This window comes from Lolium perenne, chromosome 2 (assembly GCF_019359855.2).
Source record: "Lolium perenne isolate Kyuss_39 chromosome 2, Kyuss_2.0, whole genome shotgun sequence".
NCBI lineage: Eukaryota > Viridiplantae > Streptophyta > Magnoliopsida > Poales > Poaceae > Lolium > Lolium perenne.
Window position 1 is genome coordinate 264014976 of NC_067245.2, and position 72089 is coordinate 264087064.

Here is a 72089-nt window from a genome sequence, read left to right on the forward strand (position 1 = left end):
CAAAAACCACTCTCCACGCATCTCCTCAACAAATATGAATATCAGTATGACCGACGTTGGCAGTACGACAGAAACGACGAGAGACACAATCGGTCCGATGAAGACAAAGGAAGGTACCGTCGGCGTGACAGAGACGACGAAGGACGTGAGCACCGCGCTAAGGAGAGGTCAAGGGAGCAGGAAGACATGGATAGGCACTGGGACTGTCCCTTCTTTAAACACTGCTGGGATTCAGGGATGAGCCGATTGCCTACAATCGACAACTGCCCGGAGTGTAGGCGCCGGAAGAAAGATGCAGCGGAAGTTTCAGTTTTCAAGCGTCTAGGGCCTCTCCCGCCACAGAACAAATGAGCTGAGTCATCTCAAGATGAAGACTTTGAGGAGTCAGAAGATGAAGAAGAGGATAGGTACCACCGGCCAAGGTGGTGCCCCGATGGACTCAGCCACTCCCAAAAGCGTAGGGTGCAGCGGCTACGTAGCTGGGAGCAAGCCGAAGCGCGATACTTGCACACGTTGAGGAAAGCGCGGCCCGATCTGGCCGTGAAAATTCAGCAGACTTTGGACGAAGAGAGTCGTCCACCAAAGAAGGTTTGGCGGCCCAAGCAAGAAAAAGCTGATGTGAGTACATCGGCTGGCACAAACATGGTGTTCTTCCTTCCATCAGAGTTTCGTGCCCCAGGAATTGAAGAAGTGCCGATAGCACAGTTTGACTGCGGTCCACAGCTAGTCATCTTTGAAAAGCCACGAGAGAAGGGCTACAAACACACGAAGGCCCTGTACCTCAAAGGTTATATCAATGGGCAACCCGTCGGCAGGATGTTGGTGGACACGGGAGCAGCGGTCAATATAATGTCATATTCCATGCTACGGCGTTTGGGACGCTCCAGTGACGATCTGATCAAGACCAACGTCACACTAAACGACTTCAACGGCCAAGCATCAGGGACGCACGGTGTCCTGAACGTGGATCTAACCATAGGCCGAAAGACGATCCCAACGACATTCTTCATCGTCGACAGCAAGAGCACCTATGCTGCCCTACTAGGAAGGGATTGGATTCACGCTAACTGCTGCATTCCATCTACAATGCACCAATGCCTGATACAATGGGATGGCGACGACGTAGAAGTCGTACATGCAGATGACTCGATCGACGTCTCAATAGCCGGCATGAACATTTGGGACTCGGAAGACCAAGAGCCGCTCTCTGGAATCAGTTTGGACGGCTATGATCGCATCGAGGTGTCAAAAAACGGGGTGAGGCTGGTCTTATCCACCGGCCTCATAGAGTAGCAAGAGCAACATCCATCGACATACGTGGCAAGGCCGATCCCTGCGATCGGCCCCAAAAAATAAAAAGCAAGGATCTTACTTCAAACATGTCACGTAGTCGTGGTAGGGAGGCTTCCTCCTGTAAGGGAGCATATACAAGTTGTAAACCTTCATTTGAGCAATTCAATCAACATGGAGGCCGATTCTAGCAATCGGCCAAAATTATCCTCGCCATACGTTTTGCCTGTGTTCAACGTCGATCTAACAGGCGACGGAAAGCTAGGATATGGGTTTGCGTCAGCTGATGAGCTAGAAGAGATTGACATTGGTCCTGGGGATAAGCCACGACCAACATTCATCAGCAAGAGCCGATATCTTCAATCACTTGAAAGATTCGGCTCGGGGGGCACCTAATATGGAGTAATGGGCAATAAAGTATGTAGGCCGATGCACGAAATCGGCCAGTAAAAAAAAAGTTTTGCCGATGCACAGACATCGACTTTAGAACTAAGGAACAAAAAAGCCGACGCACAACCATCGACTCTGGAGTACAGACTCAATAATGAAGTTTCTCAGATTACACAGGGAGACTCTACTGAAGGAACATCTCAAGGGCATGGAGGGCATCAGCACGAACACGATCCACCTCGGCGATCTCGGCCTCATCATCTTCGTCTTTGCTTGCCACCAGCTGCTTGTTCAAGGCGCGGATTTCGGCCAGATCAGACTTTAGTTCAGCTTTGAGGCCTTCTGCTTCCTCGAGGGAGTGAGCAATAAGAGCTCCCTTAGCTTCAATGAGCTGTTTTGTTGCCCAAACCTTCTCTTCAAGGGCCTCCAACTCTTTGCGCAAGGTCGCTAGTTCAGCAGGTACTGTCAGAGGTGTCAGTCTTGGCGTCCAAAGCTGCCTTTTTCTCATTAAGCCGTTGGCATTTGTCTGCGATATCGGCTTTCAACGGAAGCTGGGTGTGGCGCAGGTTGATTCTCTGACGAGTGATACGTCTCCGACGTATCGATAATTTCTTGTGTTCCATGCCACATTATTGATGATATCTACATGTTTTATGCACACTTTATGTCATATTCGTGCATTTTCTGGAACTAACCTATTAACAAGATGCCGAAGTGCCAGTTGCTGTTTTCTGCTATTTTTGGTTTCAGAAATCCTAGATAAGAAATATTCTCGGAATTGGACGAAATCAACGCCCAGGTTCCTATTTTGCCCGGAAGCATCCAAAACACCCGAGAGCCGCCAGAGAGGGGGCACAGGCCCACCAGACCATAGGCCGGCGCGGCCTGGGGGTGGCCCGCGCCCCCCTATAGTGTCGGCGCCCCAGAAGTCCACCGACCTTGCCCTTCCGCCTATTTAAAGCCTCCGTCGCGAAAACCCTGACAAGTTCGACGAAACCAGAGAAAACCTTCCAGAGCCGCCGCCATCGCGAAGCCAAGATCTGGGGGACAGGAGTCTCTGTTCCGGCACGCCGCCGGGACGGGGAAGTGCCCCCGGAAGGCTCCTCCATCGACACCACCGCCATCTTCATCAACGCTGCTGTCTCCCATGAGGAGGGAGTAGTTCTCCATCGAGGCTCGGGGCTGTACCGGTAGCTATGTGGTTCATCTCTCTCCTATGTACTTCAATACAATAATCTCATGAGCTGCCTTACATGATTGAGATTCATATGATGATGCTTGTAATCTAGATGTCGTTATGCTAGTCAAGTGAATTTTACTTATGTGATCTCCGGAGATTCCTTGTCCCACGTGTGTAAAGGTGACAGTGTGTGCACCGTGTGGGTCTCTTAGGCTATATTTCACAGAATACTTATTCACTGTTATGAATGGCATAGTGAAGTGCTTATTTATATCTCTTTATGATTGCAATGTGTTTTGTATCACAATTTATCTGTGTGCTACTCTAGTGAAGTTATTAAAGTAGTTTATTCCTCCTGCACTGTGTAACGGTGACAGTGTGTGCATCCGTGTTAGTACTTGGCGTAGGCTATGATTGTAATCTCTTGTAGATTATGAAGTTAACTATTGCTATGATAGTATTGATGTGATCTATGCCTCCTTTCGTAGCGTGAAGGTGACAGTGTGCATGCTACGTTAGTACTTGGTTTAGTTGTGTTGATCTATCTTACACTCTAAGGTTATTTAAATATGAACATTGAATTGTGGAGCTTGTTAACTCCGGCATTGAGGGTTCGTGTAATCCTACGCAATGGTGTTCATCATCCAACAAAAGGGTGTAGAGTATGCATTTATCTATTCTGTTATGTGATCAATGTTGAGAGTGTCCACTAGTGAAAGTGTAATCCCTAGGCCTTGTTCCTAGATACTGCTATCGCTGCTTGTTTTACTGCGTTACTACTGCTGCGTTACTACTGCTTGTTTACTGTCCTGGGCAAAGCACTTTTCTGGTGCCGTTGCCACTGCTCATATATATTCATACCACCTATATTTCACTATCTCTTCGCCGAACTAGTGCACCTATTAGGTGTGTTGGGGACACAAGAGACTTCTTGCTTTGTGGTTGCAGGGTTGCATGAGAGGGATATCTTTGACCTCTTCCTCCCTGAGTTCGATAAACCTTGGGTGATCCACTTAAGGGAAAACTTGCTGCTGTTCTACAAACCTCTGCTCTTGGAGGCCCAACACTGTCTACAGGAAAAGGAGGGGGGCGTAGACATCAAGCTATTTTCTGGCGCCGTTGCCGGGGAGGAAAGGTAAACGTCACTCACACACCGGATCCCGGCAACGAAGCTATTTTCTGGCGCCGTTGCCGGGGAGGAAAGGTAAAAGGCACTCATACTCCGGTCCCAGGTAAAGTACTTTTCTGTTGCCGTTGTGTTTGTGCTCGAAGCTATTTCCTTTAGATCCTGCAATTGCATCTTTTTGTTTCTTGTTTACACTAGTTTGGCATAATGGAAAACAACAAAAATATGAGAGATCTTTATGAACTTTATCTTGAATTAGGACATGATGTGTTTGAAGAGAGAATTAAAAAACCCATGGAACTTTATATGCATGCTAATGGGAATGTTATTAATATGAATGCTTTGAACACTATTGTTGCTAATGCTATGGAAAATTCTAAGCTTGGGGAAGCTGGTTTTGATGAGCTTGATCTTTTTAGTCCCCCAAGAATTGAGGAGAAAATTTACTTTGATGATACTTTGCCTCCCATTTATGATGATTATAATGATAGTAGTCTTTTGTTACCACCTGTTATGGAGGATAAATTTGATTATGATTACAATATGCCTCCTATATTTGATGATGAGAATAATAATGATAGCTACTTTGTTGAATTTGCTCCCACTACAACTAATAAAATTGATTATGCTTATGTGGAGAGTAATAATTTTATGCATGAGACTCATGATAAGAATGTTTCATTTGATAGTTATATTGTTGAGTTTGCTCATGTTGCTACTGAAAGTTATTATGAGAGAGGAAAATATGGTTGTAGAAATTTTCATGTTACTAAAATACCTCTCTATGTGCTGAAATTTTTGAAGCTACACTTGTTTTATCTTCCTATGCTTGTTACTTTGCTCTTCATGAACTTGTTTATTTACAAGATTCCTATGCATAGGAAGCATGTTAGACTTAAATGTGTTTTGAATTTGCCTCTTGATGCTCTCTTTTGCTTCAAATACTATTTCTTGCGAGTGCATCATTAAAACTGCTGAGCCCATCTTAATGGCTATAAAGAAAAGAACTTCTTGGGAGATAACCCATGTGTTATTTTGCTACAGTACTTTGTTTTATATTTGTGTCTTGGAAGTTGTTACTACTGTAGCAACCTCTCCTTATCTTAGTTTTGTGTTTTGTTGTGCCAAGTAAAGTCTTTGATAGCAAGGTTGATACTAGATTTGGATTACTGCGCAGAAACAGATTTCTTTGCTGTCACGAATCTGGGCAAAATTCTCTGTAGGTAACTCAGAAAATTATGCCAATTTACGTGAGTGATCCTCAGATATGTACGCAACTTTCATTAAATTTGAGCATTTTTATTTGAGCAAGTCTGGTGCCTCAATAAAATTCGTCTTTACGGACTGTTCTGTTTTGACAGATTCTGCCTTTTATTTCGCATTGCTTCTTTTGCTATGTGGGATGGATTTCTTTGTTCCATTGACTTCCAGTAGCTTTGAGCAATGTCCAGAAGTGTTAAGAATGATTGTGTCACCTCTGAACATGTGAGTTTTTGATTATGCACTAACCCTCTAATGAGTTTGTTTCAAGTTTGGTGTGGAGGAAGTTTTCAAGGGTCAAGAGAGGAGGATGATATACTACGATCAAGAAGAGTGAAAGCTCTAAGCTTGGGGATGCCCCGGTGGTTCACCCCTGCATATATCAAGAAGACTCAAGCGTCTAAGCTTGGGGATGCCCAAGGCATCCCCTTCTTCATCGACAAATTTATCAGGTTCCTCCCTTGAAACTATATTTTTATTCGGTCACATCTTATGTACTTTACTTGGAGCGTCTGTGTGCTTTTGTTTTTGTTTTTATTTGCATAAAATGGATCCTAGCATTCTTTGTGTGGGAGAGAGACACGCTCCGCTGTTGCATATGGACAAGTATGTCCTTAGTTCTACTCATAGTATTCATGGCGAAGTTTCTTCTTCGTTAAATTGTTATATGGTTGGAATTGGAAAATGATACATATAGTAATTGCTATAATGTCTTGGATAATGTGATACTTGGCAATTGTTGTGCTCATGTTTAAGCTCTTGCATCATATGCTTTGCACCTATTAATGAAGAAATACATAGAGCATGCTAAAATTTGGTTTGCATATTTGGTCTCTCTAAAGTCTAGATAATTTCTAGTATTGAGTTTGAACAACAAGGAAGACGGTGTAGAGTCTTGTAATGTTTTCAATATGTCTTTTATGTGAGTTTTGCTGCACCGGTTCATCCTTGTGTTTGTTTCAAATAACCTTGCTAGCCTAAACCTTGTATCGAGAGGGAATACTTCTCATGCATCCAAAATACTTGAGCCAACCACTATGCCATTTGTGTCCACCATACCTACCTACTACATGGTATTTCCCCGCCATTCCAAAGTAAATTGCTTGAGTGCTACCTTTAAATTTCCATTCTTCTACCTTTACAATATATAGCTCATGGGACAAATAGCTTAAAAACTATTGTGGTATTGAATATGTACTTATGCACTTTATCTCTTATTAAGTTGCTCGTTGTGCGATAACCATGTTCACTGGGGACGCCATCAACTACTCTTTGTTGAATTTCATGTGAGTTGCTATGCATGTTCGTCTTGTCTGAAGTAAGAGCGATCTACCACCTTATGGTTGGAGCATGCATATTGTTAGAGAAGAACATTGGGCCGCTAACTAAAGCCATGATTCATGGTGGAAGTTTCAGTTTTGGACATATATCCTCAATCTCATATGAGAATAATAATTGTTGCCACATGCTTATGCATTAAAGAGGAGTCCATTATCTGTTGTCCATGTTGTCCCGGTATGGATGTCTAAGTTGAGAATAATCAAAAGCGAGAAATCCAAAATGCGAGCTTTCTCCTTAGACCTTTGTACAGGCGGCATGGAGGTACCCCATTGTGACACTTGGTTAAAACATGTGTATTGCGATGATCCGGTAGTCCAAGCTAATTAGGACAAGGTGCGGGCACTATTAGTATACTATGCATGAGGCTTGCAACTTGTAAGATATAATTTACATAACTCATATGCTTTATTACTACCGTTGATAAAATTGTTTCATGTTTTCAAAATAAAAGCTCTAGCACAAATATAGCAATCGATGAATTCCTCTTTGAAGGACCATTCTTTTTACTTTTATGTTGAGTCAGTTCACCTATTTCTCTCCACCTCAAGAAGCAAACACTTGTGTGAACTGTGCATTGATTCCTACATACTTGCATATTGCACTTGTTATATTGCTTTGCATTGACAACTATCCATGAGATATACATGTTACGAGTTGAAAGCAACCGCTGAAACTTCATCTTCCTTTATGTTGCTTCAATACCTTTACTTTGAATTATTGCTTTATGAGTTAACTCTTATGCAAGACTTATTGATGCTTGTCCTGAAGTACTATTCATGAAAAGTCTTTGCTATATGATTCATTTGTTTACTCATGTCATTTACATTGTTTTGATCGCTGCATTCATTACATATGCTTACAATAGTATGATCAAGGTTATGATGGCATGTCACTCCAGAAATTATCTTTGTTATCGTTTTACCTGCTCGGGACGAGCAGAACTAAGCTTGGGGATGCTGATACGTCTCCGACGTATCGATAATTTCTTGTGTTCCATGCCACATTATTGATGATATCTACATGTTTTATGCACACTTTATGTCATATTCGTGCATTTTCTGGAACTAACCTATTAACAAGATGCCGAAGTGCCGATTCTTTGTTTTCTGCTGTTTTTGGTTTCAGAAATCCTAGTAAAGAAATATTCTCGGAATTGGACGAAATCAACGCCCAGGTTCCTATTTTGCCCGGAAGCATCCAGAACACCCGAGAGCCGCCAGAGAGGGGGCACAGGCCCACCAGACCATAGGCCGGCGCGGCCTGGGGGTGGCCCGCGCCCCCCTATAGTGTCGGCGCCCCAGAAGTCCACCGACCTTGCCCTTCCGCCTATTTAAAGCCTCCGTCGCGAAAACCCTGACAAGTTCGACGAAACCAGAGAAAACCTTCCAGAGCCGCCGCCATCGCGAAGCCAAGATCTGGGGGACAGGAGTCTCTGTTCCGGCACGCCGCCGGGACGGGGAAGTGCCCCCGGAAGGCTCCTCCATCGACACCACCGCCATCTTCATCAACGCTGCTGTCTCCCATGAGGAGGGAGTAGTTCTCCATCGAGGCTCGGGGCTGTACCGGTAGCTATGTGGTTCATCTCTCTCCTATGTACTTCAATACAATAATCTCATGAGCTGCCTTACATGATTGAGATTCATATGATGATGCTTGTAATCTAGATGTCGTTATGCTAGTCAAGTGAATTTTACTTATGTGATCTCCGGAGACTCCTTGTCCCACGTGTGTAAAGGTGACAGTGTGTGCACCGTGTGGGTCTCTTAGGCTATATTTCACAGAATACTTATTCACTATTATGAATGGCATAGTGAAGTGCTTATTTATATCTCTTTATGATTGCAATGTGTTTTGTATCACAATTTATCTATGTGCTACTCTAGTGATGTTATTAAAGTAGTTTTATTCCTCCTGCACGGTGTAATGGTGACAATGTGTGCATCCGTGTTAGTACTTGGTTTATGCTATGATTGTGATCTCTTGTAGATTACAAAGTTAACTATTGCTATGATGGTATTGATGTGATCTATTCCTCCTACATAGCGTGAAGGTGACAGTGTGCATGCTATGTTAGTACTTGGTTTAGTCGTGTTGATCTTTCATGCACTCTAAGGTTATTTAAATATGAACATTGAATTGTGGAGCTTGTTAACTCCGGCATTGAGGGTTCGTGTAATCCTACGCAATGGTGTTCATCATCCAACAAAAGAGTGTAGAGTATGCATTTATCTATTCTGTTATGTGATCAATGTTGAGAGTGTCCACTAGTGAAAGTATGATCCCTAGGCCTTGTTCCTAAATACTGCTATCGCTGCTTGTTTCTTGTTTCTTTGCGTTACTACTTTGCTTGTTTCTTGTCTGGGCAAAGCACTTTTCTGGTGCCGTTGCCACTGCTCATATATATTCATACCACCTGTATTTCACTATCTCTTCGCCGAACTAGTGCACCTATTAGGTGTGTTGGGGACACAAGAGACTTCTTGCTTTGTGGTTGCAGGGTTGCATGAGAGGGATATCTTTGACCTCTTCCTCCCTGAGTTCGATAAACCTTGGGTGATCCACTTAAGGGAAAACTTGCTGCTGTTCTACAAACCTCTGCTCTTGGAGGCCCAACACTGTCTACAGGAAAAGGAGGGGGGCGTAGACATCAACGAGCCGATGTCACTCTTGACCTGTAGGCAGACAGAGTTACGACTGGCCAAAGTTTCACCTGCAGTGTCACCGGGAGATGAGGCTGGATGTCTTCCAGAACGCTCTTCACCGCCTCGGAGTCTTCAACCAATGTCTCAATGGAAGAGGAGAGAAGGGCCTTGAGATGCTGGAGTTGACCATGTTTAGTGCTGGGTCCTGGCTCTTCGCTTGTTTTAGCAGTAGCCGGCTCGATGGATTCGGGGTCAAATGTCAGCAAGCTTGAAAGGTCATAACCCTGACAAACAACAAGAAAAACGTTAGGAGACAGCAAAGGAGTAAGGTAGAGCTAAGGGAAAGGATTGTACCTCTCCTAAGACCAGAGGAACAGCCGATGAGGAGGTGATCGGCTCTGGTGTTTCTGCTGTCGATTTGGCCAAGCTGGCCACCTTGTCAGCTACAATTTTAGAAGTTGCTAGGTCCAGGGTGGCGGATGGCTTTGGCACCTCCTCGACTTCCCCACTGGAGGTATCATCAGTCTGCAAAGGGAATGGTTAGCCGATGAGAACAGCGATAGGTCAGCATGAAATATAAGCCAAGGAGAGTATGGAGGAGTTACGTTCGAAATCTCTTGGTTTGATAAAGAGGCTTGCGGTTCCTTGCGAGCTCTCTTGATGCATCGGCTCTTTGTCCGTAGGCTACCCTGCCCTGCTTTGATGGGGGTTTGGGAAACAGTAGGTTCAGGGGCCAACCTTTTCTTGGAAGCCGACGGTGGCAAGTCTGGCTGGCTCTGCGTGGTGGTTTTCCCAGAGTTGCCCAAGCTCGAGTCCCTTCGACTGGACTGTGTGTCCTCACTGGAGTTTTCTTCAGTGGAGGTCTGTAAAAGAAATACAAGTATGCTGAAGAAGCCTAGGAGGATGAATGAAATCAGCCAAAGCATGGGTCAACTTACGTGCAAACTTTCTTGAGCCGGAGTAGGGCTTTGGCGCTTCAGAGTCTTCCTGGCAGCTACTTTCCTCACTGCTGTCCTCGCCTTGGCTGAGGCTCGGGGGGCAGCTGACCTGGAAGATGCTCTGCTTTTGGAAGCCGATGTTGGTGTCATCGGCTGGCTCTGCATCACAACTTTTTTCAAAGATGGCTAGTTTTTGCAGAAGAGGACCACCGGAGCTGGTGGGAGGAATCTGAAAGGAGAGCCGTCATCATCTACAGGATCTGGACCATCTTGTTGCTGTAAGGAGACAGAGCAAGGTTATAGAAGGAAATCATTATAAGCCACTTCAAGATAATTCGTGAGTAGTGGTACCTGTTCTGCAGGGATGTCATATTCAGCATCAAGTTGTTTCAGCAACGGTCCCAGAGCTCTCCTGAAGGCATGAGTCTTCCACATTGACCACCAGGTCTCAAAACCATCGATGGATGAGGTGAAAGAGAGGTTGTGAGGAATTGGGATGGCTAGAGCATCAAAGAAGGTATAACACCTCTGGCTGGTGAGGACATCAGGTAGATCAGCTCTGCTCTCTGTCAGGTGGTGCAGAAAGAAGTGGGGAGGTACCTGTCCGAGACCAAATTGCCGGGCTGCTACGACCGGCTGATAAGACTCATAACCAGGTTTGATGATCCTGTTTGAGGTGCTCATGCCAACTGGAAGGAAGCAGGGACGGATCATGATGGAATACAGTTGCCGAGTGTCAGCATCATCGGCAAAGCTATCTAACCTAAAGGAGACTGGATTTTCAAAAAATTTAGACTCCGTGTAAGGAAAGAAGAGAGGGTTGTCCAGGCCTTGGTAGAACGTCCTGAACCACTCTGATGCTCCATTTAAGGTTAGTTTGCTGCCTGGGAGGCTATATAGAGCTTGGCCATAGCTAGTACATCGGATCTGCCTCCCATTAGTATCTGGGAAGGTGCGAGTAGCTAAGGGTGGAAGGTTTGGGATCTGGTTTTGGAAGTACAGCTGAGCCCATAACTGAATAAACCACCAGGGACCTCCGGTTTTGACTGTCTTTTGGGAGAACAGCTTAACAGACATTAGCTGGAGATATCTATAGACCTCTCCAAGAAACATTTTGCCGATGCCAAGCTGAGTGCCTCTGGCAAGTTCATAGGCCAGGGAAAGATAATTCTTGGTTGGAGCAAGTGAAGGACCACAAAATATGAAGTGTTCCAACCAGAAATTCAGGAAGGCCGTGTGTTCTTTTTCTGTTACAGGGCCTTTGTTTTTCATGTGGCGCCGAAGGTAAGCACCCCAGTTTGTGTACTCTGTTTTGGAAGAAAGCGTGAAAGGGACCTTCGGCAGCCTAAAGGCAGATGGGCTTGGGGATGCAATGTCTAAGCCAGTGATCATGGCCACATCTAGTAAGGTTGGTGTCATGGGACCATGACCAAACATGAAGCAATTCAAAGCATCAGACCAAAAATAGCCGATGGTTTTCAGAAGGTTTTCGTGTTTCTCAAGGGGAGACAGTGATAAAGCTAAAGCATCGGCTATTCCTGCGGTTTCCCAGGTGGCTTGGTGAGTTTTGGAGATCCTATTGTACCAGGAAACCCAATCTTCAGGAGGATTAGGCCAGGCTCGTAAGCAGTCGGCCCAAGAAGTCAGATCTAGATTTTGGTTCACGAAGGGAATTCTATTGGCCTCGCATGAAATCAAATGGGCAGGACTCTCGGTAGAACGAGGGCCAAGACATAGAGAATTTGGAAGAGAAGGATGTGGTAGTAGGATGTCTGATACCTAGAAATTAATGATGGGATGAAGCATTAACTTAGATGTTTATTGTTAATTCTAGCACTATGTTCAGACAGCAAGGAGCGGTTGAGGATTACCTTCAGGCCGGAGACCATGGCGTTGGCATTGGATGACTCCGCCATTGGATTCGCTGCGGGGTTGAGCCTGCGAAATTGAGATCTGAGGTTCGCGTGGCCGTGAGTTAGATATGTTCGAGCGGCGATTTGGGGATCTGAGTGTTGCTCTTTCGGATAAGTTGCAGGTTACCGTTTGAATAGGCGACAGAGTTGGCTTTGTTTGCGTTTTATGATAAAGGCCGATGTGCTGCCATCGGCTCTTGGTGTGTTGACTTGCTTTGACAATCGGCAAAATTGATAGGAAGGCAAAATCGGCTCAAAAATATTTTCTTCATTAATAAAGGGGTTCTACAGAGAAGAGCCGATGGCTCAAGGAAGAAAGAACAAAAGCCGATTACTACTACTACTAGTCCTATACTAGTAGTCCCTAATCTAAGGGCCGTTGCTGCCCTCGTCGTCGTCGTCGCTGCCACCGGCGCTGCTGCTGGCGGGCTCCTCGTTGCTGCTCCCGTAGCCCTCTACGGGAGCCTCTTCGTCGTCGTCGTCATCGTCGTCGTCGTCCGACCCGGCGCGGAAGCGCTTTGCCGGCGGGTATTCATCGGAGGAATCGTCGTCCTCCTCTTCTTCCTCCTCGTCGGAGGAGGTGAAGTCGTCCCACGAGAAGCGGTCGTCCTCGCTCCCCGCCTCCATTTCCATGTCGACGAGGAACTGGAAGTCATCTTCTCCGTCGGTCAAGGACTTGTCGTCCTCGGACCAAACGGAGGAATTATGGGACTCGATGTCCCACTCCTCCGGGGCGCGGAGGTCGTACGCCGCCAGCGGGTCCCACTCCGGCGTGGGCTCACGGAAGGGAGAAGATACGTCGGAAAGACCTGATGAGGCAGAGGAGGAGGAGGAAGACATGGCTACAGAGAAAGGGTTTTTTGCCGATGGCTAGTACGAAGCAAGAGGGTGAAGAGGCGAACTGCTCGGCGCGGTTAAATAAAGGGATATGGGGGAGAGTTAATGTTACAGCAGTTTCCGAGAAAGTGGTGCCAAAGAACTGTCAAATCGTGCAGAGAAGTTGAGAAGGCAAGGCATCATGATGAAGGATACTGCGACAGTTCTGCTCTGCCACGACATGACCCTACGAAGGAAAACAGAGTGGTTTTTAAATTATCATTACCAAAACCAGGGGGGCATGTGTTATCACCAGAATTTAACCAAGTCTGGAGATGGGCCGTGATTAAATGGGCTTAGAGGATATGCACGGAAAATATTCCCGAACCGGCCTTGTACAAGAAGTTTGGGCAAGATTTCCCGTGTATCTGTAAATTATAGTAGGATACGTGTCGGTTAGAATTAAGAGATAGAGTTTAGCTCGTACACGGTTGGGTTTATTCCCAAGTTAGAAAGTCTACGGACTATAAATATATATCTAGGGTTATTGAGAGGGAGGACGATCACGTTCACAACAAATCAATCTAGGCGCATCGCCACCCCTTGTTTCGAGGGTTTCTCCCGGGTAAGCAACATGCTGCCTAGATCGCATCTTGCGATCTAGGCAGTATCAGTTTATTCGTTATTGGTGTTGTTCGTGCTGAAGCCTTTTTGATGGCGAGCAACGCCCTTATCTTAGGTGTTTTGGGGCTGACGTCGATGCTTTCACGATGTACTTATTTAGCTACGCTGCCCCTCGATATCTAGCCGCCCTTACACCTAGGTGTAAGGGCAGCATCTTGCTTGATCTTTATTTAGTAGATCTAATCCGTTATAGTTGCTCCTTGTTCTTCAAGGATTGGTTTGATATCCGTATGGTTAGGACTTATAAACGGGTTGAATGATCCGGTAGTGCGTAAGGTGTGGTTTATTAAGCTCTAGAGGGATTGTTCCGGGGATCAACTTCACGTTGGTTTTTAGGCCTCTTTAGGGCTGGTTTTCCATTATCTTACGTATCTGTTAGGTTCAACTACGCATAGGATGTTCCGATTATACGGTGAAAACCCTAGACTATCGTAGATTAGTTTAGCTTGATATTGATAAAGCATGTTCCCCATGTCCTTATAAATCTAACATGAACCATGGGGCAATCGGCTCTTTGAGCCGATCCACAGAACAACTTAAGAGCCGATCGGGGCTCGTATTTAATGTTTACATGTTTGCCATGCAGGAAACTAGTCGAAGCAATCCATCACCTTCCTGACCAGGTATAGGTCAGGTGGCACGCCCTCGTAAGCACCAGGACGTGTGCCAGAAGGCATTGCGGGCCGTCGCCCGAGGGACCAGGGTCCACCGCAATCCTGGGAGCCTCCCGGCTCTACGGTGTTGCCCGTCGATACTCGCCGGTGGGTTTTTGACCGCAACAAAAATACAACGTATTATGTGGAAGATCTCAGCATACATGTAGAATTTATATGCAACGTAAATGTTTTCAGTAATAATAAAACATGAAATTATCATTTTTATGTTTTAAATGCCGAGTTCACTGAAGCCCGCGAGCGCTTAAAACTCTGCACTTGTCCTTATATTTCTCACACTCAGGTACAAACGTGTGAGCCATAATCATAGGATATGCCAGTGATATAGTATAGCTCACATATATTACCGTTAATTATTGTACACAAAACTCACCCTCGCTCCTTTGAAAAAATATTTTAAAAATCAAATAGACCAACGATCTCATAATTTTATGACGCTTGGCCGGTCGGATAGTAGGGATTCTCTTTTCATCTCGGGGTAAAAGTAGCTATTTTTCTCGGAAGAGTAGTACTCCCTCTATGCTCAAATAAGTGTTTTAGTTTTGTCAACATCACGATGTTTCCAGATTTATTTAGTTGTAGATACATCAATATCTATAAATTAATTAAGATACTTATTAATAGCAGATGCAACAACTTGTTTCATGGTATGGAAAGCAATAGACATTATCTCATTATTTGCATGCACGTACCTTGGTTTAAGTGATCAGTCCGTAATGAGTCTCTTGTTTCTATATGTCCTAATGGTGTCCTAGTCATGCACGCTATAGCTAGCTTTTTTTTTCCTTTTCACCTGTGAAAACTTGGATATATTTTTGTTGGTTCGTGGCCATCTGAATCTCCAGAATCTTATTTCTTCTGGGCCTAATTTCTCTCTGTCTAAATCGTGTGCTTTACTAACCTATTGTACGTGACAGATCCCTTAAAAGAAAAGGACTTTCTGTACGTGACATCCTTGACCTATTCGTACCACTCATAGTTTTACGTAAGCTTTGTTATCTTTAAATGTCCACCGTAAATAATAGATCTAACAACCATAATAATTAGAATGATGTGGATTAACGTGGTGTCTCTATTTTAAACATCCGTGTTTTACTTTTAGTATATAATAGATAGATAGATAATTGATAGGGATTTCTATTTCCGTGCCCTCGGGTCCTTAGTTGTACTCAGTTTTCTCCAGCTCCTTAGTTTTTCTCAGTTTTCCCCAAGTCCTTGTTTGAAACCCGTAGAAGGAGCTCAGACGGCAGGATTCCCATTTAGTTGACCGTTCCGTGCTGACGTGTGGGCCTGCGTCGCATGGGGCTGGTAGAAAGGGACCGCGTGGGACATGACGAGATCGCGTTTGGTTGCACGTGATCAGCAGCTGGGTTCTGTCTCTCTCGGCCCAAATTGGCATTTTTAAGAGTACCTTTTCCCCCTCCTTCTCTCTGTCTTTTTTCACCTAATTAGTATCAAATCAAGAGAAGCTTGCATTTCTGTCTTTCTTCAATTATTTGTGCCTTTTCGTCTCCGTTGTTTGCCCAATATGGCAGCAAATCTAGTACTCCATCTGGTCCATATGTATGTAGTTAAATCTAGAAGCAAATCTACAGGGTAATGTACGATAAATTCACACAGTCATATAGTATAATAGGGATAGATAATAGGGATCCCTCCCTAGATAATAAGCTGCATACAGCAACCAAACATAGTAACAGGTTTGAGGTTCTTCACAGCACCATCATACTAACAACATAACAACAAGGGATCCCTAGCTAACAACAAAATAGGAGGCAGCAGCAGCACACGTCCAGGACTCCACCTACCCCATCTGGCTCTGCCTCCACTTGTTGCTCCCCTTGGGAGCCTTGGGCTTGAGCGGAAGTGCATGTCGAGCGCCTTGTGCTTGGCGCAGAAGGAGTAGACGTTCACCGTCCTGCCGACCTTGGGGAAGGTGTTGCCGATGTCCTCGGCATGCGTGAGGAGGCAGTTGAAGTCAGTGCCGCCGAGTCTCCTAGTGCAGAAGGGGCACCTGTAGACACCCTTGGTGAAGTAGGAGATGTACTGGTCGACCTGCAGCCTCCGCAGCACCTGGCGAGTCTTGGTGTGCTAGTCCTCTTCGTCGCTGCCGACGTCGCTGCCAGACACCTGATCCATATCAAACAGAAACTATGAGTGAATGAATTGAAACGATGACTAACGTGCATGATAACAAAGTTAGGAAAAACAGAGGTAGCCTCAGTTAGAGTGGACACGATTATATATCTACAGGGATGGTGTTAGCGAACCAAAGCTCATGCACAACAGATTTGTACATAGCAATGGTTCGCTGAACCCTCCGTGTAAAAATTGTGCCCAACGATTCATCATAGGCAAAGAAACATATTCCAGATCTGAACTTGAACACATTCCAGATTATTTGCAGAATTAAACGGTTGATATCTTTTGATTCGTGCATAAAATAACTGATTGAGATCTCACGATTACTTGCATAAATTAACTGATTGAGATCCCATTATTACTTGCATAAATTAACCGAACGGCCGAACCCCAAATCTTAAACGAAATCAAGAAGGGATAAAAAAGGAATAAAATCAGCGCAAATATTAACCCAATACTCATCCATCTACAAATCCATCTACACCAGCAAAAATAGGGTTCAAAAAAGAATGGGGAAAAAAAGGAAGCAAACCGTAGTTACCTCGTTCCATGGGTCCTCCATGGAGGTGTCGTAGGGGTTCGGTGGCGGGACGTACGGCACCTCGTCATAGGAGTCCCATCCCGGCGGGGTGTGACCGCCACCGACGGCAGCAGCCTCCGATGCACCGGCGGTGGCGGCGACGACGACCGTTGAGGGGATGGCGTCGAAGAGGGAGGCGTCGCACTTGGAGCCGACGGCGTCGTGGACGATGGGATTGGCATTCTCCTTGTCCATCTTGCCGGCAGAGGAGAGGGAGAGGGAGAGGTTTTTTTTTTGCTTTGGAGAAGATGATGGGACGTGAGAGAGGTGGCGTTGCGTGAGCGAGTGAGAGTGACAGAGATAGTGCGAGGAGGCGTCTATAAAGGCGAGGGGTGGTTAATGCGACCCGCGTCCTACGCGTCCACCGTTGCACGTCTGCACGTCTTGGATTTCTGCAACGCGACACGCATCCACGATTGCACGTCTTCGACTTCTGCACTGCGACCCGCGTCTACGCGTCAACAATTGCACGTCTTCCATTTCTGCACCACAACACGCGTCCTCGAGTCAAACCCTAGAAATTTAGATATACTCAGGTATACCCTCGAGTCTTATACTAGCATTTTTTGTGTGCTCAGTTTTCCCCTTGAGTGTTAATACTGGCTAGTGCAATATACTCAGTTTTACCCTCAAGTGTCTGGTCGACAGAGAGTCAACAAATGGGATTAACTAGTTAAATGAGTCATTTAATGTGCAAAAAATTCTGAAAAAGAGTGGCACTTACTCATGGAGTCTTTACCACACATTGCCACTTCTCAAATCACCTAGTAGCTATGAAGGTGCATGGTTTTCCACAATAAGCCCTTCCCAAAACAGCTTTCCCAAAAACATACCTTTCTAAATGAGGCCACAATTCTCACACTGATGTATATTTGTATTGCAAATAGTTTGAGGTAGGCCAAGATGGGTTTCATTGTACAAAACACGTATTTTCCATTTTTTAAATCTCATATTTGAATCCCTTAGTCTGTTTAGTACTCAGGTGCCTTTGGTTTCTTGATACTACTCAGTTTTGCCTTCTCCCTTCACAAATTCTCGCAGACGTGCAACATTGCCCTGATTGGTCTAGCCCACGTCACGCGGATCGTGCCCGCCGACCGTTGATCGTATGATCTAACGGACAGGATAACCCCTCTCTCTCTGTCGGCGGTTAGCTTTCACCCTCTAAGTATGCTAAAGGGCGGTTTTCTGTATTATTTTTCACACGCTAAAAATTATAAACTCTTTTAGGCATTACTTTTCACGCAAAAAATGATAAATCATCACCGATTTGTTGTAGCCATTAATTTTCACGCAAAAAATGATAAACCATCACCGATTTGTTGTAGCCATTAATTTTCACGCAAAAAATGATAAACCATCACCGATTTGTTGTAGCCATTACTTTTCACGCAAAAAATGATAAACCATCACCGATTTGTTGTAGCCATTACTTTTCACGCAACTAAGGACCCGAGGACCTGAAAATCAAATGGGTATTATAAAGGGAAATAAAAGTTCAAAAAAATGTAAAAACGAAACAATCAATCTATCTTTGTATGGAAGATCGTCTGTATGATTTTTGAGGTCATTTAGAGAAGGTAGAAAAAATCCCTTTTGAGAAGGTCAAAAAAACCTAACTTGTTACAATAGCTGGTTTCAGTGAGACTGATGGCGTGTATTTCACACGTTCGTTGGGCAACCCCAAGAGGAAGGTATGATGCGCACAGCAGCAAGTTTTCCCTCAGAAAGAAACCAAGGTTTATCGAACCAGGAGGAGCCAAGAAGCACGTTGAAGGTTGATGGCGGCGGGATGTAGTGCGGCGCAACACCAGTGATTCCGGCGCCAACGTGGAACCTGCACAACACAACCAAAGTACTTTGCCCCAACGAAACAGTGAGGTTGTCAATCTCACCGGCTTGCTGTAACAAAGGATTAACCGTATTGTGTGGAAGATGATTGTTTGCAGAAAACAGTAGAACAAGTATTGCAGTAGATTGTATTTCAGTAAAGAGAATTGGACCGGGGTCCACAGTTCACTAGAGGTGTCTCTCCCATAAGACGAACAGCATGTTGGGTGAACAAATTACAGTTGGGCAATTGACAAATAAAGAGAGCATGACCATGCACATACATATCATGATGAGTATAGTGAGATTTAATTGGGCATTACGACAAAGTACATAGACCGTCATCCAACTGCATCTATGCCTAAAAAGTCCACCTTCAGGTTATCATCCGAACCCCCTCCAGTATTAAGTTGCAAAGCAACAGACAATTGCATTAAGTATGGTGCGTAATGTAATCAACAACTACATCCTTAGACATAGCATCAATGTTTTATCCCTAGTGGCAACAGCACAACACAACCTTAGAACTTTCTGTCACTGTCCCAGGTGTCAATGCAGGCATGAACCCACTATCGAGCATAAGTACTCCCTCTTGGAGTTACAAGCATCTACTTGGCCAGAGCATCTACTAGTAACGGAGAGCATGCAAGATCATAAACAACACATAGCATAACTTTGATAATCAACATAACAAGTATTCTCTATTCATCGGATCCCAACAAACGCAACATATAGAATTACAGATAGATGATCTTGATCATGTTAGGCAGCTCACAAGATCCGACAATGATAGCACAATGGGGAGAAGACAACCATCTAGCTACTGCTATGGACCCATAGTCCAGGGGTAGACTACTCACACATCACACCGGAGGCGACCATGGCGGCGTAGAGTCCTCCGGGAGATGATTCCCCTCTCCGGCAGGGTGCCGGAGGCGATCTCCTGGATCCCCCGAGATGGGATCGGTGGCGGCGGCGTCTCTAGAAGGTTTTCCGTATCGTGGCTCTCGGTACTGGGGGTTTCATCACGGAGACTTTTTATAGGCGGAAGGGCAGGTCAAGAGGCGGCACGGGGGCCCCACACTACAGGCCGGCGCGGCCAAGGGGGGGGCCGCGCCGCCCTATGGTGTGGCCCCTCCGTGGCCCCTCTTCGTCTCTCCTTCGGACTTCTAGAAGCTTCGTGAGAAAATAGGCCCCTGGGCTTTGATTTCGTCCAATTCCGAGAATATTTCCTTACTAGGATTTCTGAAACCAAAAACAGCAGAAAAGACAGCGGCACTTCGGCATCTTGTTAATAGGTTAGTTCCAGAAAATGCACGAATATGACATAAAGTGTGCATAAAACATGTAGATAACATCAATAATGTGGCATGGAACATAAGAAATTATCGATACGTCGGAGACGTATCAGCATCCCCAAGCTTAGTTCTGCTCGTCCCGAGCAGGTAAAACGATAACACAGATAATTTCTGGAGTGACATGCCATCATAACCTTGATCATACTATTTGTAAAGCATATGTAGTGAATGCAGCGATCGAAACAATGTATATGACATGAGTAAACAAGTGAATCATAAAGCAAAGACTTTTCATGAATAGTACTTCAAGACAAGCATCAATAAGTCTTGCATAAGAGTTAACTCATAAAGCAATAATTCAAAGTAAAGGCATTGAAGCAACACAAAAGAAGATTAAGTTTCAGCGGTTGCTTTCAACTTGTAACATGTATATCTCATGGATATTGTCAACATAGAGTAATATAATAAGTGCAATAAGCAAGTATGTAGGAATCAATGCACAGTTCACACAAGTGTTTGCTTCTTGAGGTGGAGAGAAATAGGTGAACTGACTCAACATTGAAAGTAAAAGAATGGTCCTCCATAGAGGAAAAGCATCGATTGCTATATTTGTGCTAGAGCTTTGATTTTGAAAACATGAAACAATTTTGTCAACGGTAGTAATAAAGCATATGCATCATGTAAATTATATCTTATAAGTTGCAAGCCTCATGCATAGCGTACTAATAGTGCCCGCACCTTGTCCTAATTAGCTTGGACTACCAGGTCATCACAATGCATTGTTTTTACCAAGTGTCACAAAGGGGTACCTCTATGCCGCCTGTACAAAGGTCTAAGGAGAAAGCTCACATTGGATTTCTCGCTATTGATTATTCTTCAACTTAGACATCCATACCGGGACAACATAGACAACAGATAATGGACTCCTCTTTTATGCATAAGCATGTAACAACAATTAATAATTTTCTCATATGAGATTGAGGATATTTGTCCAAAACTGAAACTTCCACCATGGATCATGGCTTTAGTTAGCGGCCCAATGTTCTTCTCTAACAATATGCATGCTTAACCATAAGGTGGTAGATCTCTCTTACTTCAGACAAGACGAACATGCATAGCAACTCACATGATATTCAACAAAGAATAGTTGATGGCGTCCCCAGTGAACTTGGTTATCGCACAACAAGCAACTTAATAAGAGATAAAGTGCATAATTACATATTCAATACCACAATAGTTTTTAAGCTATTTGTCCCATGAGCTATATATTGCAAAGGTGAATGATGGAATTTTAAAGGTAGCACTCAAGCAATTTACTTTGGAATGGCGGAAAAATACCATGTAGTATAGGTAGGTATGGTGGACACAAATGGCATAGTGGTTGGCTCAAGTATTTTGGATGCATGAGAAGTATTCCCTCTCGATACAAGGTTTAGGCTAGCAAGGCTTATTTGAAACAAACACAAGGATGAACCGGTGCAGCAAAACTCACATAAAAGACATATTGAAAACATTATAAGACTCTACACCGTCTTCCTTGTTGTTCAAACTCAATACTAGAAATTATCTAGACCTTAGAGAAACCAAATATGCAAACCAAATTTTAGCATGCTCTATGTATTTCTTCATTAATGGGTGCAAAGCATATGATGCAAGAGCTTAATCATGAGCACAACAATTGCCAAGTATCACATTACCCAAGACATTTATAGCAATTACTACATGTATCATTTTCCAATTCCAACCATATAACAATTTAACGAAGGAGAAACTTCGCCATGAATACTATGAGTAGAAACCAAGGACATACTTGTCCATATGCTACAGCGGAGCGTGTCTCTCTCCCATAAAGTGAATGCTAGGATCCATTTTATTCAAACAAAACAAAAAGCAAAAACAAACCGACGCTCCAAGAAAAAGCACATAAGATGTGATGGAATAAAAATATAGTTTCAGGGGAGGAACCTGATAATGTTGTCGATGAAGAAGGGGATGCCTTGGGCATCCCCAAGCTTAGACGCTTGAGTCTTCTTGATATATGCAGGGGTGAACCACCGGGTGCATCCCCAAGCTTAGAGCTTTCACTCTCCTTGATCATGTTGCATCATACTCCTCTCTTGATCCTTGAAAACTTCCTCCACACCAAACTCGAAACAACTCATTAGAGGGTTAGTGCACATTATAAATTGACATATTTAGAGGTGACACAATCATTCTTAACACTTCTGGACATTGCATAATGCTACTGGACATTAATGGATCAAAGAAATTCATCCAACATAGCGAAAGAGGCAATGCGAAATAAAAGGCAGAATCTGTCAAAACAGAACAGTTCGTATTGACGAATTTTAAAATGGCACCAGACTTGCTCAAATGAAAATGCTCAAATTGAATGAAAGTTGCGTACATATCTGAGGATCATGCACGTAAATTGGCTTAATTTTCTGAGTTACCTACAGGGAGGTGGACCCAGATTCGTGACAGCAAAGAAATCTGGAACTGTGCAGTAATCCAAATCTAGTACTTACTTTTCTATCAACGGCTTAACTTGGCACAACAAAACACAAAACTAAGATAAGGAGAGGTTGCTACAGTAGTAAACAACTTCCAAGACTCAAATATAAAACAAAGTACTGTAGCAAAATAACACATGGGTTATCTCCCAAGAAGTTCTTTCTTTATAGCCATTAAGATGGGCTCAGAAGTTTTGATGATGCACTCGCAAGAAATGGTATTTGAAGCAAAAGAGAGCATCAAGAGGCAAATTCAAAACACATTTAAGTCTAACATGCTTCCTATGCATAGGAATCTTGTAAATAAACAAGTTCATGAAGAGCAAAGTAACAAGCATAGGAAGATAAAACAAGTATAGCTTCAAAAATTTCAGCACATAGAGAGGTGTTTTAGTAACATGAAAATTTCTACAACCATATTTTCCTCTCTCATAATAACTTTCAGTAGTATCATGAGCAAACTCAACAATATAACTATCACATAAAGCATTCTTATCATGAGTCTCATGCATAAAATAATTACTACTCCCAACATAAGCATAGTCATTCTTATTAATTGTAGTGGGAGCAAATTCAACAAAGTAGCTATCATTATTATTCTCATCACCATAATCATCAAATGTAGGAGGCATAGTATAATCATAATAAACTTTATCCTCAATAGTAGGTGGCACCAAAATACCACTATCATCATAAATGGGAGGCAAAGTGTCATCAAAGTAAATTTTCTCCTCCATGCTTGGGGGACTAAAAAGTTCATGCTCATCAGAGCCAGCTTCCCCAAGCTTAGAATTTTCCATAGCATTAGCAACAATGGTGTTCAAAGCATTCATAGTAATAACATTCCCATTAGCATGCATATAAAGTTCCATGGGTTTTTTAATTCTCTCTTCAAACACATCATGTCCTAATTCAAGATAAAGTTCATAAAGATCTCTCATATTTTTGTTGTTTTCCATTATGCTTAACTAGTGAAATAAAAACATGCATGATATTAAGTAAAGTAAACAAGTAACTAATTTTTTTGTGTTTTTGATATAGCAAACAAGATAGCAAATAAAGTAAAACTAGCAACTAATTTTTTTTGTATTTTGATTTAGTGCAGCAAACAAAGTAGTAAATAAAACTAAGCAAGACAAAAACAAAGTAAAGAGATTGAGAAGTGGAGACTCCCCTTGCAGCGTGTCTTGATCTCCCCGGCAACGGCGCCAGAAAAAGAGCTTGATGGCGTGTATTTCACACGTTCGTTGGGCAACCCCAAGAGGAAGGTATGATGCGCACAGCAGCAAGTTTTCGCTCAGAAAGAAACCAAGGTTTATCGAACCAGGAGGAGCCAAGAAGCACATTGAAGGTTGATGGCGGCGGGATGTAGTGCGGCGCAACACCAGTGATTCCGGCGCCAACGTGGAACCTGCACAACACAACCAAAGTACTTTGCCCCAACGAAACAGTGAGGTTGTCAATCTCACCGGCTTGCTGTAACAAAGGATTAACCGTATTGTGTGGAAGATGATTGTTTGCAGAAAACAGTAGAACAAGTATTGCAGTAGATTGTATTTCAGTAAAGAGAATTGGACCGGGGTCCACAGTTCACTAGAGGTGTCTCTCCCATAAGACGAACAGCATGTTGGGTGAACAAATTACAGTTGGGCAATTGACAAATAAAGAGAGCATGACCATGCACATACATATCATGATGAGTATAGTGAGATTTAATTGGGCATTACGACAAAGTACATAGACCGTCATCCAACTGCATCTATGCCTAAAAAGTCCACCTTCAGGTTATCATCCGAACCCCCTCCAGTATTAAGTTGCAAAGCAACAGACAATTGCATTAAGTATGGTGCGTAATGTAATCAACAACTACATCCTTAGACATAGCATCAATGTTTTATCCCTAGTGGCAACAGCACAACACAACCTTAGAACTTTCACATCGTCCTGTGTCAATGCGAGCATGAACCCACTATCGAGCATAAGTACTCCCTCTTGGAGTTACAAGCATCTACTTGGCCGAGCATCTACTAGTAACGGAGAGCATGCAAGATCATAAACAACACATAGCATAACTTTGATAATCAACATAACAAGTATTCTCTATTCATCGGATCCCAACAAATGCAACATATAGAATTACAGATAGATGATCTTGATCATGTTAGGCAGCTCACAAGATCCGACAATGATAGCACAATGGGGAGAAGACAACCATCTAGCTACTGCTATGGACCCATAGTCCAGGGGTAGACTACTCACACATCACACCGGAGGCGACCATGGCGGCGTAGAGTCCTCCTCGATATGATTCCCCGCTCCGGCCGGGGGCCGGAGGCGATCTCTGGATCCCCGAGATGGGATCGGCGGCGGCGGCGTCTGGGAAGGTTTTCCGTATCGTGGCTCTCGATGCGGGGTTTCGTCACGGAGACTTTTTATAGGCGGAAGGGCAGGTCAAGAGGCGGCACGGGGCCCCACACTACAGGCCGGCGCGGCCAAGGGGGGCCGCGCCGCCCTATGGTGTGGCCCCTCCGTGGCCCCTCTTCGTCTCTCCTTCGGACTTCTGGAAGCTTCGTGAGAAAATAGGCCCCTGGGCTTTGATTTCGTCCAATTCCGAGAATATTTCCTTACTAGGATTTCTGAAACCAAAAACAGCAGAAAACAACAACTGGCACTTCGGCATCTTGTTAATAGGTTAGTTCCAGAAAATGCACGAATATGACATAAAGTGTGCATAAAACATGTAGATAACATCAATAATGTGGCATGGAACATAAGAAATTATCGATACGTCGGAGACGTATCAGAGACCTAACCAAGTTTGGCATACATGATACCATACCTATAACAACAAGGAATATCTAAAAGGGAAAGTTTCACAAAATTTGAAATTTATGGTGAAAATGATGCCATACATGATGCTATTTTTCCAGGTTTTGACCTGAAAATCAATTGGGTATTATAAAGGGAAATAAAAAGTTCGAAAAATGTAAAAAACAAAACAATCTATCTATCTATGTATAGAAGATCAACTGTATAAAATTTGAGGTCATTCAGAGAATGTAGAAAAAAAATCACCTTGTTAGAAAAGCTGGTTTCAGTGAGACGAAACGTCATACGCTTAAGCAAAGTGATTTTTTTCGAACATCTCCAAATGACCCCAAATTAGCCATACATGATGCCATACGTGTAACAACAAGGAACCCGATCTAAAAAGTGTCAAAAAAGTTTGCCCAACCGTATAGCTCTATCAAAAAGAACCTCACCATGGCGCAACTATAATTTTTAGTTACAAACTTTCGTTACCTAAACTTCAACATGAAACTTGCTTCTAATTCATTTTGGCGTACAAGAAACAAATCCCACCTTGATTCGAGCACCACAACCTCCAAACGATGCCGATGCCGATATCGGCATGGTCAGAACGGCTATGCTCGCCGCCACTGCTAGGTCACCGTCGGGATGCACCCTCAATCCTGTCCCCTCATTCGATCACTGGCACACCAGAGATACCGCCGAGGCTAATGCCGAACGTACATGCTGATGCCAATGCCGAACATGCATGCACGCCGCTGTGGGCATGGCCAAGCCATCCCGCTATGCTAAACGCCACATACCACCGCGAGGTCTTTCCCTTCGCCAGCACACTCTTCTAGCACCCATCTATACACGCCAGAAAGGAGAGACACTAGTTTTCTCTACGTTGCCCGCGTTCGTGTCCGACACGGTCAGTCAAAGTTTTGAGGTAGTCGTCGACCATTTCTTCTCTTCTTTGCATGGTTAAACGCGTCTAGTTCATATCTACCTAATGCGTCTGGTCTCGCCTCATGCAGTTCTTTGTGGACGTCGATCTCATCTCGGCACCCCGCAGGCCACCTCCTCTGTGCCATCGCTGTAGAGCCCCGTTTAAAAATCTAATCCTACCCATGTATTGCCCCTTGTATCAACATCATGACCCCACTTGTCATTCGATATACCAAATCCCCACTCGTTCGCGTTTTGTTCAGGGATACATCGATGCTTACGGTCAAATAAAGATGGATTGTCTGACGTGTCTTTGCGGGCTCTACGTGGCCCCACTAGTCAGAAGATAACGGTCAACCGTCAGGCAACCGACCGTTACAGCACCTGTGGTGGTTTCAGACAAGGTCTTGGGGAAAAATGAGAAAAAACTAAGGAGCTGGAGAAAACTGAGCATAATTAAGAACCCGAGGGCACGAAAATAGAAAGCCCTAATTGATCAGGTAAAATACCCTGACACACCACCATATTGGTGCGCTAGGGGTAATTTGATTACCACCGACGCACCAATATGGTGGTACGCCGGTAGTAAGAGCAGCTCCAGTTTTTCCTCCACACCACCCACCCACTCCCCCTCTGGGTCGCCTTTTCTGTTGTTCAAAAAATAAAATAAAATGATAGAAGATTCAAAAAAATAAAATCCTTCGAGATGTTCATGAGTTATGTCATATAGTTTTAATGAAAATTTGAAAACATGAATTACGATATATGATGCAAAATGAGGTCATGTTTCGGTAAAACGAGATTTCTAGTTGCACACGTCCTCAGATGAATTTTTTTATATATCAAAATGTATCTACGCGAAATTTCCTATCCGATTTCGATGAACTATGGTCGTTTAGACAAAAATTGGATTCGTCAAATTCAAAACAGATCCTCCTCAACGTCGAGCTCCTCCTCATCCTCAAGATCTAGATCCGTGGAAAAAACAACTAGGACCCGATTGCTTTCCTATTTTAAACGTAGGGGCTGCTTGTAAAAGTGCCCCTATAAGGATTTTTTGTTTGTTTTCTGTAAGCCATTAACACAGGCTTGTTCGCACCGGCGGGCGCTGGTGCGCCGAGAGTAGCCATTTTTGGTGTGCTAGAAATAAGGCTTTTCCTAGTGGTGGGAGCACTACAAGAGATGCTACGACAACAGGGGCTTCACAATGAGCCATTTTTGGATGTTGCTCAAGGACACCAAGAAGTGGGAAACAAACTATGCCCTGGAAGAAACTCTAGGTGGCGAAGAAGAAGGGCAATGGCAATTCATCAACGGATGACACCATCGACCTTGAGTACGATGTCCAAAGCCTAGGCGTCGGGCGGTGGTGGCGTGCCAAACGACCGGCCGACTGATGCATGCAAGACACACGTCCGTTGGGAACCCCAAGAGGAAGGTGTGATGCGTACAGTAGCAAGTTTTCCCTCAGTTAGAAACCAAGGTTATCGAACCCGTAGGAGTCAAGGAACACGTGAAGGTTGTTGGTGACGGAGTGTAGTGCGGCGCAACACCAGGGATTCCGGCGCCAACGTGGAACCTGCACAACACAATCAAAGTACTTTGCCCCAACGTAACAGTGAGGTTGTCAATCTCATCGGCTTGCTGTAAACAAATGATTAATTGTATAGTGTGGAAGATGATGTTTGTTTGCGAAGAACAATAAAGAACAAGTATTGCAGTAGATTGTATTTCAGATGTAAAGAATGGACCGGGGTCCACAGTTCACTAGTGGTGTCTCTCCCATAAGATAAATAGCATGTTGGGTGAACAAATTACAGTTGGGCAATTGACAAATAAAGAAGGCATAACAATGCACATACATATATCATGATGAGTACTATGAGATTTAATCAGGGCATTACGACAAAGTACATAGACCGCCATCCAGCATGCATCTATGCCTAAAAAGTCCACTTTCAGGTTATCATCTGAACCCCTTCCAGTATTAAGTTGCAAACAACAGACAATTGCATTAAGTATGGTGCGTAATGTAATCAACACAAATATCCTTAGACAAAGCATTGATGTTTTATCCCTAGTGGCAACAGCACATCCACAACCTTAGAACTTTCATCACTTGTCCCAGATTCAATGGAGGCATGAACCCACTATCGAGCATAAATACTCCCTCTTGGAGTTACAAGTATCAACTTGGCCAGAGCCTCTACTAGCAACGGAGAGCATGCAAGAACATAAACAACATATATGATAGATTGATAATCAACTTGACATAGTATTCAATATTCATCGGATCCCAACAAATACAACATGTAGCATTACAAATAGATGATCTTGATCATGATAGGCAGCTCACAAGATCTAACATGATAGCACAATGAGGAGAAGACAACCATCTAGCTACTGCTATGGACCCATAGTCCAGGGGTGAACTACTCACACATCGATCCGGAGGCGATCATGGCGATGAAGAGACCTCCGGGAGATGATTCCCCTCTCCGGCAGGGTGCCGGAGGCGATCTCCTGAATCCCCCGAGATGGGATTGGCGGCGGCTGCGTCTCTGGAAGGTTTTCCGTATCGTGGCTCTCGGTACAGAGGGTTTCACGACGAAGGCTTTAAGTAGGCGGAAGGGTAGGTTTAGGGGCGACACGAGGGGCCCACACAACAGGGCGGCGCGGGCCCAGCCCTGGCCGCGTGGCCCTGATGTGGCGGTGCCTCGTCGCCCCACTTCGTAATCCTTTCGGTCTTCTGGAAGCTTCGTGGAAAAATAAGACCCTGGGCGTTGATTTCGTCCAATTTCGAGAATAATTCCTTTGTAGGATTTCTGAAACCAAAAACAGCACAAAACAGCAACTGGCTCTTCGACATCTCGTCAATAGGTTAGTGCCGGAAAATGCATAATAATGACATATAATGTGTATAAAACATGTGAGTATCATCATAAAAGTAGCATGGAACATAAGAAATTATAGATACGTTTGAGACGTATCAAGCATCCCCAAGCTTAGTTCCTACTCGCCCTCGAGTAGGTAAACGATAACAAAGATAATTTCTGAAGTGACATGCTATCATAATCTTGATCAATACTATTGTAAAGCATATGAGATGAATGCAGAAATTCGAAGCAATGATGAAGACAATGAGTAAACAACTGAATCATATAGCAAAGACTTTTCATGAATAATACTTTCAAGACAAGCATCAATAAGACTTGCATAACAGTTAACTCATAAACAATAAATTCTTAGTAGAAAGCTTTGAAGCAACACAAAGGAAGATATAAGTTTCAGCGGTTGCTTTCAACTTCAACATGTATATCTCATGGATAATTGTCAACACAAAGTAATATAACAAGTGCAATAGGTAAACATGTAAGAATCAATGCACACAGTTGACACAAGTGTTTGCTTCTAAGATAGAAAGAATTGGTAAACTGACTCAACAATAAAGTAGAAGATAGGCCCTTCGCAGAGGGAAGCATGGATTACTATTTTTGTGCTAGAGCTTTTCATTTTGAAAACATAGAAACAATTTTGTCAACGGTAGTAATAAATCATATGTTTTATGTATAAGACATCCTATAAGTTGCAAGCCTCATGCATAGTATACTAATAGTGCTCGCACCTTGTCCTAATTAGCTTGGATTAACACGGATTATCATTGCATAGCATATGTTTCAACCAAGTGTCACAAAGGGGTACCTCTATGCCGCCTGTACAAAGGTCTAAGGAGAAAAATCGCATTGGATTTCTCGCTTTTGATTATTCTCAACTTAGACATCCATACCGGGACAACATAGACAACAGATAATGGACTCCTCTTTAATGCATAAGCATTTAACAACAGATAATGTTCTCATAAGAGATTGAGGATTGATTGTCCAAACTGAAACTTCCACCATGGATCATGGCTTTAGTTAGCGGCCCAATGTTCTTCTCTAACAATATGCATACTCAAACTATTTGATCATGAAAATCGCCCTTACTTCAGACAAGACGAACATGCATAGCAACTCACATGATATTCAATAAAGGTAAAAGTTGATGGCGTCCCCAGAAACATGGTTACCGCTCAACAAGCAACTTATTAAGAAATAATATACATAAGTACATATTCAATACCACAATAGTTTTTAAGGTTATTTTCCCATGAGCTATGTATTGTAAAGGCAAAAGATATAATTTTAAAGGTAGCACTCAAGTAATGTACTTTGGAATGGTAGAGAAATACCATGTAGTAGGTAGGTATGGTGGACACAAATGGCATAGTTTTGGCTCAAGGATTTGGATGCACGAGAAGAATTTCCTCTCAATACAAGGCTAGGCTAGCAAGGTTGTTTGAAGCAAACTCAAGTATAAAACGGTGCAGCAAAACTCACATATGAACATATTGTAAGCATTATAAGACTTTACATCGCCTTCCTTGTTGTTCAAACACCTTAACCAGAAAATATCTAGACTCTAGAGAAACTAATCATGCAAACCAAATTTTAACAAGCTCTATGTAGTTCTTCATTAATAGGTGCAAAGTACATGATGCAAGAGCTTAAACATGATCTATATGAGCACAACAATTACCAAGTATCAAATTATTCAAGACATTATACCAATTACCACATGCAGCATTTTCTGTTTCCAACCATATAACAATGAACGAAGCAGTTCAACCTTCGCAATGAACATTAAGAATAAAGCTAAGAACATATGTGTTCATACGAAACAGCGGAGCGTGTCTCTCTCCCACGCAAAGAATGCTAGGATCCGATTTTATTCAAACAAAAACAAAAACAAAAACAAACAGACGCTCCAAGTAAAGCACATAAGATGTGACTGAATAAAAATATAGTTTCACTAGAGGTGACCTGATAAGTTGTTGATGAAGAAGGGGATGCCTTGGGCATCCCCAAGCTTAGATGCTTGAGTCTTCTTGAAATATGCAGGAATGAACCACGGGGGCATCCCCAAGTTTAGACTTTTCACTCTTCTTGATCATATTGTATCATCCTCCTCTCTTGACCCTTGAAAACTTCCTCCACACCAAACTCGAAACAAACTCATTAGAGGGTTAGTGCATAATTGAAAATTCATATATTCAGAGGTGACATAATCATTCTTAACACTTCTGGACATTGCACAAAGCTACTGAAAGTTAATGGAACAAAGAAATCCATCAAACATAGCAAAACAGGCAATGCGAAATAAAAGGCAGAATCTGTCAAAACAGAACAGTCCGTAAAGACGATTTTTTCAGGGGCACTTAACTTTCTCAGATGAAAATGCTCAAATTGAATGAAAGTTGCGTACATATCTGAGGATCACGCACGTAAATTGGAAGATTTTTCTAAATTACCTACAGAAGGGGCTGCTCAATTGCGTGACAGTAAGAAATCTGTTTCTGCGCAGTAATCCAAATCTAGTATCAACATTACTATCAAAGACTTTACTTGGCACAACAATGCAATAAAATAAAGATAAGGAGAGGTTGCTACAGTAGTAACAACTTCCAAGACTCAAATATAAAGTAAAAGTGCTGTAGTAAAATAATGGGTTGTCTCCCATAAGCGCTTTTCTTTAACGCCTTTCAGCTAGGCGCAGAAAGTGTGAATCAAGTAACATCAAGAGATGAAGCATCGACATCATAATTTGTTCTAATAATAGAATTATAAGGTAACTTCATTCTCTTTATAGGGAAGTGTTCCATACCTTTCTTGAGAGGAAATTGATATTTAATATTACCTTCCTTCATATCAATGGTAGCACCAACAGTTCGAAGAAAAGGTCTTCCCAATATAATGGGACAAGATGCATTGCATTCAATATCCAAGACAACAAAATCAACGTGGACAAGGTTATTGTTAACCGTAATGCGAACATTATCAATCCTCCCCAAAGGTTTCTTTATAGCATTATCAGCAAGATTAACATCCAAATAACAATTTTTCAATGGTGGCAAGTCAAGCATATCATAGATTTTCTTAGGCATAAAAGAAATACTTGCACTAAGATCACATAAAGCATTACAATCAAAATCATTGACCCTCATCTTAATGATGGGCTCCCAACCATCTTCTAACTTCCTAGGAATAGAAGTTTCAAGTTTTAGTTTATCTTCTCTAGCTTTTATGAGAGCATTTGTAACATGTTTTGTGAAGGCTAAATTTATAGCACTAGCATTGGGACTTTTAGCAAGTTTTTGTAAGAACTTTATAACTTCAGAGATGTGACAATCATCAAAATCTAAACCATTATGATCTACAGCAATGGGATCATTGTCCCCAATATTTTGAAAAATTTCAGCAGTTTTATCACAAACAATTTCAGCAGTTTCAGGCAGTTTTGCACGCTTTGCACTAGGAGTAGAAACATTGCCAACACCAATTATTTTACCATTGATAGTAGGAGGTGTAGCAACATGTGAACCATTATCATTACTAGTGGTGGTAATAGTCCAAACTTTAGCTACATTATTCTCTTTAGCAAGTTTTTCGTTTTCTTCTCTATCCCACCTAGCATGCAATTCAGCCATCAATCTAATATTTTCATTAATTCGAACTTGGATGGCGTTTGCTGTAGTACCAATTTTATTATCATTATCCTTATTAGGCATAACTTTCAATTTTAAAAGATCAACATCAGAGGCAAGTCTATCAACCTTAGAAGCAAGAATATCAATTTTACCAAGCTTTTCCTCAACAGATTTGATAAAAGCAGTTTGTGTACTAATAAATTCTTTAAGCATGGCTTCAAGACCAGAGGGTACACTTGTATTATTGTTGTAAGAATTACCATAAGAATTACCATAGCCATTACCATTATCAGAAGGATATGGCCTATAGTTGTTACCAGAATTATTCCTATAAGCATTGTTGTTGAAATTATTACTTTTAATGAAGTTCACATCAACATGTTCTTCTTGGGCAACCAATGAAACTAAAGGAACATTATTAGGATCAACATTAGATCTACCATTCACAAGCATAGACATAATAGCATCAATCTTATCACTCAAGGAGGAGGTTTCTTCAACAGAATTTACCTTCTTACCTTGTGGAGCCCTTTCAGTGTGCCATTCGGAGTAATTGATCATCATATTATCAAGAAGCTTGGTTGCCGCCCCCAAAGTAATGGACATAAAGGTACCTCCAGCAGCTGAATCCAATAGGTTCCGCGAAGAAAAATTCAATCCTGCATAGAAGGTTTGGATGATCATCCAAGTAGTTAGTCCATGGATAGGGCAATTCTTCACCAAAGATTTCATTCTCTCCCATGCTTGAGCAACATGTTCATTATCTAATTGCTTAAAATTCATTATGCTACTTCTCAAAGATATAATTTTAGCGGGAGGATAATATCTACCAATAAAAGCATCCTTACATTTAGTCCATGAATCAATACTATTCTTAGGCAAAGATAGCAACCAATCTTTAGCTCTTCCTCTTAAGGAGAAAGGAGACAATTTTAATTTTATAATGTCACCATCTACATCCTTATGCTTTTGCATTTCACAAAGTTCAACAAAATTATTAAGATGGGCAGCAGCATCATCAGAACTAACACCAGAAAATTGCTCTCTCATGACAAGATTTAGTAAAGCAGGTTTAATTTCAAAGAATTCTGCTGTAGTAGCAGGTGGAGCAATAGGTGTGCATAGGAAATCATTATTATTTGTGCTAGTGAAGTCACACAACTTAGTATTTTCAGGAGTATTCATTTTAACGGTAGTAAATAAAGCAAACTAAATAAAGTAAATGCAAGTAACTAATTTTTTTTTGTGTTTTTAATATAGAGAACGCAAACAAGATAGTAAATAAAGTAAATCTAGCAACTAATTTTTGTGTGTTTTTGATATAAAGAGCAAACAAAGCAGTAAATAAAGTAAAGTAAGACAAAAACAAAGTAAAGAGATTGGATGTGGGAGACTCCCCTTGCAGCGTGTCTTGATCTCCCCGGCAACGGCGCCAGAAAAAGAGCTTGATGCGTGCAAGACACACGTCCGTTGGGAACCCCAAGAGGAAGGTGTGATGCGTACAGTAGCAAGTTTTTCCTCAGTAAGAAACCAAGGTTATCGAACCAGTAGGAGTCAAGGAACACGTGAAGGTTGTTGGTGGTGGAGTGTAGTGCGGCGTAACACCAGGGATTCCGGCGCCAACGTGGAACCTGCACAACACAATCAAAGTACTTTGCCCTAACGTAACAGTGAGATTGTCAATCTCACCGGCTTGCTGTAAACAAAGGATTAATTGTATAGTGTGGAAGATGATGTTTGTTTACGAAGACCAGTAAAGAACAAGTATTGCAGTAGATTGTATTTCAGATGTAAAGAATGGACCGGGGTCCACAGTTCACTAGTGGTGTCTCTCCCATAAGATAAATAGCATGTTGGGTGAACAAATTACAGTTGGGAAATTGACAAATAAAGAAGGCATAACAATGCACATACATATATCATGATGAGTACTATGAGATTTAATCAGGGCATTACGACAAAGTACATAGACCGCCATCCAGCATGCATCTATGCCTAAAAAGTCCACTTTCAGGTTATCATCCGAACCCCTTCTAGTATTAAGTTGCAAACAACAGACAATTGCATTAAGTATGGTGCGTAATGTAATCAACACAAATATCCTTAGACAAAGCATTGATGTTTTATCCCTAGTGGCAACAGCACATCCACAACCTTAGAACTTTCTGTCACTGTCCCAGATTCAATGGAGGCATGAACCCACTATCGAGCATAAATACTCCCTATTGGAGTTACAAGAACATAAACAACATATATGATAGATTGATAATCAACTTGACATGGTATTCAATATTCATCGGATCCCAACAAACACAACATGTAGCATTACAAATAGATGATCTTGATCATGATAGGCAGCTCACAAGATCTAACATGATAGCACAATGAGGAGAAGACAACCATCTAGCTACTGCTATGGACCCATAGTCCAGGGGTGAACTACTCACACATCGATCCGGAGGCGATCATGGCGATGAAGAGACCTCCGGGAGATGATTCCCCTCTCCGGCAGGGTGCCGGAGGCGATCTCCTGAATCCCCCGAGATGGGATTGGCGGCGGCTACGTCTCTGGAAGGTTTTCCGTATCGTGGCTCTCGGTACAGAGGGTTTCGCGAAGAAGGCTTTAAGTAGGCGGAAGGGTAGGTTTAGGGGCGACACGAGGGGCCCACACAACAGGGCGGCGCGGCCCTGATGTGGCGGCGCCTTGTCGCCCCACTTCGTAATCCTTTCGGTCTTCTGGAAGCTTCGTGGAAAAATAAGACCCTGGGCGTTGATTTCGTCCAATTCCGAGAATATTTCCTTTGTAGGATTTCTGAAACCAAAAACAGCAGAAAATAGCAACTGGCTCTTCGGCATCTCGTCAGTAGGTTAGTGCCAGAAAATGCATAATAATGACATATAATGTGTATAAAACATGTGAGTATCATCATAAAAGTAGCATGGAACATAAGAAATTATAGATACGTTTGAGATGTATCACCGACCACAAGGCAAGCAAGACCGAGATGCACCGTCAAGCTTCCTCAGTGGCGTTCCAGGAGACCTTGAGGGAATTGGTGGTCAAGAAGGAAGAGGCCATCATCGAGAGGGAAGAGAGGCATCACAAAGAGTAAGAGGCAATTGCAAAGAGCTTTGTTGATCTTGAACTGAGAGCCACTGAGGTGGAAGAGGCCCTTGCCAAGTCCAAGCCCGTTGAGGCCGAGGCCAAGGCAAGGCTCATGGATGCCGATGCCAAGTCCAAGATGTTGGAGGGCGAAGCCAAGATCATGGACGAGGAGAATCGGATCATTGGATCAAGAATAGGCACAAGATGATCCTTGCTCGCGAAGATTGAAGGATAGTGTCATAGATGCTTGCCATTTGGGTGAAAGTAGCAACTTTTTGGGTGAAACTTACCACTTTTTAGACATATTGTAAGATATATTGTCTATCTTTGCACATTCCGAAGACACTTGCCACAAGTTGGCGTTGCCTGAAAGGGCTAAGACATATGTTTGCCACGTATTTTGCTTCTCAATTGCTATATTTTCGTGTTAAAATTTAAAATGGAGTTTGCCAACTGGATAGAACTAGGCAAAGCCAGCGGACCGAATGGATCACGCCGATGGGCGCTCTGTCCGAGCAGGCCAAACCGCGTGGCGCATCCAGTCAGTAAGCCAATCCAAACAGAAAAAAACGAACCGTTTTGATCCCCGATTTAGATGGCCTGCTAGAGATGCCTTAACCAGTCTTATCCCCATGCAACCAATTCTTGAAACCCGTGACAATCTGCTGCTATGGCGGAGGCAACGGCGATGTTGCATGGCCTAGCTCTGGTAAACCAAATTGGATGTAGCTCGGTTGAAGCGGAGTCAGATTCTATTGAGGTTATCCAAATTTGTAAAGGGGAAATTCGCATGTGGAATGAGGCAACTGCTATATACTCGGATATTTTTGGTCAAGCGGCAAGTATAGGGACAGTGGAGTTTTCACATTGTACGAGAGATACAAACACAATAGCTCATGATTTAGCTAGGGATAGTTTTATTAATAGATCTTGCTGTAATTGGGTCGATGACCCCCCTAGCTTCATCCTTCCTGCTCTCCTGTACGATGTAACTGTACTTTGATTTGGGGCAGCAAGTTTTTGACGCACTCTTTTTCTTACCAGGGTACCGAAGGAGACTGGAAGGTTTTTAATGAGGCGGCTTGCTTGGTCGATTTTGACAAAAATAACCTAAATATGCAAACATCTCATAAAATAACTTGGTTTCAAAAAGATTTCACAAAATAACCTTTTGCTCGGCTCCGCACAAGACAGAGCCATGCTCAGCTCAGTAGCATGGCGCCGTCCTAGGTGGAGCTAAGCTGAGAAGCACGGCGTCGTTGCAGGTGGAGCCAAACTCAATAGCACGGCTCCGTCCAGGATGGAGTCAAGCTCATAAGCACAACGCCGTCCGAGGCGGAGCCAAACTCAGTAGCACGGCTCCGTCCCAGGTGGAGCCAAACTCAGTAGCACGGCTCCGTCCCAGGTGGAGCCAAGGTCCTTAGTCGTTTTCTAACAATAATTGAGAGTGGTTCATGCACCTAGTGAGGACCAAGTTTATTGAGCCGAGGTTTGCATCATCTCGGACCACCACCAAGGGATACTCAAGATAGTTATTTTCTATTTTGTGCGTATTTCCATTTAAATGGTCATGTGTGCAAAACTGCCACCGGTGGGCGCTTAAACCCCTACTGCGACAGAAAGTTGCCCTACAACCTAACTTTGTCAGAAAAGACTTTGAGTCACTGATGCACGCGAAACTCGTCATAAGTAAGGCGCTCCGCTGACAGTACTTATTAGGTGCATGTGAGAAATTTTCTGGTGCCTTCGGATACTCTCCGAGTTATTATACTGTCGATTGGTTAATAAGTGTCTCCCTCAGTTCGTTTTGATTTTCTAGAGAGTCTGGACGTCTTTCAATTCGAGGTTGTGAGCTACAACCTGATGCTTGTTGGTACTAGATCGCACCCAGAAACCCAAACTATTGAGGAAGCAATTTGCAAAAAGAAGTAGACTAATATAGCAAGGATATATGATAAAATCTATGACAAGTTATACTTCATGATAAGAAAAAAACATGTCAAGCTTCTTAGGAAGCACATTGCAAAGATAAATAGAATAATATAGCAAGGATAGATGACAAAATCTATAAAAAATTATACTTCATGATAAAAAACCATCTCAAGCTGTCGAGAAAGCACATTGCAAAGATAAATAGAATATACAGCAAGGATGGATGACAAAATCTATGACAAATTATATTTCATGATAAAAAAACATCTCAAGCTATCGAGGAAGCGCATTGCAATGATAAATATAATATATATCAAGGATAGATGACAAAATCTATGACAAGTTATATTTCATTATAAAAAGTAGTTTATATGTTAACAAATTGATAAAAACCTATAAAATACATATACTATGTCTTCCATCACTCTACTTTATCACCATAATGGTGATAGAGAGAACATGTATGGCGACGACGCCGGAGGTACGAACCACACCGAGATCCCACTCTATGTCGTGTCACCCCGGTTCAAAAGAGTAATGTCAAGGAACAATTAATAACAAATTGAGAAGAATAGAGACTTGCTATGGTACATCTTCTAATTTTGCACACATAACCACCTAAATGAAATAAAACATAAAATAGAAAATAATTGTGTTGAGTATCTTTTGGTGGCGGTCAGCGATGATGGAAACCTCTCCATTGGGCTCAATAAACTTGGTCCTCGTTAGTTGCATGAACAATGTACTCCTAATTATTGTTGGAAAACGGCTAAGGATCGGCTCCACGTGGGACGGAGCCGTGCTAGTGAGCTTGGCTTCGCCTGGGACGGAGCCGTGCTAGTGAGCTTGGCTCCGCCAGGGACGGCGTTGTGCTTCTGACCTTGGCTCCACCCGGAACAGAGCCGTGCTGTTGAGTTTGGCTCCATCTGGTGCGGAGCCCAGCAAAAGGTTATTTTGTGAAATATTTTCAGAATCAGTTTATTTTGTGAGATCTTTCTAGATTTAGGTTAATTTTATCAAAATCGACGTTTGCTTGCTCGGTTTAATATAAGTTTTACCTCAAAAAAAATTCTTGAAACCCGTGACAGACAGGAGTAGCATTTATTCCTCTTCACCCCTGCGTGTCAGCCACAAAGTCCATTGTGTGTGTATGGACCAGGCCATGCATGCACGCACCACCTGTGGCCTGGGCGCGTAGCAACAGGCCATCATCCCTGCCCGACAAATGCACTGTGGATGCCAGCAACGTAGTAGTCAGCTTTTCACTCAGCCCACACGCGGCGTTGCCTGGGCGGGCCATAGTATGAATTCTGCGCAGTCGGCTAGCTGTCTGTGTACGGGCAGCGGCAGCAGAGTACGACGTTGCTCCCTGGCCACCCATCACGTCCGCTTCAATTTCCTTCCGCCGTGCAGCAACCAGCACTCCCGGCGCGCGCAGGCGGGCGGCCGTGGTCTCACACCGTACGGCGCTGTTACCGCTTGGCCTCATTCGCCGCCTTGCCAGTAGCGGTGGCCACGGCACACGTACCGTGCGTCCATGGGCATTCGGTGCGAGGGAGTACAACATATCCAATGTTTATTTCGCGGATATCCCGGCCCGCTCCAACGTGCATGACCAGGCCGAGGGTTGTACCTCCGGGAAGTTGACTCCTGTTGCCTTCGAAATCGAGTTCTCTACATAGAGCATCTCCAACCACGTCTTTCTAAACGTCCCCAAACCCCGTCAGATTGAAGGTTTGGAGACGTGTTTTGTTCGTATCGTATTTGGAGGACGTCGCTCCCCAGCCGCGTCCTCCAAACGTCATCCCAAAACAGAAATTCAAATAATGTGCATTCAAAAGAGATCGTTTCCCGCCGAAGTTGTCGCGATCAGAGTAGCTGCGATCAAAGTACCGGGCGTGCGATCATATTACAAGCCTACGTAAAAATTAGAAGAAGGGGAAGGGGTTGGGCGATGGCGACGCCGACAGCGCATCCTGAGTCGACGTAGGCCCGTCGATCATGACGAACTCATCATGATCTGCCCGATGTGCATGCTCTGATGTTAACGCCGAGGCAAAGGCCAACACAGGTGTACTAGTAGATGTTGTCGCAGACGCGTCTGGTGGCTCTTGCTCCGGGGTTGGGGTTGCTGCCGCTGCCTCGGCCGCCGCCATTTTGGCTTCGATATCGTCGAGGATCTGGCCTTTCAAGAAGTTGTGCGTCGCCCGTGTCCGGGGAGACATTCCTTCTGTCGAAGCTGTCAGTAGTGACATGTCGTCCTTGCGTTTCTTCAGCTCCATCTTCTTCTCTTGCGTCTTGAGCAGCTCCGCCCATCTTTTGTCGGTCTTTTTGTCGCCGGAGAGCAGGATCGAGGAGACCTCGATGAGGCACTGCGTGATCGACGTCTTCTCGGTCGATGCAGCGTCGGCCAAGGTGACCTTGGCAGCCTTGTTGCCGATAGGACGCCCTGCCGATGTTGCCAGCGGCGCTTCCAGATCAATGGCGTCTTTCCCCTTCGACAATGAAACGCGCGCCAGCCGCCATTTCTCATTCTTTTTGAGCTTGATATAGCAATGCATCAACGAGAACGACTTCCCGTCCGAGTTCTTCCGGTACATATCCATGGCCTTGTCAAACTAACAACAGGAAACACAATCATAGATCGTCGAACAAAATGTAGGCGCTATAGATTAGCTAAGAAAGAGTCGTACCACGCCGCTGATGTCGATGCCGCTGTCGCCTCTGGTCTCGACCTCGTGATGGAACCCATGGAACATGTTCACCGACACCTGGATGATGGCCCATCGCGTCGTCATTGCCTTTTGGGTCCTCTTCATTTTTAGTTTGTTGTAGTCGCTGATGATTAGCTTGCGCTCATCGAACTCGCCCTTGATCCTCGCCCAATACTTCCCGTACTTTTGGTTGGCGCCGATGATGGAGTCACGGCTCACCGTCGACCACGACTCGCACAGACATTGATCCTCCAGAACCGTCCACTTGGGGCCTCATGTGCCCGACGCCTTCTTCTTCTTCCTCACGCCGGCCGCGTCAACCTCCACGAGATCATCGCCATCCTCCGCGGCACCCGCATCCTCGTCGTTGTCAACACCCGGATTTTTAGGCCCAGATGCCTATTATGCCATACATCGCAATCCCAGGAAGATTGTTGTTGCGAGACATAACAGTTGAATATCATAAATCATCATTCATTACAACCCATAATCGTCTTACAAAGTAGATCACATGATCCAATATTACAACAATAGTTGATCTATTGATCAAAGAACATCACGAATAGCGGAAGCGAAGTAGTAACGGACTATCTAGTCCACAGGCCAACGCTTGACGTCAGGAGTAGTCCTAGTTGTCGTAGACGTCCTGCTGTCCATCATCTTCATACTGCTGCTCCTCTTCATAGTCTGGCCCTTTGAATAGCCAGGGACACAGCCGTGAGTACTTTTAAAGTACTCGCAAACTAATACTAATGTAAGTACTTATCAATTTTATTCAAGGGGTGCTAAGCTCTAGGTTTATTTGAATAAAGCCAAATTTAGTTCATAAACATTTAGTAAAAGACTCTTCAATTGCTAACTAACTCAAATGGGAACATTAGTGTCATTCCCACAACTCTGTTGTGATTCAAGTCAAAGTCACCATTCACCTATCAAGATCAAGTCACAAGTCACCTTTCCCATGTCACACTTTTGAAAAATTGGTCTGATGACGGAACAATATGGCCTTTCCAACCGTCCATAACCGTGGACACGACTATTCGAATAGATCTACACTCTGCAGAGGTTCTACTCTTGTGCCACAACATTTGATTACATCCGTCAGGGATAACCCTGAATAATCGTAAATCAGTACACGGATCATCAACCATAACCTTTCACTTACATATCCTAGTATAGGCACCTCTCCCCATGAGCTTGGCCTCCCAGTGAAGACAAACCGTCAGCCTGGGAACTGCACAGGGCTTGGGCCGGACATTCACCTCATTTCACGCCATTTCACATCAGTTCACTTTCAACGGAGGCAGCCTCGGCATAACCCCTATGACGCTTGTTTAGAGGGAACCCATACTAAGACACATAAACTTCCAGTTAAGCCCTACCCATAATCAGGTATTGTGGGGGTACTTGTAAATTGGAATGGTATCACATCCGAACCCAACCATCAATTTTTGTAAAGTTCACCATGTCATTCAAGTCACATTCACCTTCAAAATCTTTCTACGCCATTTCATTTCACATGTTTCCATCTAGAGTAGTCAATTTTATTTGTTAGCACTAGCAACTAGTCATGAGGGGTGCTAATTATCTTGTAGCTCTCTAGGCTAAATTTGATACTCTTGTAGTACTCTATATTTATACCAAAGTTAACTATAAAAGTAAACTTTGATAATCAAAGTAAAAGCTTGTAAGGATAAAACTTGAGATGGGATCATTGCACATAAAGTAAAGGAAATGGTTCCTTGCTCAAGAGAGCTTTGCACTTGCAAGAATATTAGCTTGCCTTGGTTGGTGTACTGCTCAAAATGGTCTTCTTCTCCTTGGAAGTAGACCTCCTCCTTCTGGTACTCCTCGGTATTAGCGTCTAAAAACGGATACGAAGTATACAATCACCAAACCATTCTTAAGAGCTAGTCTAAACACGCAAAGAGGTTCACACAAACTATCCTAACATCATCACATACATATCATGTGGGTTGAATTTGTGTTTCTTACTTGAAGAAAACTAATTTCCTCTCATTACAATTTTTAACTAGTGCTTCTCTTTAGTTCTTTGAGGAAATAATTTCCTCTCATTGAATCTTGTTAAGATTTAAGTTCCTCAAATGAATAACCTATGAACCCATGTTGACCAAGGTCAGCCATTCATAATCATCATTTGGGAAAATGATTTAAATGAGGTAGAGTACCTCATGCAATTTAAATAACGATGTGATTTAAGCTCCTCAAGTGAGCAAGGATGAGACCATGCAATCAAGGGTCATCACATTACTTCATAACACTTGGGAAGATGATTTAAATGAGGTGCTACCCTCATAAGTTTAAAATCTTAGATTTGAAAATAATTTAAATGGGCTAGTATTGACTACATAGCCAATTTTTGATTCTAGCCCATGACCATACAGAGTAACCCTGTGATATTTTTGCATAAACAATTATAGTTTTTGAAATGTGAATTATGAGAATTTGAATCACCTCCAAATTCATCATGGTTGATTTTCTAAATTTATTTGAATTTCGAAAACTTTCTGAATTGTTATTTTTACTATTCAAAATCTACAAAATATTTTGGTTTGAATCCAGTGTGTTTGGATAGAGCTTTTCATAAGCTTTCCAACAATATAAAGTTGGTCAAATTTGGTTTGGTAGATTTTGTTTTATTTTAAATTAAAGAGGACACCAGTAAGCATTTGAATTGAATTGAATTAAATCAAATTCGAACTAACTGGGCTAGGCGGGAAAATTAATGGGCCAGTGAGCGAGGGAGAGAAGTGGACCGGCCCAGCATCGCGCTGACGCTCAGCGGGCCATCTGACGAGGTGGGTCCCCACGCGTCAGTGTGTTTAATACGCCGAAGCGGTATGTTTTAACTGGGGCCGTTGGATTAGAATTGGATCGGACGCGCGAGGGTCGTCGTTATCTCCGGCGAGCGAGGGCTTACTGGCGGCGAGGGTTTGATGCTGGCGAGCTCACCGGCGGTCGGCGAGGCAGGGCGTCGACGGTGCTCGAGGTTGTCGACGACGGCGGGTTCAATGGTGGTCGTGGGAGCGCCTGGGGTGGTCGCAATCGATGGCGGCTTGCAGGTGTTCTGGCGGGGCTCTGGGGTGGCTCCAGCAGCAATGTGGAGGGGAAGAGGGTCGAGGATAGGCAGAAGAGAGAGGGGAGGGGATTGGTGTGCTCAAATCGTCCAGGGGCATGCTCCTTTTATAGATGGCGCGGAGTGCTGAGGGGATGCGGCGAGGTCAAGCGTGGCGCGGCCGCTCTGGTGCTCAAAGGGGCAAGGTGAGGCTAGGGTTGAGTAGGCGACGTCTAGGCGAGGCTAGGGAGCGCACTGGCGAGGCTAGGTGGTGCTTAACCGTGTCGGGCGCATGCGAGCATCTGTGCGTCCGCGGCGAGATTCATTGTAGTCCCCGGTGATGGTGGGTGCGGGTCGGCGAATTGAGCGTGTCTGCGGCGTTCAGGGTGCAGTGGTGAGTGGCTGGGCGAGAGAAGGGGGCCGGGGGAAGTCTGCTGCGTCGGGGCGACGCGTGGCCGTGTCGCGCGCCGTCGTGCGCGCGGCGACGTGGCCAAACCGATCCTGGCGGCAAAGGGCGTCGCGGGCGCGCGCTTGTCTGGGCCTTGTCATGCGTCTCTTGGCCAACGGCGAGCATCAGCAGCTTCAGGGGATCAAGGGGGTCCAGTGGGACATGGTGGCCAGGCTCTGAGGTGAGAGGAAAGAGGGGAGGCATGTCCATGGGGGACATGTATGGATGTAAATGGTACGGATAATTTCCGCTCCGAATCCGCATCCGTATCCGTTTTTGAGGATATGGTATGCATTTTTAGAAATCCGCCGGATATGGATACGGATGCGGATAGTGATCAAGAGGATATCCGGCGGATACGGTAGAGGATATGGTATTGATACTATCCGACGGATAAGGATTATCCGCCATTTTTTGCGGATTATCCGAGGTCCACAAAGAGGATAATCCGAGAAAATTAGCTCAATCCTAAATATTTAGACAATATAGTTAGTTCATCAGCCAAAATATGTATGCTATTAGCATGCAATTTGCTTTGTTGTACGAATACGTGTGTACATTTAACTATAGTCTATAATTACAAACGTATTTTACATAAAAAAATATACTTTTATATTTTTATGCGTATATTTTCTTAATAATCCGCTTCCGATCCGAGTCCGGTCCGAATCCGCTCCATATCCGTAATCCGATATAATCCGCATCCGAATCCGCATCCGACCATTATCCGCTCCGATCCGAATCCGTTACAAAAATATGGTAAAGGATATGGTAAGAGCAATATCCGATCCGATCCGATCCGTTTACATCCCTAGGGACATGGCCGGCATGGCCATGGCTAGGCCATGTCTTGCCCTTCCCTAGGGTTTCTATGCAGGGGTGCTGGTGAGAGGAGACCAGGGGACAAGCAGGGCATAGGTGATGTACCAGGTTTGGCCAAAAACACTATTGCAAATAGTGACAATGGATGTGGGTTAAATTTGATCACCAAGTGTTTGTCCCATTGCCTCATGCAATGTAATTTGAAAATTTTGGAAAATGGATTGGGTTGGACTTGTTTCATATGACCAGAGACACACATTGGTGGTGATGGCATTCAACAATAAAAGGATTTGCAAAAGTTGCAAAATGGGATGATCTTAAGTTTGCTTCAAAGTCTCATCTTGGCTTGAGCATAACTTTTGATCTAGGATGAATTTGTACTGGTGGTCTTTACCAAAGTTGTTGACCTTGATGTGTACTTGGATGAGGTGCAAAGAGGTGACAAAGTTTGGTTGAGAAAACTCTTAATAAAGAGGCTCAAAGTGGGTAAGATTTTGAAAGTGGCACATATGACCATTATCATATGTGACTAGGTTTTAAATTTTCTCTTGATTTGATTTGGGTTTATTTGGTTCAAAAAGTGTTTAAAAGAGTTTAGTAACATTCTACAACTAATGGCCCAAGCCAAATTGGCCTAGGTCAAAGTTTTGCAAAATGTCCATAAACACATGTGTGTGTTGAATTGGGTTTTCCTTATTTTTCTACTTTGGTGCACTTGATCCAAATGGGCATGGGTTAGGGTCTATTTAGATTGAGTTTGATAAAGGTTTTCAACTATTTGGGTAAGGTATGAGGGCATGGGTCAAGATTTGCCATTATGGCTAAGTGCCACATATGTCTCCATATCTAATTTTATTTTCTTTTTGTTTCACCAAGGACTTGGTTGGTAAGTGGTGGGTTGGTTTTGTTGAGGTATTCCAAATCATCTAACAAGGTAGTACATGGCCTAACTCATTATTTGCAAAAATATCCATAGGCTCACATAGTCCTTTTGTTTTTAAAATAAAACCTTTTTAGTTTGTTTTCTTTTGGAGGAGAAAAGAAGGGTGAGGTTTAGGGTTTAAGAACATTTCAAAGTAGTTCACATAATAATTTTCGCAATCACACAATTATCCAGCAAGCACTATGCATAGCACCTTACTTAAATAAAAGTTTTTGTTGGTTCTCATTTTTGGAAAAAGGGAAATCCATTTTCTCTTTGTTTTAAAATTTGGGATGTTACAAACCCTTCCCCCTTAAACAAATCTCGTCCCGAGATTTTAAGAAAAGTTAGGTGCCTAAGAGAGATTGGGCATTTGGGTTAACAGGAAAACATACCCTGCATGGTCTGGGGTGCTTCCTGGGCTTCAGTGGCATTCATGTGGTAGAGGCGGCTGATACGTCCAAAACGTATCTACATTCCCGAACACTTTTGTTATTGTTTTGCCTCTAATTTGTGTATTTTGGATGCAACTAACACGGACTAACGCTGTTTTCAGCAGAACTGTTCTGGTGTCTCGTTTTTGTGCAGAAATCCAACTTTCAGGGAAATCCTCGGAATTTATGCGAAAGGTCCTATTTTCCCAGAATACTGACGGAGCCAGAAGGGCAAGCCAGGTGGGGGCACGAGGGCCCGACACACTAGGCCGGCGCGACCCAGGAGGGGCCCGCGCGGCCCTAGTGTGTGGCGGCCTCGGCTGGCCCCCGACGCCCTCTTTCAGACTACTTATTGCCTTCGACCTAAAAACGCACAAAGAGAAGTCGAAGTCGCCAGAAACCCTCCAGAACGCCGCCACATCGCGAAACTCCGTCTCGGGAGCCAGAAGTCTCCATTCTGGCACTCTGCCGGGACGGGGAATTGGAGGAGATCATCGCCATCATCACCACCGATGCCTCTCCATCGACCAGCCATGTTTCCCCCATCCATGTGTGAGTAATTCCCCCGCTGTAGGCTGAAGGGGATGGTAGGGATTGGATGAGATTGGTCATGTAATAGTATAAGATTGTTAGGGCATAGTGCCTAGTGTCCGTAATTGGTACTTTGATGATATTGTTGCAACTTGTTATGCTTAATGCTTGTCACTAGGGCCCGAGTGCCATGATCTCAGATCTAAACATGTTATTACTTCATCATGATATTCATTGTTTATGGTCTTACCTGCAAGTTGTATACACATGTCGCTGTCCGGAACCAATGGCCCCGAAGTGACAGAAATCGGGACAACCGGAGGGGATGGTAGTGATGTGAGGATCACATGTGTTCACGGAGTGTTAATGCTTTGCTCCGGTACTCTATTAAAAGGAGTACCTTAATATCCAGTAGATTCCCTTGAGGCCCGGCTGCCACCGGCTGGTAGGACAAAAGATGTTGTGCAAGTTTCTCATTGCGAGCACGTACGACTATAATTGGAACACATGCCTATTGATTGCTTTGTACTTAGACACCATTTTATTATTATCTGCAAATGCCCTGCTTGATTGTTACATGAGTTTCTCTCATCCATGCAACGCCCGTTATCCGTCCCCGTGCCTACAGTATTTTAATCCTGCTGTTTACTATAATCACTACTGCTGTCTCTGTTACTCTGCTGTTGTTATTTCACTACTGCTACTGCTATAAAACTGTTACTACTGATAAACTCTTGCGAGCAAGTCTGTTTCCAGGTGCAGCTGAATTGACAACTCCGTTGTTAAGGCTTTCAAGTATTCTTTGTCTCCCCTTGTGTCGAATCAATAAATTGGGTTTTACTACCCACGAAGACTGCTGCGATCCCCTATACTTGTGGGTTATCAAGACTGTTTTCTGGCGCCGTTGCCGGGGAGCATAGCTTTATTTGGAAGTTCACTTGGATTGATATTGTTCGCTGCAAATTCTCCATCATGGGTAAACCTCGCGATCCTAAAGTCGCCATATTACCATCCACTACAAGAAAAGGTACAACTCTGAGTACCTCTGCTGCTCTTGATTCACCATCTGTGATTGATAAACTTGTTTCACCGCCACAAGCTTCACTTGCTGGTACTTCTGCTGAATCTGAAAACTCTCATAATATTGATAATGTTTCTGCTGTGCTTGATGATAGTGGTTCATTGGGATCTTTTCTAGATGCTACAATTGCTAGGTCTAGACAAATTGAAAATACTGAAACTCCTAATGCTACTACACCTGTTAATTCACCTAAACTTGATTATTGTAGTGATGATCCTGATGAAGATTATGTGGAGCTTAATGATGATTTTATTAATAGATGCAATGCTACTGCTGATGCAAGTAAAATTAAAAAGTTTCTCACACAATATACTGTTAGACAAAAGTTATCTCCTGATCCTAAATTTGCCACATCTCCTATATGCATTAAGGATAAAGATTATGATTTTTCTCTTGATCTATCTCATATAGCTATTGTAGAGAAAGAACCCTTTTGTGGTACTGAAAAAGAAAGTGTTGTAGAACACATGATTGAACTTTCTTCTATGAGTAGCTTGTTTTCTGATGATGTCAAGATGCGTACTTATTTTGTCGCTAAAATTTTTCCTTTCTCATTAAAGGATAATGCTAAAACTTGGTATAATAATTTGCCTCCTGGTTCTATTAAAAGTCCAACTGATTTGCGTGATGTTTTCTTTCGAAAATACTTTCCTACTAGTGCTCAACATGTTGCTTTACAGAAAATTTATAGATTTGACCAGGGAGATGAAGAGAAATTGCCTGAGGCTTGGGCAAGATTTTGTTCTCTTATCAGAGCTCGACCTGGACATGATTTAGAAAAGAATGATCTACTTGATATATTTTATAGTGGACTAACCATTGAGTCTAGGGCATATTTGGATAGTTGTGCTGGTTGTGTTTTCAGGAAAAGAACTCTGTGCGAAGTGAAGAATTATTGGCTAAAATAGGCCGGAATCATGATGATTGGACTACGCCTGAACCAATTCCAACGCCAATATTGAAGAAGAGGGGTTTAATTAAATTGAATGATGAAGATATGAGGGAAGCCAAGAAGTCTCTCAAGGAGAAAGGTATTAAATCTGAAGATGTGAAGAATCTACCTCCCATAGAAGATATATGTGAGATAATTCCCCCTTCATCCATGATTGAGGTAAACTCCCTTCAGCGCTTTACTAGGGAAGATATTCCGTATTCAAAACCTCCTGCGCGATGCTTAGATGAGTTTGATAATTATATGTTAAGCTAGAAATTTTTAATATGAGAGTAGAGAATCACTTAATGGAAAATTCTCGAGCTATTGGTGAATTGCATGGTATTGTAGAGAGAACCTCCAATGATGTTAAGATGCTTGTTAAACATTTTCAAATGGTTCAAACTCAAATTGATCAACTTACTAAAGTGCAAAATGACTTATTAAAAAATAATTCTAAAGAGAAACATGCTTATGAAGTAACAACTAGAGGTGGTATCTCTACCCAGGATCCTCTATATCCTGAAGGGCATCCCAAAAGAATTGAACAAGATTCTCAATGAACTGAAACTAGTGCTCCATCTAAGAAAAAGAAAAAGAAACATAAAACTGTTGTAGAATCCTCTGAGCCTGTTAATGATCCTAACAGTATTTCTATTTCTGATGCTGAAACTGAAAGTGGTAATGAACATGATAATAATAATGGTAATGATAAGAATGATGCTTCTAATAAAGAAGAGGTTGAAGAAGAACCTGAAAAGCATGCTAAAAATAAAAAGTATACTAAAGAAGATTTTATTGCTAAGAAACATGGTAATGAAAGGGAACCTTGGGTTCAAAAGCAAATGCCTTTTCCTGCTAAGAAACTAAAATCGAAGGAAGAAGAACACTATAACAAATTCTGTGATTGGACGAAACCTTTATTCCTGCAAATACCTTTGACTGATGCTATTAAATTGCCTCCTTATTCAAAGTATATGAAAGATATTGTGTCTAACAAAAGGAAAATTCCTAATGAGGAGATTTCCACTATGCTTGCTAATTACTCTTTTAATGGTAAGGTTCCAAAGAAGCTTGGCGACCCAGGTATACCGACTATTCCTTGTTCTATTAAGAATAATTATGTTAAAACTGCTCTATGTGACTTGGGAGCCGGTGTTAGTGTTATGCCTTTCTCTCTTTATAAGAGACTTTATTTAGATAAGTTGATACCGACTGATATATCTTTGCAAATGGCTGATAAATCTACTGCTATTCCTGTTGGTATATGTGAGGATGTTCCTGTTCAAGTTACTAATAACTGCTTGATATTAACTGATTTTGTTGTGTTGGAAATGCCTGAAGATGATAATATGTCTATTATTCTTGGGAGACCTTTTCTTAACACTGCAGGGGCTGTTATTGATTGCAATAAGGGAAAAGTTACTTTCAATATTGATGACAAGGAGCATACCGTTTATTTTCCCAAGAGGATTGAGAAAGCATGTGGAGTTAATACAATTTCTAATGTGAGAACTATCAAAGTGGGAACCATTGATTGTCCTATATATGAGCCTAAAGAAGAATATCAAACTCTCGTGATTGGATCCATATCAATACAATTCAAGGTAACATGATTGATTTGAGGTTTATTTCTTCTTATGCTATGTAAAATTTATTTGGTGGCAAGACTTGATCAACCTTGTTAACAAATACTTTTTATATGTATAGAGGAGGTAAACAACATCTCTTTCTTCCTCCACTTGTTCTACTTGATGTAGCACTTTTGTTTTGTAAAGTTCCTCAGTTAGTTAGAGATTTCAAAAAATTTCCTGGCCAGTAATAATAAACTTAATACCCAGAAATGTGCATTTTTCAAAGTTTTCAAAAATCCACAAAAATTATACCATTGGTCCTATTTTTCGACGAGGCACCTGGGAGCACCTGGGGATGACCAGTGGGGCACCCCAGGGTGGCACCCCACAGGCCGGCGCGGCCAGCAAGGGGGGCACGCCACCCTGGCGTGTGGGTCCCCCTTTGCCCCACTTCATCATCTCTTCCTCCCACTCTCTTCTCTCTCCCGAAAAAACTCGCACCAGGTTCCTCTCACTCGCGTTTTTGCTCAAGAGCTCCAGATTTCTCGATCTCTTTGCTCAGCCCAGATTTCCGTCTGAAATTTGGCACATTTGCTCTTCGGTATGTGACTCCTCCGATTATCCAAGTAGAATTTTGTTTGGTGGAGTATATCTTGAATATTTTGCTGCTGTAGGTAACATGTTTAGTGAGCTTGCATCCTTGTTCTAAGTGGTAGAAACTAGTTTTGATGCATGATTAGTACTCTAGCAAGTTCCTATGGTAGTTTCCCTCAATTATATGTCACCAAATCAGATTTTATATTGTTTGTTGAAAAATTTCAGAAAATGGAAGGGAGTAGGCACCAACTCAACCAACAAGAATTGGAGGTACAACAGGTTATGAGAGTTCACTGCGAAGAAGGAGTATATCCCGCTTACTACCCGTGCGAAGATTTTATGAGAAGTGCAGGGATCTTGCAAGATGTTCAAAGTCTAATCTCTCGTGCAGGGTTGGATGATTTTGTTGATGGTGAACCATGCCAATATGCAAAAATGACTATGCCAGTAGTGCAGGATTTTAAATTCAATTGGTCACGATCTAACCCCATGGTTCAGTACAAAATTTATAATAAAACTGTCAACTTGCCATTCAATGATTTTTGTGCAGCAATCAGAGTGCCGCAATGGGGATCATGCGAGAAGATAAGAGGATCGCCGCAAGAGTTCTTGGACCTTTTCAAGATGATTTGTCATGGAAGAAGCTTCTCAGAGGATGGTGGTAAAATCAGTAGCATTCAACTCCCAGCTATTCGCTACTTTGCTTATTTCATCACCAAGTGCGTTCTAGCAAGAAAGAATGGAAGTAAAATATCTATCCAGGATTTAGCCTTTCTAGCTGCTGCATTACAAGGTGATAAGACTTATAACTTGGGTGCTTTGAGAGCCAACAGACTTGCTACTAACCGTGAGAAGGGAGGAATTTGTGGAGGTCTCATCGCCTCTCTTTATTAGCTATGCATGGTGTAGAACCTCACCACCTTGATATTCAACTTCCCATAGAGAAACTTGATATAGTCTCCATGATTAAGCATGAATTTCTTTCTGATTCATCTAATTTGAGCAACCTGTCTTATAGAATAACATTTTACAAGAAAGCTTGGAGAATAACTAAGAAAACTGAAAAATTAGTAGGATTGCCTGCACCTGCTCTGTTTAACCTTGATTCCAGGGAGGATTGGTCAGTCACGGAAAGTGCAGTTAATGCACACATAGAGGGAGGAGGCCATCGTGCAAGAGACAACACGGAGGAGGACGAGGAACACCTCGACTCGTCATTCGATGCAGCAAGTTCTTCGCATCCACAAGCTGGGCATGAGGAGCCTCCACGTTTTTCTTCTGCATCGGGACTTTATTATGACTACGCCATGTATGATCCACCGGCATGGAACCCAGACCCTCGTTGGGGTTGATCTCCACTTAGGCCAAAAGCCTAAGCTTGGGGGAGGGTATACCAGCATCACTCATTCTTTGCGTATTATGGTTGCTGGATACTTGTATATACTTGTTGAGTTTCTTTGAGTGGTTTTCTAATGAGAGGAAGATGATATTTGGGGAGGTGCTGCCTGAAAACAGATTCTGGACTGTTACTAGAAAAATTCGTGCGCACAGTCAGAACGTTATTTTGAGCTGCCAATTTTTGTGCATGTTCCCCAGGTTGTTATCTAACTTTCATTAGTTGAACACTTTTCGATCTGAGCAACGGAAGATTTTTGTAAAAATCGATTTCTGTACTGCTATCAGGTTTTGGCAGATTTCTGGCATCCTGCTTTTCTGTGTTTCTTTTAGTTTTCATTTTCTTATTCTTACTTTGTTTCTTTCCTAAAACACAAAAAGATCAAAAATATTTCTGTTGTTTCTTTTCACCGCTTGTTTATTTTAGTTTCTTGATTTTATCTTACTTTATTTGCTATTGCTAGTTTGCTATAAGAAAACCCAAAAAGATTTCGCTTTGTTTGCTTGTTTCCTTTTGTTCTTGCTTCCAAATTCGAAAACACCAAAAATATTTGCTGTTCTTCTTTGGTTTTGTAAAGTTATTTATGAGTTCAATGGTCTTCGGTGGCTGGAGCGTGGTTTTCATTCCATATTATTCAAGCTACACAAGTGAAAAGGCAATAATGACGATCTACGACAATCTGATTGTGGTGAGAGGCTGGTATGAACTCTATTTGTTTTCATTTTTGTACATATACTCATCCATGTGAGCATGCTTGGTTGGTTCATGTGAGGTATATGTCATTTAAGAAAGTCTAGTAGTTCATGATCTCTCATGTTTAGCTCCAATCTATTAATATGAGTAGCATGTCATGAATGTTTGCTTGCATTGTTTTATTCATAAATAGGTATGATATTGTGGTATCCTCCTCTGAATAATTCGTTTGAATTAACTTGGCACATGCTCACGCATGCATATGACTGAACAAGAGTCAATTAAGCCTCAATGATTTACATTGCCTCAGAGTTCTTGTATCACTTTTATGCCTCAGCTAATCTATTTTGCCGCAAGCATGATTATGACAGTTACTGCTCTCTTGATTGCCGCTTCCTAGTCTATTGCTAGCCTTCGCTTGTACTGAGCGGGAACGCTGCTCGTGCCTCCAAACACATGAAAACCAAGTTGTTCCAAAGTGTCCACCATAAATACCTATGCATGGCATTTCAAACCATTCTAAGTAAATTCTCATGCGCTACCTTTAAACCTTCAAAATGCTTCTCAATTTGTGTTAATGTTTCATAGCTCATGAGGAAGTATGTGGTGTTTAACTTTCAACCTTGTCATTTACTCTTGATGGACTTTCATTATGGACTAGTGGCACATCCGCTTATCCAATAATTTTGCAAAAGGAGCTGGCAACGGGGTTCCCAGCCCCAAATTAATTAACCTTCATAAATTTATAAATAGACACTCCTCCATGGAATGTGATTGTTGGTTGGCACCCGAGATTCGGTTAGCCATGGCTTGAGAAAGCAAAGGTGGGAAGGAGTGTCATCTAAATAAAACTAAAATAAAAAGGCACTCCTTCATGGTATGAGATTGTTGGCAGGCACCCGAAGATTCGGTTAGCCATGGTTTGTGAAAGCAAGGTTGGAAGGAGTGCCACCCAAAAATAAAGTTTCATGGGAGCCGCTCTTGAAAGTCTGGTTGACGAGGTAGTTAGTGTACCCATTCCCATTCGTTGACAACAACAAACACCTCTCAAAATAATCTTACTCCTGTTTTACAAATGAAAAGCTCTAGCGCATGTTAATCCCTGCTTCCCTCTGCGAAGGGTCAATCTTTTACTTTTACATTGTGTCTCCATCGTTTCTTTGAGTACTTTCTTGAGAGCACAACTGTCATTCTTAGTATAATATGCTTGTCCCAAAATATGATTAATTGTGGTATAACCTTGATGCTTTTATCTTTGACAATCACTATTTCTAGTCTTTCTATGAACTTCAGAGGTGCCTGAGCATTTATGTTTTGCTGATCAAATATGGGCAAGCGAGATACCACTCTATCATACTCTTTTATGAACATTGCAATCCTGCTTATATACATGATTCATGATGCTTATTATTAATTGTTGGTACCTTTCCATGATTGACATAGCTATTAGATGATCTTATTTGCATGTATCTTATTATGAACTGCCTAAGTGTTAGCCATAGCATGAGAATATTTACATCATATGAACAAATGTGTTCGTGAAAGTTCTTTTATCGCTCAGTTGTTAACTGAATTGCTTGAGGACAAGTGATGTCTACGGGTGCTTCTATTCTTGTAGACAGTGTTGGGCCTCCAAGAGCAGAGGTTTGTAGAACAGCAGCAAGTTTCCCTTAAGTGGATCACCCAAGGTTTATCGAACTCAGGGAGGAAGAGGTCAAAGATATCCCTCTCATGCAACCCTGCAACCACAAAGCAAGAAGTCTCTTGTGTCCCCAACACACCTAATAGGTGCACTAGTTCGGCGAAGAGATAGTGAGATGCAAGTAATATGGATGAGTATGAGTGGTAATAGCAATCTGAATAAAATATGGCAGCGAGTAAACATGCAACAAAACAGTAAACAAACGGAGATTCGATGCTTGGAAGCAAGGCCCAGGGATCCTGCTTTCACTAGTGGACACTCTCAACAATGATCACATAATAGAACCACTCTACACCCTCTTGTTGGATGATGAACACCACTAACTGTGTAGGATTACACGAACCCTCAATGCCGGAGTTAACAAGCTCCACAATATTCGATATTCATGTTTAAATAACCTTAGAGTGCAAGATAGATCAACACAATTACACCGAGAACTAACATAGCATGCACACTATCACCATCACACTATGAAGGAGGCATAGATCACATCAATACTATCATAGTAATAATTAACTCCATAACCTACAAGAGATTATGATCATAGACTACGCCAAGTACTACACGATGCACACACTGTCACCATTACACCATGCAGGAGGAATAAACTACTTTAATAACATCACTAGAGTAGCACATAGATAATATTCAACCAGATCACATAAAGAGAGAGATGAACCACATAGCCACAGCGGAGCCCTCAGCCCCAGGGGTGAATTACTCCCTCCTCATCATGGAGACAGCGATGGCGGTGAAGATGGCGGTGGAGACGGCAGTGGAGATGACTCCGGGGGTAATTCCCCGTCCCGGCAGGGCGCCGGAACAGAGACTTCTGTCCCCCGAATTGGAGTTTCGCGATGGCGGCGGCTCTGGAAGGTTTTCTCTGGTTTCGTCGAATGTGGTAGGGTTTTCACGATGGAGACTTTAAGTAGGCGGAAGGGCAGGTCAGGGGGCCACACGAGGGCCCCACACAATAGGCCGGCGCGGCCAAGGCCCAGGCCGCGCCGCCCTAGTGTCTGGCCACCTCGTGGCCCCACTTCGTCTCTCCTTCGGACTTCTGGAAGCTTCGTGCAAAAATAGGACCCTGGGCGTTGATTTCGTCCAATTCCGAGAATATTTCCTTACTAGGATTTCTGAAACCAAAAACAGCAGAAAACATCAACTGGCCCTTCGGCATCTCGTCAATAGGTTAGTTCCGGAAAAGGCATAATAATGACATAAAGTATGCATAAAACATGTAGATATCATCAATAATGTGGCATGGAACATAAGAAATTATCGATACGTCGGAGACGTATCAGCATCCCCAAGCTTAGTTCCTGCTCGTCCCGAGCAGGTAAACGATAACAAAGATAATTTCTGGAGTGACATGCCATCATAACCTTGATCATACTATTGTAAGTATATGTAATGAATGCAGCGATCAAAACAATGGTAATGATATGAGTAAACAACTGAATCATAAAGCAAAGACTTTTCATGAATAGTACTTTCAAGACAAGCATCAATAAGTCTTGCATAAGAGTTAACTCATAAAGCAATAAATCAAAGTAAAGGTATTGAAGCAACACAAAGGAAGATTAAGTTTCAGCGGTTGCTTTCAACTTATAACATGTATATCTCATGGATAGTGTCAATGTAAAGCAATATAACAAGTGCAATATGCAAGTATGTAGGAATCAATGCACAGTTCACACAAGTGTTTGCTTCTTGAGGTGGAGAGAAATAGGTGAACTGACTCAACATAAAAGTAAAAGAAAGGTCCTTCAAAGAGGAAAGCATCGATTGCTATATTTGTGCTAGAGCTTTTATTTTGAAAACATGGAACAATTTTGTCAACGGTAGTAATAAAGCATATGTATCATGTAAATTATATCTTACAAGTTGCAAGCCTCATGCATAGTATACTAGTAGTGCCCGCACCTTGTCCTAATTAGCTCGGATTACCAGGATTATCATCGCAATACACATGTTTTAACCAAGTGTCACAAAGGGGTACCTCTATGCCGCCTGTACAAAGGTCTAAGGAGAAAGCTCGCATTTGGATTTCTCGCTTTTGATTATTCTCAACTTAGACATCCATACCGGGATAACATAGACAACAGATAATGGACTCCTCTTTAATGCATAAGCATGTAGCAACAATTAATGTTCTCATATGAGATTGAGGATATATGTCCAAAACTGAAACTTCAACCATGATTCATGGCTTTAGTTAGCGGCCCAATGTTCTTCTCTAACATCATGCATGCTCTAACCATTTTAATGAGTGGTAAATCTCCCTTACTTCAGACAAGACGAACATGCATAGCAACTCACATGATATTCAACAAAGAGTTGATGGCGTCCCCAGGAGCATGGTTATCGCACAACAAGCAACTTAATAAGAGATAAAGTGCATAAGTACATATTCAATACCACAATAGTTTTTAAGGCTATTTTGTCCCATGAGCTATATATTGCAAAGGCGAATGATGGAAATGTAAAGGTAGCACTCAAGCAATTTACTTTGGAATGGCGGAGAAATACCATGTAGTAGGTAGGTATGGTGGACACAAATGGCATAGTGGTTGGCTCAAGGATTTTGGATGCATGAGAAGTATTCCCTCTCGATACAAGGTTTAGGCTAGCAAGGTTATTTGAAACAAACACAAGGATGAACCGGTGCAGCAAAACTCACATAAAAGACATATTGTAAACATTATAAGACTCTACACCGTCTTCCTTGTTGTTCAAAACTCAATACTAGAAATTATCTAGACTTTAGAGAGACCAATTATGCAAACCAAATTTTAGCAAGCTCTATGTATTTCTTCATTAATAGGTGCAAAGTATATGATGCAAGAGCTTAAACATGAACACAACAATTGCCAAGTATCACATTATCCAAGACATTTTACCAATTACTACATGTAGCATTTTCCGTTTCCAACCATATAACAATGAACGAAGCAGTTTCAACCTTCGCCATGAACATTAAAGATAGAACTAAGAACACATGTCTTCATATGAACCAGCGGAGCGTGTCTCTCTCCCACACAAGGATGAACTTATTCAAACATAAACAAAAACAAACAGACGCTCCAAGTAAAGTACATAAGATGTGACCGAATAAAAATATAGTTTCAAGAGAAGAAACCTGATAAGTTGTCGATGAAGAAGGGGATGCCTTGGGCATCCCCAAGCTTAGACGCTTGGGTCTTCTTGAAATATGCAGGGATGAACCACGGGGGCATCCCCAAGCTTAGACTTTTCACTCTTCTTGATCATAGTATATCATCCTCCTCTCTTGACACTTGAAAACTTCCTCCACACCAAACTTAAAACAAACTCATTAGAGGGTTAGTGCATAATAAAAAATTCACATGTTCAGAGATAACACAATCATTCTTAACACTTCTGGACATTGCACAAAGCTTCTGAAAGTTAATGGAACAAAGAAATCCATCCAACACAGAAAAAGAGGCAATGCGAAATAAAAGGCAGAATCTGTCAAAACAGAACAGTCCGTAAAGACAAATTTTAAAATGGCACCAGACTTGCTCAGATGAAAATGCTAAAATTGAATGAAAGTTGCGTACATATCTGAGGATCACTCACGTAAATGGGCATAATTTTCTGAGTTACCTACAGAGAATTAGGCCCAGATTCGTGACAGCAAGAAATCTGTTTCTGCGCAGTAATCCAAATCTAGTATGAACCTTACTATGAAAGACTTTACTTGGCACAACAATGCAACAAAATTAAGATAAGGAGAGGTTGCTACAGTAGTAACAACTTCCAAGACACAAATATAAAACAAAGGTACTGTAACAAAATAAACACATGGGTTATCTCCCAAGAAGTTCTTTCTTTATAGCCATTAAGATGGGCTTAGCAGTTTTAATGATGTACTCGCAAGAAATAGTATTTGGAGCAAAAAGGAGCATCAAGAGACAAATTCAAACAAATTTAAGCCTAGCATGCTTCCTATGCATAGGAATCTTGTACACAAATGAATTCATGAAGAACAAGGTGACAAGCATAAGAGGATAAAACACGAGTAACTTCAAAATTCTCAACATAAAGAGGGGAAACTTAATATTATTAAGATGCATATAACCATGTTTCCCTCTCTCATAATAACTTTCAGTAGCATCATTGATGAAATCCACAATATACCCATCACTTAAAACATTCTTATCATGGTTCATATGCATAGGAGTATCATTAATTTTGGCATAAGAAGAGTTCTTCTCATTAATAGTAATTGGAGCAAGATTATTATCAAGAATTTGAACATGGTAAACAAGTTGCATATTAAGGGAATTTTTTTTGGCAATCCAATCATAACTATGACAAGTTTCATAAGGATAGTTATAAACTATATCATAGCATTCTTTATAATAATCATTAAAGGTCGGAGGCACAGTGTCATCATAAGAAATAGAATAGTTATCTTTCACAGTCGGTTTATCTGTGACCATACCATCATTGTTATTAGAAGGAGATGTATCAAACACATAATGATCAGTAGCAAAAGGATTTTCAAACACCTCTTCCCCAAGCTTAGAGCTTTCTATATCATTATGGGAGGAATCATGGATAGTACTGATACTATGGTAATTATTAACATCATCATTTTCAGAATTAGTTTCCCAGAGATTTGCAATATCAAAAGTAGTGTGCTCTTTCAAATCATGATCACTAATGTAGGTAAAGGGCATAGGAAGATCGTTGTACTCAGATTCATTATCATAATAATCATCAGGAGCAACATACTTACGGTTACCTATCGTTATCTCATACACGCGGGGATATGCTGTTACCTCTTTCTTTTTATTCCCCTTCTTCTTCTTCTTCTTCTTCTTCTTCTTCTTCTTCTTCTTCGTTCCCTTCTTCTTCTTCTTCTCCTTTTCCTCGTTCCCTTCTTTAGGAGGGAGAGGCTTGATGAGAGGCTTCTCCACATAACCTGCTTTATTTCCAGAAACAATAGAAGAAACTTGGGAGGATTCCTCCTTTTCATTAATAAGTTCAAAACACACAGCGGTCCTATCATATTTTGGCAAGGTGTCATCTTCTAAAATATTTTGTATGTAAGTATTTGTATGGCAATTATCAATGCAATAAGAAAAACACCCATGCAGGACATCATCAACATCAAGATCATTAATATCTAACAAAGAAATTTTTCTTGATAACTCTTCACACCACAAAAATAAAGTGAGTTCATCATGCTGATTAGGAGTAATTTCATCATCACAATAGAAATTTGCAGCACTCATTGGGTTCAAATTATCATTGGTGGAGCATTGAAAATTAAAATGACCCACTTCATGGCAAACTTCACAAATAAAAGGATAGAGGGCACAAACTTTTTTACCAAGATCATCTAGAGCCCTAGCCCACTTTCTAGTTTTTTCATTAATATGATGGATACAATATTCATCTTTGATTTGATTAATTCCACAAGGTCTATGCATTCCACAAAAATTAACATGCTTATAGGAAATAGCATTCTTAGGAGTTTGAGCATGCTTATTGCAATCATTAACAACAATTTCATCCTTCATGCAAGCCTCTTTAAAAGGTTCATGATACTTATCAAAATTCTTTTTAGGCAATTCAAAATGAGAAGCAAAGGCTTTATAAAGATTTGCAGCAACTTGAGAGTCAAGACCATAAGTAGCACTCATATCTCGAAATTTATCAGTATCCATAAAAGCTTCAATGCATTCATAATCATAATTTATACCTGACTCTTCACCTTTGTTGTTCTCCCATCCTTCAGCATTCTCCTCAATCCAATCAAGAAGATCCCACCTAGCTTCAACCTCCTTGCTTGTGAAAGATCCCTCTGAACAGGCATCCAGATAGTCCTTGTGTTGTCCTGAAAGCCTCGCATAAAAATTGTTAACAATAACATTACGGGGGAGCTCATGAATGGGACATTTGAGCATTAGTGACTTCAATCTCCCCCATGCTTGAGAAATACTCTCTCCATCACGAGGATAAAAGTTATAAATATAATTCCTATCAATATGCACTTCATGAGGAGGATAAAATTTAGAATAAAAGAGAGGTACAATTTCCTCCCAACCAAGAGAATGACTATTCTTCAACAATTTATACCAATGCGCCGCTTTACCAGACAGAGAAAAAGAGAATAGCTTCTTCCTCATTTCATCCATAGAGATACCTGCACACTTGAATAATCCGCATAATCCATGCAAAAACAGTAAATGATCTCCAGGATGGACAGTTCCATCCCCTTCATAGCGGTTATCAATAACACGTTCAATAATTTTCATGGGTATATTGAAAGCAGTACTTGCAGTTGGTGAACAAGCATCATTAGAGTTATCGCATATGGGAGATAAAGCATTATCAGAACAAATTTTCTCCCCTAAAGATGGGAAACTAAAAAGATCACAAAAACTAGCTTCCCCAAGCTTAGACTTATCCATAGCATTAGCAGTGATTGCGTTCATACTAATAACATTGCTACTAGCATGCAATGGAGGCTCCATAGGTTCTTTAATTTTCGCATCACACAATTCATGTCTTAACTTAGGAAATAAATTAAAAAGCTCATAGTTGTATTCCATTATGCCTTACTAGTGTAAAACAAGAAACAAAAAGATGCAATTGCAGGATCTAAAGGAAATAGCTTCGAGCACACACACAACGGCAACAGAAAAGTACTTAGTTACCTGGGACCGAAGTATGAATGCCTTTTACCTTTCCTCCCCGGCAACGGCGCCAGAAAATAGCTTGATGTCTACGGGTGCTTCTATTCTTGTAGACAGTGTTGGGCCTCCAAGAGCAGAGGTTTGTAGAACAGCAGCAAGTTTCCCTTAAGTGGATCACCCAAGGTTTATCGAACTCAGGGAGGAAGAGGTCAAAGATATCCCTCTCATGCAACCCTGCAACCACAAAGCAAGAAGTCTCTTGTGTCCCCAACACACCTAATAGGTGCACTAGTTCGGCGAAGAGATAGTGAGATGCAAGTAATATGGATGAGTATGAGTGGTAATAGCAATCTAAATAAAATATGGTAGCGAGTAAACATGCAACAAAACAGTAAACAAACGGAGATTCGATGCTTGGAAGCAAGGCCCAGGGATCCTGCTTTCACTAGTGGACACTCTCAACAATGATCACATAATAGAACCACTCTACACCCTCTTGTTGGATGATGAACACCACTAACTGTGTAGGATTACACGAACCCTCAATGCCGGAGTTAACAAGCTCCACAATATTCGATATTCATGTTTAAATAACCTTAGAGTGCAAGATAGATCAACACAATTACACCGAGAACTAACATAGCATGCACACTGTCACCATCACACTATGAAGGAGGCATAGATCACATCAATACTATCATAGTAATAATTAACTCCATAACCTACAAGAGATTATGATCATAGACTACGCCAAGTACTACACGATGCACACACTGTCACCATTACACCGTGCAGGAGGAATAAACTACTTTAATAACATCACTAGAGTAGCACATAGATAATATTCAACTAGATCACATAAAGAGAGAAATGAACCACATAGCTACAGCGGAGCCCTCAGCCCCGGGGGTGAATTACTCCCTCCTCATCATGGAGACAGCGATGGCGGTGAAGATGGCGGTGGAGACGGCAGTGGAGATGACTCCGGGGGCAATTCCCCGTCCCGGCAGGGCGCCGGAACAGAGACTTCTATCCCCCGAATTGGAGTTTCGTGATGGCGGCGGCTCTGGAAGGTTTTCTCTGGTTTCGTCGAACGTGGTAGGGTTTTCGCGACGGAGACTTTAAGTAGGCGGAAGGGCAGGTCAGGGGGCCACACGAGGGCCCCACACAACAGGCCGGCGCGGCCAAGGCCCAGGCCGCGCCGCCCTAGTGTCTGGCCACCTCGTGGCCCCACTTCGTCTCTCCTTCAGACTTCTGGAAGCTTCGTGCAAAAATAGGACCCTGGGCGTTGATTTCATCCAATTCCGAGAATATTTCCTTACTAGGATTTCTGAAACCAAAAACAGCAGAAAACAGCAACTGGCCCTTCGGCATCTCGTCAATAGGTTAGTTCCGGAAAACGCATAATAATGATATAAAGTATGCATAAAACATGTAGATATCATCAATAATGTGGCATGGAACATAAGAAATTATCGATATGTCGGAGACGTATCAACAAGCAATAAGCTAAGCTTGGGGGGAGTTGATACGTCCAAAACGTACCTACTTTCCCGAACACTTTTGTTATTATTTTGCCTCTAATTTGTGTATTTTGGATGCAACTAACACGGACTAACGCTGTTTTCAGCAGAACTGTTCCGGTGTCTCGTTTTTGTGCAGAAATCCAACTTTCAGGGAAATCCTCGGAATTTATGCGAAAGGTCCTATTTTCCCAGAATACTGACGGAGCCAGAAGGGCAAGCCAGGTGGGGGTACGAGGGCCCCACACACTAGGCCGGCGCGGCCCAGGAGGGGCCCGCGCGGCCCTAGTGTGTGGCGGCCTCGGCTGGCCCCCGATGCCCTCTTTCGGACTACTTATTGCCTTCGACCTAAAAAGCACGAAGAGAAGTCGAAGTCGCCAGAAACCCTCCAGAACGCCGCCACATCGCGAAACTCCGTCTCGGGAGCCAGAAGTCTCCGTTCTGGCACTCCGCCGGGACAGGGAATTGGAGGAGATCATCGCCATCATCACCACCGACGCCTCTCCATCGACCAGCCATGTTTCCCCCATCCATGTGTGAGTAATTCCCCCGCTGTAGGCTGAAGGGGATGGTAGGGATTGGATGAGATTGGTCATGTAATAGTATAAGATTGTTAGGGCATAGTGCCTAGTGTCCGTAATTGGTACTTTGATGATATTGTTGCAACTTGTTATGCTTAATGCTTGTCACTAGGGCCCGAGTGCCATGATCTCAGATCTGAACATGTTATTACTTCATCATGATATTCATTGTTTATGGTCTTACCTGCAAGTTGTATACACATGTCGCTGTCCGGAACCAATGGCCCCGAAGTGACAGAAATCGGGACAACCGGAGGGGATGGTAGTGATGTGAGGATCACATGTGTTCACGGAGTGTTAATGCTTTGCTCCGGTACTCTATTAAAAGGAGTACCTTAATATCCAGTAGATTCCCTTGAGGCCCGGCTGCCACCGGCTGGTAGGACAAAAGATGTTGTGCAAGTTTCTCATTGCGAGCACGTACGACTATAATTGGAACACATGCCTATTGATTGCTTTGTACTTAGACACCATTTTATTATTATCTGCAAATGCCCTGCTTGATTGTTACATGAGTTTCTCTCATCCATGCAACGCCCGTTATCCGTCCCCGTGCCTACAGTATTTTAATCCTGCTGTTTACTATAATCACTACTTCTGTCTCTGTTACTCTGCTGCTGTTATTTCACTACTGCTCTTTGCTATAAAACTCGCATTATCGATAAACTCTTGCGAGCAAGTCTGTTTCCAGGTGCAGCTGAATTGACAACTCCGTTGTTAAGGCTTTCAAGTATTCTTTGTCTCCCCTTGTGTCGAATCAATAAATTGGGTTTTACTACCCACGAAGACTGCTGCGATCCCCTATACTTGTGGGTTATCAGCGGCCGTTGCGGTTGTTCTGGTTCCTTTTTGCTGCAAAGCGGCGTTGTTGCTGGGCAGGTGCGGCGGTGTTGGCGGCAATCTTGGCTAACCTTTTGGGGCACTCATTGGAGTAGTGTCCCACAATTTCACATTCATAACAAGTTATGGTTGACTTGTCCTTGGGGTTGACGGGAACAGCGTTGCTTCCAGTCCTGGGGGGAGTATTGGGGTTGTTATTGTTGCCATTGGGGTGGCTGTTGTTGTTGTTGTTGTTGTTGTTGTTGTTGTTGTTGTTGTTGTTGTTGTTGTTGTTGGTGTTGTTGTTGTTGTTGTTGTTGTTGTTGTTGTTGTTGTTGTTGTTGTTGTTGTTGTTGTTGTTGTTGTTGTTGTTGTTGTTGTTGTTGTTGTTGTTGTTGCTGTTGTTGCTGCTGTTGCTGTTGTTGTTGCTGTTGTTGTTGTTGTTGTTGTTGTTGTTGTTGTTGTTGTTGTTGTTGTTGTTGTTGTTGTTGTTGTTGTTGTTGTTGTTGTTGTTGTTGTTGTTGTTGTTGTTGTTGTTGTTGTTGTTGTTGTTGTTGTTGTTGTTGTTGTTGCTGTTGTCCTTGGGGTTGTTGTTGTTGTTGTTGCTGTTGTCCTTGGGGTTGTTGTTGTTGTTGTTGTTGTTGTTGTTGTTGTTGCTGTTGTCCTTGGGGTTGTTGTTGTTGTTGTTGTTGTTGTTGTTGTTGTTGTTGTTGTTGTTGCTGCTGTTGTCCTTGGGGTTGTTGTTGTTGTTGTTGCTGCTGTTGTTGTTGTTGCTGCTGTTGTCCTTGGGGTTGACTTGTCCTTGGGGTTGTTGTTGTTGTTGCTGCTGTTGACCTCCATGGTTGTTGGTGGGGTAGTTTGGGCGGTACGTCTGAGCAGGGGGCTTGTTGTATCTTGGGGCAAATCTGCCAGATGAATTATTGCGGTACTTCTGGGCATTGTTGGGTCCATGCTGGGGCATCATACGGCGCTTGCGGTTCTCGTTGGCTTGGTGAAGCTTCCCTTCCATCTGGATGGTTGAGTCCACCAGGGCTTCAAGGTCGGCAAAGGGAATATTGACCAGCACAGTCTGCATCTCGTCGTGCAGTCCGTTCAGAAATCTCTCCTTCCTCTTCTCGTTGGTGTCGGTCTCATCGGGGGCATACCTTGACAGAGTAAGAAACCTGTCGCGGTATTCCACCACCGACATCCTTCCTTGCTTGAGTTCGCGGAACTCGTCTCTCATCTTCTTGATCAGTCCTTGGGGCACATGGTATTTGCTAAACTTGAGCTTGAAGTCCTCCCAGGTCATCATCTGTCCCGCATTCATTGCACGGGCGCTTGTCCACCAGGCTCTTGCAGGTCCTGACAGGTAGTGGGTGGTGAACAGTACTTTCTCTGCGGCTTCAACTCCCGCAACTTCCAGGTTGTTCTCCATTGTCTGGAGCCAGTCATCTGCGTCAAGTGGCTCTTTGGTCTTGCTGAACATGGGTGGGTTGGTGTTCTGAAAGTTCTTCAGCTTTGACCCCGGGTGGTCATGGTTTCCATGGCCTTGATTGTTCTGAGCTATCTGCTGCAGTGCGGCAATGTTGGCTTGTCGTTCAGCTCTCTTGGCTTCGCGGTCCGCCATCATCATCTGGATCATCTGCATCATTGCGTCTTGGTTGGCGCTGCGGGTTGGTGGGGCCATCTGATCATTGAGGTAAATGATAAGATAAGAGGGAAATTTCTATGGTTTGTTTGGTTTAAAGTTCAAAAAGTTTCAAAACTTGAGTAGTGTTGAGGGGGTACAACCAACAACACTTTTTCATTCATACCAAACATCACACATTACCAAGCTAACACACCGTTGGTTTTAAGAACCATTCCTTCGCTCTACGATACAAGGGGATCCTGATACAAACTCACACCTACTCAAGTGATCAAGTGAAACTACTACTCATCATCCACATCTATCGGGATGTGGTCATCCTCTCCGGCTTCCCGGAACTCATAGTCTTCCATCTCAGTGTTCTCATCTTCCTCAAAATCCTCATCATCACTCAGGAAGGCTCCTCCTCCCTGAATGTCTTCACCCTCTTCTGCTAGCTCCATCAGCTGGTCCTCTTGGGCCCTGACAGTTGCCTCCAAGGATACTATCTTTGCGCGGAGGTGCGCAATGGTAGCGTCCTTTTTGGCACGCTGCTGGCGGAGTGTCTTGCGCTCATGGGCAAGAATCCTGACGGTGTCGGTCTGCTGCGCTAGGTGGGCGTGAGTCTGGTTGGCGTAGACGCGACAGTTATCCAGCTCCTTCTGGGTCTCGTGCAGCATAACGTCCAGGTGCTCCACGTGATTCTTCAGCTCCGGGTGAGGTGACAGTGCCCTGGGTCCCCGATGGAGTCATGCCTTGCCAAGTGAGAAAAGTGAGTCCCATCAAGCTCAGTCACATGCTGCCCACACAGACGGGCAAGTGCTTCCTGCATGGCTCTAGCTAGTCCATCTAGCCAGTTGCTTTCCATGACAGAGAAATGGATCCTCATAGAAATAGGAGGCTCCCGCTTGCCTCTTAGGTCCGCAGTGATAACCCACTGCAGTTCCCTTCCGGGCTGGTCGTCCATTTGAGTTCCAAGGAACTCCGGGTGCGGGCGTCTGAGATACTCAGACAAAGCGTCTAAGTCCTTCTCGAAGATCATGTTCCCACCATTCCCCAACCGGTAAAACTTGGTGTTGTGGGGCAACGCCATCTGAAAGAGAATTGGATAAGTAAGTTAGAGAAGTGCAAGTGTGTCACATTTTATGTATCTTCTCAAGAAAAGTATAGCCTGAGTTTCTCTTTTGAAAAGGATCTCAAAGGTAAGAGTGTGAATAAGTTTTCATAAATATTCACTTCCTTGGTTTTGTAACTAAGTTTTTCAGATGTCCATTCTAACTAGGGTCTCCTAAGGTCAAACAATGGCTCTGATACCAACTTGTCAACACCCGGATTTTTAGGCCCAAATGCCTATTATGTCATACATCGCAATCCCAGGAAGATTGTTGTTGCGAGACATAACAGTTGAATATCATAAGTCATCATTCATTACAACCCATAATCGTCTTACAAAAGTAGATCACATGATCCAATATTACAACAATAGTTGATCTATTGATCAACGAACATCACGAATAGCGGAAGCGAAGTAGTAACGGACTATCTAGTCCACATGCCAACGCTTGACGTCAGGAGTAGTTCTAGTTGTCGTAGACGTCCTGCTGTCCATCATCTTCATACTGGTGCTCCTCTTCATAGTCTGGCCCTTTGAATAGCCAGGGACACAGCCGTGAGTACTTTTAAAGTACTCGCAAACTAATACTAATGTAAGTACTTATCAATTTTATTCAAGGGGTGCTAAGCTCTAGGTTTATTTGCATAAAGCCAATTTTAGTTCATAAACATTTAGTAAAAGACTCTTCAATTGCTAACTAACTCAAGTGGGAACATTAGTGTCATTCCCACAACTCTGTTGTGATTCAAGTCAAAGTCACCATTCACCTTTCAAGATCAAGTCACAAGTCACCTTTCCCATGTCACACTTTTGAAAAATTGGTCTGATGACGGAACAATATGGCCTTTCCAACCGTCCATAACCGTGGACACGGCTATTCGAATAGATCTACACTCTACAGAGGTTGTACTCTTGTGCCACAACATTTGATTACATCCGTCAGGGATAACCCTGAATAATTGTAACTCAGTACGCGGATCATCAACCATAACCTTTCACTTACATATCCTAGTATAGGCACCTCTCCCCATGAGTTTGGCCTGCCAGTGAAGACAAACCGTCAGCCTAGGAACTGCACAGGGCTTGGGCCGGACATTCACCTCATTTCACGCCATTTCACACCAGTTCACTTTCAACGGAGGAAGCCTCGGCATAACCCCTATGACGCTTGTTTAGAGGGAACCCATACTAAGACACATAAACTTCCAGTTAAGCCCTACCCATAATCAGGTATTGTGGGGGTACTTGTTGACAAGGTATTGACTTGTTAATGCCTACGGATTGTAGACTAGGGTTTTGTTGGATGTAGAGGGCAAGTAGATCTCGAAGGTTTCAGCCGAAAAGTACTCGACGAATATGAAACTAGGGTTGTGTTGACAGTAAATTCGATTCTTTCTTTGTCCCTCGACTACCCCTTATATAGGAGGTGGAGCCGAGGGTTTCGTAATACACAAGTTTACAGAGTCCGGGAGGGTTTCTGACCCGTCCCGCAAGATTACAAGTTATGCTTCCTATTACAATCTAGCTTTCCTTAATAACATCTTGGGCTTCCGAATCTTCTTGCTCTTCGGGTTATGGGCCTTCAGTAAACCCCGGGTACCATCTTCGGCAGGCCCATTGGGTATGCCTATGTCAGTAGCCCCCGAGATTTTGTTTGAATCACAGAGTCAGGGAAAATCTCCAACTTTAATCATTCAATACATCTACCGAAGTTATCACATATCTTTAGATACGCAATTCTATATTGTACAGGGATAATGGTAGTTCGGGCTAGTTCATCTGACGGATCAGGTACTAGTTAACTACTCTAGTGGCAATCCGCAAAAACCTACTTCAAGATCACGTCCCTGGACATGATCTCGGGATACTGGTGTAAACTTCGACAGGTGCCACTTAAGGTCTTACCATTCTGTCGAGTCCCAGTCATATTTTATCGGGTACCTAACGCGTCCGTTAGGATTTTTCTTCGTATCTGTTGATACGGAAAAAAGTAGCAAACCGACGTCAGAGACGGCGCCACGCCGCTCAGAACGGATCTGGGGTCTTACCTTCGCAATGTTTTGCGGCATTCAGAGATTATTCGCTACTTTGGCGCTCTGAGAATATATTGTCGAGTGCTTTTTCGGCTGTTGGAATAGCATATTTTATCGAGTCAATGTATGACTTATTTTGCCTTCCCGATGGGAGTATATGTAGAGTTATTTGTATAACTCGAAGTATGCTCACTTCTTCTTTTTTCTTCTTTCTCTATGTTTTCTCTTTTTTTATAATTTCATCGGGCACGCGAACAGCGTTCCCGATGGGAGTAGCCCCCGAGGCTACAGCCAAAGACTTGTGCTTGGTTGTAGGCTCAACACTTTATTGCCTCATGTCAATGTATTTTCATTCTTTCTCGAATCTTTTTATATTTATCGGGTGCGCGACCAGCGCTCCCGATGGGAGTAGCCCCCGAGGCTATGAACAAATGCTTGTATTTGGTCATAGGCTCTCGACATTTCTATTTTGTCATACTCGAATTTTTTTTTTCAAAGTAGCCCCCGAGCATTTGGGCAAAAACTTGTATTTGTTCAAAGGCTCTCGAAATAATCAATAATCTTCTGCTGTCGCTATTCTCATGAAGCTTCATAGTCGAGTTTTTCTCTTGCCAAGGTGACATCATTGCTGACGATAGCCACGATCATTGTATCGGGAAAACGCGAGAACTGCTTTCTCTCTCTGTCTCGTGGGCCCAGATTTCGTACCATGTTGACACATCGTGCAAGTGGGGGACACACGTCCTCCGCTTTTCCTGGCGCACGTACTGTAGCTCCTGTGCTTTCTCGTCTGTATGAAATTACCTTTTACCCCTTGTCCACGTGTACACCATCTGTTCCGCAATCTATCAATCCAACGGCGCGTCGATTCACCGCACCTCTATATAAAGGTATCGTCTTCCTCCTCTAGTCCTTTCGCTCGTGCCGCACCTCTGCTTCTCCTCTGCAAAATCCTCCATTGCTCCCATTGCTTCAAGCGCTCAACCACACTCAAACCCTTCACCGCCAAGCTCATTGATGCCGCCTCGCATCCATTTAACTAGGCACAACACTCCAGAGTCGAAAATGGCAACGGCGGATCTGGGAAGCGCCGAGTGGGAGAGATCCAAGATCTCTGCCCAAGACATCAACCTGCTGAAGAAGATGGGGTTCAGCAAGAAGGAGAACTCGCTCCGCTTCCCTAAAGAGGAGAGCTATCCAAGGCCTCCAATCGAGTATCGGGTCAGTTTTGTTGACCACCTCATCCGAGGTCTTTCTCCCCCAATCCACGAGTTTCTTCGGGGTCTTTTGTTTGTCTATGGGCTTCAACTGCATCAGTTGACGCCCAATTCCATCCTCCACGTGTCGATTTTTATCACATTGTGTGAGTGCTTCCTCGGGGTCCAACCTAATTGGGCTCTGTGGAAGCATATCTTCTGCCTCCGCCGTAATGGCTCCCACAACGTCGCCTACAACATTGGCGGCGTTGTTATTTGTGTTCGTTCTGACGTCGAATATTTCGACGTCAAATTCCCCGACTCCGTCCAAGGTTGGCGGAGGAAGTGGTTGTATATCCATGAAGAAAGCTCCAATCCAGCGGAGGACAACATCGCCCCTTTTGACGGAGAAGCCAAAATCCTTCGCCGCCGTTCCTGGGATGCTGAAGCTACCGAAGATGAGAAGTTGGCGATAGAAGCGCTGATGACTCGCATCCACGAGCTACAGAACACCCGCGGCAAGGAACTTTCGGGTATTGAGATTACTGCCTATTTCCTTAGGATTAGAGTGCAACCTCTCCAGGCTCGCAAAAATCCCCTCTGGAAATATGCTGGTGAAGAAGATGTCGACGGGCTCTCAAAAGACCTTCCTTTGAAGGATTTTGAAAAGCTTATCCGCAAAATCTCATCGCTCAACAAGAAGGATCCAATTCCATCCTCTTGTCGCATTGCGCCATATAGTGGCGCCAATCCCCTCCCCAAGGTAATTTTTTCTCTTAGTTGCTATATTGTCTCCTCGAGTTTTACTATTTTATCGACTACTGTCTTGCTAGCTTTTTTTGCATAACTTCTTTGTTATCAACACTCTTTCTTTATCTCAGAACCACCCCGTTCTCGCTTCTCTTCCTCCTCTTCCTGAGGGTGGAGAAGTTGAAGACCGTACCGTTGTCGATGATGACAACCAAGGCACCTCGCGCCCTGAAAGTGAAGGCGCGGGTTCTCACAAATCCTCGGCTTCTTCTGAAAAAGACGCTGAGTCTGAGGCCACTGCCTCGACACACTCCCTTCCTCCTGCTGTTTCTCCAAGGAACAAGAGGAAGAGGGATGAAGTCGAAGATTACGGCACCTCCAAAGCCGAAGAAGCTGGTCCTTCAGATAGGAAGGCAGCTTTCAATCCATACGATGATGCCCTCGTCAGCTCGTAAGTTGCCCCTTGCTTCTTACTGTTTTGCTCTTTGACGTTTTTTGTCTATCTTGCTTCTTATACTGTCGCCATTTTACTGTAGTGGTGACGAGGAAGAAACGCAAGCTATTGACGCGACTGCTCGAACGAGTACGTCGCGTACTTTAGTTGTTTCAGAAGTGCAAGTTGAAGGAGAAGAATCTTCGCCTCCTCAACAAAACACCGAAGAGCCTACTCTTCCTGCAAGCCCCCGTGTCCCTTCGCCAAAAAGGGCAAGGGTTGAATCAATCACGGAGCCTGCCTTACAATTGGGTGGTTCCACGACTCCTCTTTTGGATGATGTAAGTCCCTTCTCTTTTTTTGTGCTAAGTATTTTCCAATGCTATCGACTTTTTTCGCTGTTTGCCTCGTTTTTGCCTTGTGCTGTCGAGCTTTTTACTATATTGATGCTTTCTTTCTCTATCTTTCTTTATTAGCCTTTGATTAAGGAATTCATCCGCTTCGCTGCCCAATTCGT